The 67,332-nt window shown below is 43.2% G+C and overlaps 6 protein-coding genes across 6 annotated transcripts in view; 3 read left to right on the top strand and 3 right to left on the bottom strand.

Moving 5' to 3' along the window:
* Positions 1–27,570: 27,570 nt before the first annotated feature.
* Positions 27,571–29,199, bottom strand: LOC306753852 (solute carrier family 2, facilitated glucose transporter member 11-like; the record flags this gene model as incomplete). Its single annotated transcript, XM_079237769.1, has 1 exon — positions 27,571–29,199. The coding sequence occupies one exon, from the start codon at positions 29,197–29,199 to the stop codon at positions 27,571–27,573; it is 1,629 nt and encodes a 542-aa protein (XP_079093895.1).
* Positions 29,200–29,719: 520 nt separating this feature from the next.
* Positions 29,720–33,860, top strand: LOC306732945 (RNA-binding protein with serine-rich domain 1-like). Its single transcript, XM_079214126.1, has 7 exons — positions 29,720–29,755; positions 30,522–30,668; positions 30,845–31,003; positions 31,193–31,295; positions 31,895–32,048; positions 32,175–32,316; positions 33,083–33,860. Coding segments are annotated over exons 1-7 (807 nt in total). The 5' UTR covers positions 29,720–29,753; the 3' UTR covers positions 33,183–33,860.
* A 5,395-nt stretch (positions 33,861–39,255) lies between these two features.
* On the bottom strand, positions 39,256–40,605 carry cox19 (cytochrome c oxidase assembly factor COX19). The gene is made up of 3 exons (XM_079234195.1): positions 40,476–40,605; positions 39,635–39,746; positions 39,256–39,530 (listed from the first exon to the last, which is right to left on the bottom strand). Exons 1-3 carry the CDS (start codon positions 40,555–40,557, stop codon positions 39,437–39,439), a joined length of 288 nt encoding a protein of 95 aa, XP_079090321.1. The 5' UTR covers positions 40,558–40,605; the 3' UTR covers positions 39,256–39,436.
* A 10,517-nt stretch (positions 40,606–51,122) lies between these two features.
* On the top strand, positions 51,123–60,100 carry LOC306732929 (arf-GAP with dual PH domain-containing protein 1-like; the record flags this gene model as incomplete). Its single annotated transcript, XM_079214107.1, has 9 exons — positions 51,123–51,214; positions 54,234–54,316; positions 57,216–57,328; positions 57,450–57,596; positions 58,756–58,839; positions 59,035–59,097; positions 59,507–59,578; positions 59,667–59,895; positions 60,072–60,100. The coding sequence occupies exons 1-9, from the start codon at positions 51,126–51,128 to the stop codon at positions 60,098–60,100; spliced, it is 909 nt and encodes a 302-aa protein (XP_079070233.1). The 5' UTR covers positions 51,123–51,125.
* A 3,705-nt stretch (positions 60,101–63,805) lies between these two features.
* sox8a (SRY-box transcription factor 8a) lies at positions 63,806–66,114 on the bottom strand (the record flags this gene model as incomplete). Its single annotated transcript, XM_079214074.1, has 3 exons — positions 63,806–64,566; positions 64,676–64,926; positions 65,705–66,114. 3 exons carry the CDS (start codon positions 66,112–66,114, stop codon positions 63,806–63,808), a joined length of 1,422 nt encoding a protein of 473 aa, XP_079070200.1.
* A 795-nt stretch (positions 66,115–66,909) lies between these two features.
* Positions 66,910–67,332, top strand: part of lmf1 (lipase maturation factor 1) — a gene marked incomplete at its 5' end in the record, with an annotated part of 22,214 nt that continues 21,791 nt past the window's right edge. Inside the window, one exon of the mRNA XM_079214050.1 lies at positions 66,910–67,123. Within this exon, the coding sequence (XP_079070176.1) occupies positions 66,910–67,123 (214 nt within the window). The remainder of the gene's footprint in view (positions 67,124–67,332) is intronic.

Raw genomic sequence — 67,332 nt, forward strand, 5'->3', positions numbered from 1 at the left:
GGAGACTGGACTGTGGATTTAATGAGAAAACAACCTTTCAAACTATTGTATTTGACAGACAACCGTGAATCCCATCACGAAAATAACGTAATCATGAGAAGCACAAGACTTCTGAGAACGTTTCCGTCTACTTAAATATTTGTAAGGATTTAGAAATGAGAGCGTAACTTCAGTTTGTAAAGTGCTCACGTTTCCGTCATGTGAGAAAATTGTGGTCCGATTTAACATGGAGGTTGATGGAGCAGTTGGCCGGTCTTCATGTTGCTTTCAGGCTTGCTGACAAAACAGTATAAATTTGTTGGATTCCACGACGCATGTGTACCACAAGCACAATATTTCCAACGTTTTCATATATAAATTATGCCTCAAAAGTAAATATTGTGGAGTGAATGGCAAAATACAAATAAGGGGTTAGTACAAAGCTCCTCTGTGCTCTAGCGATGACATCACCACTCTAACCTGCCCCATACACACCCACTGTAAACTCTGAAATGGTTCCCACATTTTCCTAAACTTGAACAATAATTACATGAAAACTGTGCTAGCTATCAAAAAATGCCCAATTGGGCAAATAAACTCCAGACTTTTGTCAACGTTTTAAACTTGAAATCATTTCTCTACGATAAATTATGGCGAGTCACTGTGGGCACAAAGATGAATGTTTTTTTGCTCTCTTCAGTCCGAAACCTCAGTCAAGTGAATGGGACAATTTTTTTTTTTTCGCACTTTTCGGGAAAATGGCCAGTCGAATCTCTTAGAAAAGTCATAGCAACGATTCCCGATCAGGCCACACGTTTTGATGTATTTGGACCGCATGTGCTGGCAACGCTGCGGGAGGAGATACGTGCCAAAGTTTTTGTGGGACTATGATTATTATTATTAAGCCCGCAGGAGAACATGAAATGCGCTTGCTGCAGGGGTCTATGACCCCTTGCAGCTGAGCCACACTTAATAATCAATAATACTCTTTTTGATATAAATAAATATGTCTGGTTGTAGCAGCTATTATACCTCTTTCTTCTCTTCATGTCCCCTCTATGACACACTTAAGGGATTGGAACATCTTTGATGCTGGCGAACTGATTGAATTCCAGGTCACAGGCTGGAGGACGGAAAGAACCTCCATCTGGTGAAAGGTGAGCCAAGTTTCTCGGCGTGAGCTGAGAGGTCAGCGGGAAAACAGGGTGAAAGTTCAGATGATTAGAATTCAAGCACACAGCTGAAAATAGCAACATCGGAGCCGTGTGCAACTCCCAGGGGAAGGCAGACACCACCTTAAGTGCCTTTTTTTTTCTCCTAGAGGAATTGATAGCTTCTTCTTCAATCGATTCTTTAACAAGCTCGAAATAAGAGACTGCGGGCTGTATTTTTCCTGTAAAAAAATAGCCATTGTGTATCCATACAGCCATCCATTACAGGACACATCACCATGACAGTACCAGTTAACCTTGACTGATGGAGCCAACCTAACCATGGGTCAGACAAATATGGCTCATTGTTTAAATGTAGCAGAATATTTATTTTTGCCATGTGTTAAATGACCACGGTTACTATATGCCAAGGCCAGTGTTAAAAAGACAATCAAGTATTCCCACACCGCTATCTTGTTCCCAGTTTCTATCATCATTCTTATTAATGTGCCTCATCTGTCAGCTGCTCTTTTTTTCCCATGCCTAATAAGAAATGTGTAGAAGCACGTTCAGCGCAAGCACTCTGCTAGCTGCCATTCTACTATTTATTCTTATATTATTATTATTTATTTGCATGGGGATAAATAGTGACAGACAGACCTGAATATCTTCCTTCTCTATTTATTCCCCCGTGATTTATCTATGCAGGTTCGTACCCTTTAATCTTCTGTTTTTAATGTGTGTTCCACGAGTGAGCGGGGTGCATTTGTTCCCTTTTCAGATGATGACTGACAGGAGCGCAAATGGGATTGTCTGTCTGTCTGTCTGTCTGTCTGTTCCTGTTGTGTAGTAAACGTGTTAATAAAGGGCGGACCATACCGTGAGAGAAAGGCTATGTCTGACTCACTAATCAATAGACATCCCTGCAGACTGCTATGGGCACGCACACGCAATTAGTCACACCTCCAGACAGTTCAATTAAAAAGGTGGCTTCGCCTCATAACAGCCTACAATTGAGGCTATTTCTTCCCTGGCTGTGAGTACACCGATGAGCTCTGAAGGCCACACGGATGCAAACAAGTGCATGCAGGGACTGGTGACATTAACATGTATGCAATGCTGTGGAACCAAGGGGTTTCTTGTTTCTTTTAGAACAACCCTGTGGTCATTTTTGAGGCTGCGGTGCGTGCCCTTGGGCTGGATCGTAGGGCGTCGTAAGGCGTACCTAATATTTTGTCCCAATGGGTCAATAAATCTATTGCGAGGAGTCCGACGAAGAGTCAACAGCAATATACTGCCTGCTTCTCATTGTGTGAATGGGCCTTTCATAACCTGTGTCCACCAGAATTAGTTAGTTAGAATTAGTTTTTTTAAACACAGGAAAACCCACTAAAAATAGATAATTGACTCCTTTCCCATCTGGCAAATATGTCTTTCTGTTTGTTATTTTCTTTCTGGTGGGTCACGTTCGACGTCACTTTTAGTAAACAGTGACATGGTTACTTCTTTAAAAAAAATCTGTTCCTTATTCAGTCTCTCTTTCAAACTCTCAAACCAGAGTTGGTGATTGTTTGAACAGTGGAAAGACAACCAAGACAGTTTTGATGAGTTTGATTTTGTTTCTGTCAAATTGAAACAAAGTATGATTTACAATGATCAAATGAGGTAAAATTACTGTTTCTGTCAATGGAGTCCGGTAGCTTTGAGAAGGGAACATAAAGGCTGTTTTTTTTGTTCTTATTGTCGTCTAAGTTAGCAACATACGTTTTTTTTTCCCAACCAAACCAGAGTTGCTGATTGTTGGAACAGTGGAAAGACTAACCAAGACAGCTTTGATGAGTTTTAGTTTTGTAAGTGTGTTTTGAGGAGAGCATATTTATTGAGGCTTTGCGCGTTGATAAATTATGAGAGTTGTTGAAATCCCTGTTTTTTATGTACTCTATGATTCACTGCAACGCATGTCACACAGAGTCACCGGCAGCCATCTCTTAATCACTATAATCGCGGCTCGATAATTGAGACATTCTCCGACAGCTGTCTGAAACAAGGATGGCACATGTTTTTCATGACTCAATTCTACGTGGCAGAGAACACAACGCACTTCATCTTGTCGCAGGCACACATTATAGTTAGTATTCCAGTGTGGGAAAAAACAAGAACATTGCAATATGGCAAAGAAATGACGGTGTTGATGGGGAGAACGAAACATCCAGCACCATCTGCTGTAATCACAGAATGGTCTTCTTTTTCGGCAGAGCAGCCTGAGCAGATAGCTTGTATGCTTTTGATTTTACATCTCTTCGTAGTGAGATTTACAGTCCCCCCCCCCACTGTTCTTTTGTGCACTTCTAAAGAATAAAACTAAAAACACATGCCCAATGTAAGTCGGTCATTTTAATTCACTCAAAAATGTAATTAAATACAAGTTTGAAAAGGTTTGTCAAAAAATAGTCCTATAATGTTTTGTTTTTCACTAACCACTATAGGAATACGTATGCGTTCCAGTACAACAAGTCGAAACAATGAGTGGAGTTTTGCTCCAGCGATGTTAGCTATTATTAGCATTACCAGAGGAAAACAACACATTACAACGGTATTACATGATAACGACTTATATCGAGTTCAACCTTGGTGAACTTTGGCCAACAAACTTGCACCATTGACCATAGAAAGCTGTCTTCACTGTGTGAGCCGGAGAGTTCGAAGTGGAGATAGGAGAAAGTTGCCATAGTTTGGTATCTGTCATTTATTTCTCTTGTACATTGAAGAGTGAGGATAATTATTCACAAATTATGTTCAGGTTCAGCCTGCTTGACAGGGTGTTTTTTTAGTGCAAATATAGTGTTCAAATAAATTAAAATGACGCTCCTACTGTCTGTGTGAATGTGTGATTTTAGCTGTTCATCTCACATTCATTGTGGGTGGCACCCTGCTGCACCGTCTTCTTAGACAGAGTGGCCAGAGTACACTCCACTGCTCCGAGAGTGCATGCTCTGAAAAACAGCATATTCTAACATTGCGCAAAATTTATGAACGATCCAGTTTGAGCTTGAAAATACTATTTTAGAACCTATCTCGGTAGAACAACTCCTGTTCTGCATAAAAAATACTTTCTAAATTTCTGCAATGTAAAATGCACGTATGACTGGATTTACCCTCATGTTGACTTTTCACTCAAGCAAATGGCTGTAAGGCAGCTGGCTTTCTTTGAATGAAATGTCAAAACCTCCGTTTGCGGAATCAATATCAAGTTAATGTAGCATTATTACATTGAATGGTCTTGCCGAACTTACCAAATTAGAAATGGATTAGCTGTTTGCCCTGGCAAACACGGAGAGTGCTCCGCAATAATGAAGCTATCATCGTGCATCGCGCTGATTGACGTTTCCCCGGGGTTCGTTTTTGTAAATGCTGCTGTGCTTATTAACTAAAATATTCCCAACAGTGGGACATGCTGGGCATAAAGTTCACTGGTTTGACTTCCCCGTTGCTTGTGTCGGGGCCTGAAATGAACTTCCGCCTTCAACTTCCAGTGATGAAAAGCCAACACAGGACACGGTGATGCCCACACAATGCTGGCTTGCATCCAAGTCTTTATTTTCAACAGGAACGTGACAGCATTAGCCTGAGGGAGACCATTATTAGCTGAAATGCACGTTAGGGAGTTGTGCATTATAATATGTCGTTGTTGTTGAAAGGATCGGACATATATGATGACAAAAACCGAGGTAGCCAGTTGAAAGAACGTGTTTGCCAAGAGACATGACTTTCAGAAATTGTGGGTTATGAATTGGTTATTTATTTCTCACTCTTTGGCACATCAGTGCAAAAGGAAAAGTCTTTTCATCCTGTGTCTGTTTCTTTGCCATGTCTGTGAGGACTCCCAAAGTTACGCATCTAACTTCAGCTAGAATCGGGACATTGCAGCTGCAAGTTCAGTGGCGGGCCGTGCATTTTATACCTAGGCCTGCTGTCTGATATCGTATACATAAATACACGCAGGGCTCTCTGGCAGACATTTTGAGCCCTTTATGATCCCTTTCCGTAAGTCAGCATTCGATGCTGACTTTGCTTAAGGGAACTACGCACAGTTCATGTGGGTAATTGCCATGTGCAATGTGACGGTAAACACGCAGTTCCCAATGGAAGCATGAAGATGTAAAAACAAAAAAAGGTAAACAAAGAGACACGTGGGCGTTCAGCCCGATAAAATACATTTACATTACAACATTACGGATTAAAGATAGAACATACAAACACATGAAATCAGAGGAATGCAAGCAAATATAAATATATATTTTTTTTTACATTCATCAAACATTTCGTTTTGACAAAACGAGTAAGTAGATCATTTAAAAGGACTTCTCATCTCGTGAGGAAGACGTTCAAATCAGTGAATAAAAAGTATAAAATAAATACACAATTGTACACATTATTTTTGTATGTAGTCACGTGTTATGTTGCAGCAAAGTGCTGTCCCAGATATATTCACACCAGTTCAAGCCCTCACCGCCTCTCACACTCAGCCACTTAGCAGCTGATGTCCCTGAGGGTTCAGGGTTTGAGGGTTTAGGGGGAGATTGAGGCCGTTTCTCAATCAGCGTTCTTCTCTGTACTTGTGTTCTCATGGACTCGTGAAACGTCATCAGTCACGGCCCAAGTACTGTTCCAATTCAAAAATCCGCTTCTCGCCAAGAATGGTGAAAAAGCCCGGATGTGACTTGATCCGCGTACTTGAGAGCCAATATCCCAGAATGCATTTCGGACCAGCAAACGGGGAACAATGACGGATGAGAAAACTCATAACTGAAAGTTGACATTCTATGAATACTACCGTTGTTGAGTCACAAAATTTAATTTTAGGATGTTTTCAGGCGAGAAGTTAGTTGTTTAAGCATCAAATCTGTACATATACATATATATATATATATATATATATATATCCATCCATCCATCCATTATCAGCCGCTTATCCGGGGTCGGGTCGCGGTGGCAGCAGGTTCAGCAGGCCGACCCAGGCTTCCCTCTCACCCGCAACACTTTCCAGCTCATTCTGGGGGATCCCGAGGCGTTCCAAGGCCAGCCGGGAGATATAATCCCTCCAGCGTGTCCTCGGTCTTCCCCGGGGTCTCCTACCAGTTGGACGTGCCTGGAAAACCTCTAATGGGAGGCGTCCAGGAGGCATCCTGACTAGATGCCCGAACCACCTCAGCTGACTCCTTTCGACACGAAGGAGCAGCGACTCGACTCCAAGCTCCCTCCTGATGTCCGAGCTCCTTACCCTATCTCTAAGGGTGAGCCCGGCCACCCTGCGGAGGAAGCTCATTTCGGCCGCTTGTATTCGAGATCTCGTTCTTTCGGTCACGACCCAGAGTTCGTGACCATAGGTGAGGGTTGGAACATATATATATATATATATAAATATATATATATATATATATATATATATATATATATATATATATATACACACACAATATATATATATATACACAATGGTATGTGTATGTCTGTGAAACCAGTACAAAAAAAGCAGGGTTGTCATATTTTGTTTGACTGTAAAAATACTTTACAGTGAAGAATCAGAGTAACCATGACAACAACAGCTGAGGTGGTGACGTCATCAAGTCAGCTGCTGTTCCAATTGCAGAAAGACCGTCCTGCGTTCTTGCGTTCTCCTGTCTTTGAGAGTCTGGACTCCCAAGTCCAGACTCCAAAAGTTCACAAGTCCGTACTTGTGTACTTGGGTATTGAGAAACGGCCTGAGATTGGGCCACGGAGTCCACAGGAAAAGTCTCTGCAGCTCCAGCCTCTTCTTCTACAAGTATAAATGGCGGATCGCAACCAACTTGACTAGGTGCATACCACCGGCGCCACCTAATGTACCGGAGTGTGTGTGCAGGGTGCTTTTCTGTCTCTGTGAGGAATCACAACACAGTACATGTGTTTAACCGGCGGAGAGAGAGATCAGAGAGAAGCACAGGGTACATCCCAAGTCTCTAAATTGTCGTTTCCTCGATCCTCGATCGAACCGGAAGTGGTTCTGCGCCGCCATCTTGACGGCCTCCCAAAGCTCTTATTCTGCTCGGAGGAGCGAGGATCGAGGAGTGAGGAGGGAAATCGGAGGAGCCATGATCGAGGAGCCCCGAGAGCAGGCTTCCAGGAAGTGTTTTAACGCTGGACACGCCCCCTCGCTGTTCATCTGTTATGTGATTGGACGCTGCAGCTGAGCGGACTGATCGCTGGAGTTTCATACCAGAGACGATCACAGATTAAACTCAAGCTATATATTATATCTGTTTTCTTATTCACCATATAGTTAAAATATGTTTATTGTAGGTCTGAATAATAAAAGGACGACAAACAACTGTCTTCAAAGATTTTAGCTGTTGTTTCCCTCAATTTGTATTATGTATGTCATTAAAATCAGAGAGAGCTGGAAAGAGGAAACACTTTTTACAACACGTAATGAAGAGAAACTTTATTTATATTGTATATCTGCGCGTATAAGCAGGACACATCACAGTGTATAAATACTCAATGCAGTTTATTAAACGGTAACAGACGACAGAGAAAACATCTCCACTCTGACACTCATGATAACTGTGTCTTTATTAATAAAAATTGTAGTTTAACACCATTAAATCAACTGAAAACATTTTTAGCAATATTTTAAGTGCATTTTTATTGGAATGTTCGCTAAAAACTCTCCAGACAAAACTTCGTCAGCTGTTAAAGCGACTGACAGCTGATCAGATGTGATCAGTTGTGATCAGCTGTCAGTCACCGCAGTCATCATAAACCGACGACGCTTCACATGACGCTTCAGAGGAAAGGACGTCTCATGTCTATTAAAACATATTTCCTTGCGTCTTCTCTCCCTGCTTGGTTTCCTTGCGTCTCTCTATGCATCCCTGGTGGGAGGGACTAAGACGCAAGTGAGGGAAACGGGGATGCAATTTAAAGACTTGGGATGCACCCTTTGAGAGAAACAGAGGTGAGATCTGATTGGATAAAGAGCGTTAAGGAGCGGGCTTGAGGTAGACCAGCTCGCTGGCCAGACCAGACGCAGACAGACCAGGCATGAGAAACAGACAGGAGACAGGAGCTGAGCAATGAGAAAATAAGATAATAGGGAAAAAATATTATAATACATGTAGTGTATTTGTGAAAAACAATTACATTATAAAATAGATTTAACTTCCTTTTTTTATTTAATTAAATTATAAAATAGCTATAACTTTGTGATTCTGTTTAGGCCAGCAGAGAAGGCTTAGCAGGCCCTGACGGCCCGCCACTGCAAGTTTGATGTGGATTTTTGTTCCATGTAAAAAGTAAATTCATATGCCAACAGTTTGTCGATCAATTGTATAAAATGTAACATTTGTCCAATTTTGTGTTAAGTCTAGTTACATATAAGAGGTTGGATTATTTTCATTAAATTCCTTGTTCAATGGTCCTTGTTTCGTCACTAGCTATAGGAGTGCTATTCGTGAATCCTCCCTAGCTGATGAGCACCCACAGATCCACACCGCTCCCTCACAGGCCCGTTGATGGAGAGGGTGACATCTGCTTGTGTCAAACAGCATTCCTATATGGACCATCTGTTGCCTTTCTGTGTTCAAAAGGCTGAAGTGGGAAGGCTGTCGTCAGTGGCTGAAGATTTTTGTATATCCACACTTCTCTCCCCCACTTTTTTCGCTTTTACATTTCAATTTTTATTTATTATCTTCCTCTGAATCATAAAAACATATCTCCGTAACTAGCCAGGAGGCCATTCTCTCCGTATTTAGTCACTTCTGCTTCCTTTTTTTTCTTCTTCTTCTTCCTGCGGTATACTCCTCCTCTTCTCCCTGCTGTGTCCTTCGTCTGACATTCGGTTCTAACTTTTGCTCCGGAAAATGGCTGCTTACCCAGGAGCTGGCATCTGCGCTGTGTGACACACATGCTGGTCTTTGCATATGTGCAGAGAGTGCTTTCGAGTGGATTGTGTACTCGTCTCGGCCGCCACTGCGTGCAAACACCACACCAGATGCATTCATAACTCTGTGTTTGTATGTTTGAGTAAATGTGGAATTAATAGGGAAATACCTCAAATCCAGATGCAAAATAAGAAATCAGTATACATTACACAATACATCGTTTTGACGTGTACTTTTTTGGTCAATCTTGTAATCACCAAAAAGAGGATATTTTCATTTTACACATTTTTTCTTACACTTCCTTACGGAAAAAGTGAAGAGAAATCAAGTTGTTGTCTGAACTTGAAACTTGTACAATGAAATGGCAACTTTTGTTTCCTAAAACATTCTTTGATGTATGATACGTTATGTTGCTTGTCAGCCCCTGCAGGCTTGCCAGCCCCTGCAGGCTTGCCAGCGTCGCTTGTGGGTGGGCGGACATGTCACTGTCCATATATAGGAATGAATGAAAAGATGAGCAGAAACAGCCAAAAAACACCCAAAGTACCCAAACCTTGTGCTCAGCCTGTATATTTAGAACATTCTTACTTCAGATGTCGGGGGGAATTGTCTTACCCTGGTCTACTCCATTATCTTCCAGGAAGTTTTTCAAAAGAACCCACCCACCCCAGTGCTACATGTCTGATTATGGCTCATATGACAGAAAAGGGAAAATAGGCAATATTGTTTTATGAAAATGTCACATTTTATTACTTTAATTGCACTTTTGAATTGCCCAAGATGCCTTTACACACTTAGGCTTGTGTGTGGGTGTGTTGGATGTGCATTCCTCTCTGGGGTTGACTGGTAAAATGTCACAGGAGACAGAGAGAGAAATGGAGAGGAGGAAAACAGTGCTCGGGTTGAAATTGATCTTCCTTTTATACTGAACGCATATAACGTGACTCACCCATATGCACCGGCACGCGTGACAGTGTGGGTGTGCACACGTCTCCAGGTCTGCGTGGGCTCGTACGTTTCTCTGTGCATGTGAGTTTTTCCCTTGAACAGCTACTGTCCAATTTGTTTTGAGATGCTATTTTTACTCAAGTGTCTCCCATGAGCTTATAGCATAAATGTGCTCCATCTCCTTCAATAATTGATTGTACTTGAAAAAGATGGCATGTGCATCAGTCTAGTGTGGGAAATGCAAGCCTTGAGGGTATTAAAAATAAAACAAACAAATGGATGTGTGACGTTAATATTTGCAGGAAACAAAGAAGTCAACAGTTTCACTACGTTGATCTGAAAGTCATTGGAATATCTTCAACACTTTGATCTGGAAAGAGAAATCGTGAAAAAAGAAAAAGGAAACTGGACAGGCCATTGGCTTCCTAGAGAAGCAAACTAGCTTGGTTAATAACCACGACACAGTTTGTGGAGGCAAGCGTTGCGTAATTTGTGTAATGAGATCACTTTTAAAAAAAACATTTAAATGAAAGAACTCAAGTAGAGCCAATCTCCTCCTTCCTTTGTCTGTCGTGAAGTACCCTTCTCCAATTGCACCTACGCTCTCTCTGCATCATCTCATGCAGCAGGGGGGTTGGCTCCCCTCGTGGTCCCTACAAGCCCTCTCAGCTTCTTCTTCCTCTGGTCTGCCCACAGCCGATGAGAGCAAGGTGTGAATTAACATCTACAGTCATTACCACTCTGGTCCTTGTCTGCCTGGCCGGCATATGTGTCAGATGGCGCCTCCATATGCAGAGAGTGAGCAAAGTCCGTGGAAAAGTTGCTTGTGAAAACATGGTGCTTGTGATGGTGATGGTGGATGTGGGAAAACAACTAAATGAAATAGTAATTGGTTTCATTTAATTCAAAGATGGATGAAATTATTTATAATACTGTCAGATGAGTTAATTTATCATAATATTGATTGTTGTTTTTTAAGTAACTTGGCCAACACCGTTTATGTATCATGATAAAAAGTTGCTTTTATACATCTCGGTTCACACAGTTCTTCTTTCAATGCAGAATCTATTTAAGGACTGGTGTTCTGTGTACAAGGCACTAATGCTGTTCACTTTTGCAATCGACTCCTGACAGGTGGCTGCCAACTACCATCTCCCCCTCACGCACTTGCCTCCCCCACACCTACTCCCTCCGTTCTTCGCGGTACCTTGAGTAGCTCTCATCAACGGAGGTGTGGAAAGTTACCCACAGGAGGGTGTTTGAACCTACTTTGTGTGGTTTCATTACACTCACTGCTGAATCATATCTCTTGATCTGCCCTCATTTCATTCAGCCAGCTAGGAGTCAAAGGTACCTGTGTAGCATTTAATGGACGCTTTCATCCAGTGTGACTCATCTTATGATGTGTACAAGATGCAGACAAGAGTGGTTTGAGTGGGAATTGATCTTTGCCCCACACACCATTGATATTATGGCTGCACTTTTACACCCTTTAGTTGTGGTTTGGTATAACAGAGACAACTCTAGCAAGCTTACCCAGAAGCAAAGCAGATAAAAAACTAAACTGACAAAGGCAGTATCAGAAGTATTAGCCCCATGTATCTGTAGACTTTCTTGAGAGTTTAAATTGGTTAGCTAGCTGTGTTGGCCCACTAATTGTGGCTTGATTTAAGCTAGGAGACATCTAAAACAGTTAAAATGTTGTTAGATCAGCTGCAGATGGGGAGTATTCATTTAGAGACATGTACGTCAATCTCGCTGTTTGCCGTTCATGGCAAATGATAATACATTGGCTTGAAATTTTGTTATATTAACGTTGTATAATGAGAGTGCCATCAACGTTTCTCCTATTTTTTGGTGTTGAATTCCTAATAACTTTATTAAAATGGACCCACAGCTAAATGATCCTCCTGGCATTCCAGGTGAGGTTGAAACAGAGCAAGGGGAGAGAGAGAGAAAGCAGGTGGCGCTGTTAGTCACCCCTCGTTGTCAGCTAGATGGATGTATATGCAGCCGGGCTCAGCAACACATCAGGCTGCTTCTCCTCTCTCCATAACGTCTGCCTCACTGCTTTCTGAAGCACCATATCTCCCTCCCTCCCCCTCCCCCCCAAGCAATATACCTTTAGTTAATCCCATTTGCCAACAAATGTTAGCAACTATAGATTGCTAACTGTATCTGTATGGCGTGTGTTGTTGTATATTGATTAAAGCAGCTTTCAGAAACATCACCGCTCACCAAAAAAAAAAAAGAAAGTTTGCTGAGGTTATGTCAGGACACACACAGTGTCTGGCAAACTCAGACCGAAAATGTTCTAGTTGCTAATTTCAGACAATGCATAGAATCACATCTTTATCATTAATCTCACGTTGGCTAAATCATGCATAAGTGCTATAGAACATTGTGTATATTATTGTATATGCATATTATGAAAAACATTTTAACTACATCTGTTTCCCCTTATTTCCTGTAAAAAGTGAGCGATGAAGTGGTGGAGCAAAACTAGCATCGTAACAGCTGTACAATGAGTTGCAGTGATTTAACACAGCAAGAGGACAAATGACTCATTCAGAACTATTCTTACCCCTAAACCCTGGTTTGATTTTTAACTAGACTGTCTAAACAGGTGTACCTTCAAAATATCACTATGTACATATTTCTATCCTTGTTAGGACAAGCTCCATACACAGACAAAGAAAGATCCAGAAAAAGTTGCAGGTGTTTGTTTTTTCTTTGCTGGACATGGCAGCAACAGCTTCCCTCTATTATAAACTTCCTCATTTTGAATAATTCATCATATCGGTACATGTGAAAGAAAGAGAGGGATAGTGAGGATGAGGATTGAGAAAGGTAAATAGGTTTGTGTTTCCCTCTCTGCAGGTGAGCACCGACAGATCTCACTGCCTCTTCGTGATTTTGTCCGCCAAGAAAATAATCTTTGTAGGCATGGACCCAACATTTCTGAGCAGAATAAATGTGTTGTTTGTCCCTTTTTCCTTTTCCTAAAGCCATTTCACAAGCAATATGCACCACTTGTTGGTTTTCTGTCTAGGCTATTTGATGTTAACAAATAGGCAGCAAAATGGACAGAGGCTGGGAAATATGGACTTTGATAGCAGTATACGTCGATGCCTTTTCATACATCGAAGGTCCTTTGATGAGGAAAAGGCGAAACTGACAGAAATGCACTTACTGAAAAATGAATGAAACATGAGCAACCTTTGTAGTCAAAGGATGTTTATCCACCAAGACATCCCCCAAAATGTAATTTGTCATATAAAAGCTTCCATTAGGCCCACAGGAATGTGCATCATTCCTATGTGCATTTGTTTTCTTCTGTCATTTGTAGAAAGAGCGATATTTGCTTCAATACAGCTCGAACATATATTGAAGGGAAATACTGTATGTATTCCATGTGCATAAACACTAATACTACCCCAGTATAGATAATGAATATGCTCAATTAATCTAATATAATATATTCATCGATTCTACATCTTCCACATGTAATCCATTAAAGCAAATAATCCCTCAAAGGAATTTAAATAATTTAGTGTATTATATCAACATTTTAAAAAGGTCAATCTTTTTTCTTTTCTTTAAAAAAAAGTTTTGGGCCAAAAATGGATTTATAATTGACCGAGCTGAGAAAACCATCTGGGCCTAGTTTAGTTCTCAGGGACATTGCAATGTTAAGGGGGGACAGAGCCTTTGTTAAGTGGTTGGAAGAACACTATTGTCTAAAATATAATTGTATGCTGTATGTTTGTAATTAGCCTTCATTTGTATTAAGTGGCATATGCCAAACCCCACAAAAACAACACCTAGACCAAATAAACAGGGGTGTCCACATAGTGTGTGTAACCATGTTGATCAATGAGCATTGTCCCTGTCGGATATATATCAACATGATAACAAAGAATCAGGAGTCTTAAACGTGCGCTAATCATTATGTTTATGTGAACAATGGATCAAATGACTGTAAGATTTCACTCATAGTTGTCACTGGCCAGCTGCAAGTAGTGCATTTTCCCTGGTGTCTCCTTCACTGTGTTCTCTGTGTTGCCCTGTTTCTCCCTCTGTACTACCAGCAGACTGTTCATCTTGAAGTACGCTCAATGATTCTATCAGCCGACTGTTCACCTTGAAGTACGCTCAGATATTTTCACGCCCACGAAATCCACGTACTGCGCATGTGTGAATGCACTACATACTCAGTTGTATGTCAGTTGTCATACTTCGTATGAATAGTAAGTTAGTATGTGCGTTTCAAACGCAGCCTGTGCGCGCCGCCGTGGCCTCCCTTCCCCGTTTTACCCCGGCTCTGCTCATCACACTGATCTGTCTGCAATCAGCTCATCAAGCACACTCATTACCAGATATAATTTGTGTCGAGTTGGGCAAGTGTTCGGCTCTGTTCAGTATGTCGGATGGAAGGCCAACAAATCTGCCCCGAAACACTGAAGGACCTGCTCTTTCGTAATACACAGTGTCTGAGCTGATCTCACTGTGAATGAAGCCCTCTAAGTGTGTTATTGATTTAGAAAAATACATCAACGGTCTGTCTTTGTCCCGTTTTCTCTTGCTCTTCCGTTCCATATTGGAAAGGAAATGGACTCAGCTAGTTATTTCACCAACAGGATATCAGTTTGTCTATTTTGTCAGAATGTTATTTTCAACACACACACACACACACACACACACACACACACACACACACACACACACACACACACACACACACACACACACACACGGTTTGAGATACCCTCCATTTCTTGCTTCTGTGGGCTGTTATTCATTGGCTTTTCAGGTTGCACTAAGCCTGGGTGGCAATGCTGTCACACTGTTCCCATTAGCACAAGTCAAAATAAACAGTGTGTTGACCTCCACATGTTTAAAACAGTATTTTTTCTTTGTGTTGCTTTTGGATGGATACACCTGCAGCTTGGACACAGTATATATTGGCCTTTTTCCGAAAGTTGCTTTTAATCCCAAATCTCTTTCTTTCCTATTTATATGTGCAATGTGTTAGTTTAGGCAGAGCACTGATGTCACGCTTGTATTGGCCGATTCAACCCAGGTGGCAACCTCTGGGTCTAAAAAGGGAAGCCGATGCAGAAGTGCCTTAAACCTGTATTCTTTCTAATAGCCAGCAGGGGGCGACTCCTCTGGTTGCAAAAAAAAGTCAGATTTTATATTGGACTTTTATTTATATATCATTTTAAATATCTCAGTAAACATGAGTTTTATGGTCCCTGTCGCTTGTTTCAAGTCCTTGTCAATACAGCATGATGTTCAATTTAGTAAATTATGATCCCATTTAGAGTAAATGGACCATTCACTCTAATCAGGGTATGGTGTAGGGCGTGGCTGCCTTGTGATTGACAAGAGGCTGCTCTCAGTGTTGTTCACGGTGTGGTTGTCGGCTACTAACAGGAGCGCTACGGGGTCGGCTGTTCATTTTTCCGGCAAGCACATGTTGTTTGAAGCATGTTTTTACACTAACTAAAATTAACATCCCTATTTTCATTACAGTTAATGGGAAATAGGCCTACGCACGGCCATGCTCTTCCCCAGCTCCACCCTCTTGTCCAAATATGGTCATTTCTGGTTCCAGTAAAACCAGAGGGCAACGGCCAAACTTCAAAACGGTAATCCACAAGCCAACGGATGACATCAAAGGCGTCTATGTCCACTTCTTAAATATAGTCTATGACTCAACTGGCAGGTACGTAGCGGGATCTTTCTTACTAACTAGCCTCATATGCCTCCTCATTTTTCCTCATTTTCAATTATTTGTATTATTTGTCTTTCTCAATGGCCAATTATCTGAGCAAACCTCCTTGTCTCTGATTTAGATTAGTTGAGAGCTCCCTCAAAGAGCAGAGCCTTTTCTGACTAATCTAACTGCATAAACATCTGCTACAATTGCTCAATTCCTTGACCCAGGTGTCCCTGACTCAGCTGATAAATGCTGCTAATTGTTAATTCAACCCCCTAATTGTCACACCTTCGTAACAATGTTTGCCACTGTAATTAAGTTATTCTGAATTAAAAATCCCCTCCCACACTGATTAGATTTAGTGTTTTCCTGCTGTATTTTTTGCTTTGCGGTACTGAAACACGACATGTTGTTTGTCTGTGTTCTCAGATAGACCATACCCTGACAGCTGCACCTTTTTCTGCACAATAAAAATAATTCCCTTTTCCATCATTTCCATCAAATATTTAACTGCCTCTGCGGAGAAGATAAAGTATGACATTGCAGATTAAAGATAATGAAGGGCTTTCCGGTGACTCATCCCAGGACTCCTGCCCGCCCCCTCCACGGCTCTCTCTTCCTCTCCCTGGTTTCTACATCGATGCCCAACAGAACAAGCTCATTTCTCATCCCCAGTCTTTCCCCCATCACTCTTTTCTCTACCCCCGACCCCAGCCTCCCACTCCTCCTTGAGTCGCCTGCTCCGTCGAGACCTCCCTCACTCTTTTTATCATCCCCTCCCCAAGTCTGGTGGTGGTCTGTCTACGCAGGATAAACACTTTCAAATGGGTGCAGAATGACTCAACACTTGAGGTCACTGTTAATGCATAACACTTTGTATTAAATTAGTTTTAAAAGACCGTAAAACAAGGTTTCCAACTAACACATTGTGTACTAATGTATGTTCCCGTGAGATCACTTATCTTCACTTGATTGTTAACTACCCCTCCTTGAACATAAACAATAGACGCATACTGCATGCGATCAAGCCATATCTAGTTTTCTTATTTCATACCAAATTTGGATATCATAAGACATCCCATACACCCTTGTGTTTCCATTCTGTCACTTCCTCTTTGATAATAGGAGTCTGTGTTCTGGCTGGTGTGAAACAAATCCAAATCAGCCAAACCATGAGCGTAAAGTGGACAATGGCTCTTTCCTAGCCCCTTATACCGACACCTTCGTTCAGACCACATCCATCTTCAGCCTTCATTTTGAGCTCAATTACACACCTGTAAAGTTTTGTGACTGCGTCTCGCACGGCTGTGACGCTGTCACATTGACATAATCTGTCCACAGCAAAACTATGCACGCCTCTGTGGCAGTTCCCACTAAAGTAGGTGTCTCCATGCAGGACCACATTTTGACGTCATTACTCACACACAAGATGAAAACAATATACCAGCCACAGGCTGTCGCAGCTGGTAATAAAAGGAATATCTGCAGTTTCCGAGCTCCTGCGCTCCCATCCTTTATTATGTATGCTTGGCAAGCCTGCTTGTCCACATCCGAGACTGCCAGACAGGCAAGTAAAAAAAGTGAAACACTATGCCACTCCAAAACACACCCAAAAACGTTCAGTGTTGACAGGTTTTGTATGAACCAATAGTACCTCAGTGGTTCACAGCAAGCAATACAAGTGTTACAGTCACCGTAACTTCTAACAAGCCATCAGCCCTCCTCTCGGAATATTTCCCAATTCATGAAAATTAAAAGCAATGAGAGAGCACAGCTAAAACAACTAATCATAAGTATTTCTTTCTCACTCTCCAAGACACTCTGTACTAAACAGAAACCAAGTCCGAGCTGAACGAGCCTTGATTAGCTTTATTTCCTGCTCCTACGCATTTCATTTATTTCTGATTAGAGGTTTTGCATTGATTTTATAAATTCACATATGACAGTTAGAGCTTCATGTTGCAATACAGTAATTTCATCACTGGGCTAAAATCATCATGGTGAAAAAGTTTTAGTTGAATTCTGGGAAGAGTCTTAAATACCACAACGTATGTATGGTATGTTGTACACAGCATTACCAATTGCCTGGTCAAGTGTTGACTATATTACATAATATCTCTTTTTCTCTGCACTCACGCAGGCAGGCTAACGTTTGTTACGTTACTTGATTTCAGACAAAGGAAAACAAAAGCAAGCTTCTCATTTCCAGCATCAACTGGCATATTTGGTCCGCTGTAGCTAGTAATGTAGTAGTAACACATCCATAAGTTTCTTAAGCGCTAAATAAACTTAAGAACAGCAGCATGCAGCGGCTGATAGTCTGTGTCTGAGACGGGCGATCGGCTGCGCTTGTGGTGATCAATGTCCGCGGCTCGAGAAGCTCTCGTAAATAAATTATTTCTTGCCGGCAAAATCTATATCGCCGCGTACAGGAAGTCATGATAATGTAAAGGATGGATCCTGGCAATCTGAAAGAACTCTCTCCCTATAAAACTAATATCACTAATATCGCTCCTTTATCAATGAGGAAGTGAGCTGCCGTTTTTGTCCGGTGGGAGTGGCCAGTTTATCCAGTGAATTTCAGTAAGCCTGCCCGGGAGCAGGTTTACATTTTTGGCTGTGTTGCTATGGTGATTTATCTATGCTTGCTTCGAGAAACCGAGAAAGCCAGACCTACGTCATCTTATCCTGACAATTAGCCCGCTAACTCAGTAAGCCAGGTACGAGAAACAGGGCCCAGGTCATCAAACCATCCTGTGACCCCGGCTTCCTTCGACTCGTCGCCAGATTATTTCGTCAGCTATTTCGTCAAGACTTTTTGTCATTTACCTCGTATTAACTTTATTACTAACCCCTGTTCCCTGTGCCCAGGATTCCCGTGCCTGCACTCCAGCCCAGCCGCCGCCGCCGCCTAGTATTTCAGATTTTAAGGTTAGCTTTAGACTTGACAATGATCACTAAAACATATGTTTTTAGGTCTAATGTGTATTAGTGACCATATCTCAGTTTGGTTGGCTGGTGTTAATGGAGTGTAACCTATCTGGAAGACGTTTTATTTTTTTAACATAACATCCAACCTCACAAAACATGGAGAATGAAATGCTCCTTGGCTTGGGTTCCTAGCAGGATGCCTACTGTAGAAATGTTCAAAAATCCTGGGAGGGGGTTTGGGGAATAAGGTCCAGCGTCCAAAATGAGTTATACAAATAATTATTTAATAAAAGAATGACAGAACAGCTCATGCAATCATGATCGGGGTCCCTCCTTCCTCAGCAAACTCTACCGACCCGCACGTCCATTTCGCTCGCATCACTGGAGAGAGAGAGAGCCTGTTCTCTCTCACGCGGGTTAGATCATACTCTCACTCACGGAGCTTAAGACCCTTCTATTGGTTAATAACTCCTATTATAACACCTATGGCAATCTCTACTTGTTCATTGGCCTGCAGCTTCAGGGGCGGAGCTATTCTTCTTCTTTTACTTCCTCTTCTTCAGACACGGTTGATTCAAAAGTAAATGTTCAGCTCCGCCACCTCAGGCGAACAAGAAAATTACAATTCCTTAAAGTGAGCAACATGCAACTTTGTCATCCATTCATACATTAATCATTATACAGTAATACAAACGGTGACCTTCATATGCATACAATTACAAATCCTTCATAACAATATCATAATAATAATCATAATTTTCAGGATAAGATGACGTAGGTCAGGCTTTTATATGATTTTGAAAAGGAGCTCATTAAGCTGAATGGCAGAGATATGCCATGGTGATGATGTCATCTGATGACAAATTCTATAGCTGTCTCAGTCTCATGTTTGGAAGTCCTATTTGTGGACTCAACCAACTCTCCGCCTGCCATATATATACGATCTTTATCGATATTGGATAATACGTCACTCGATCTGGCGGTTGCGTAGTCACATGGATGCATTTCATTTGTGTGTCCACCACGAAAAAGGACTTTTCCATTGGTCTTGTTTTTCATCCTGAGTAATACAAAAAGAAAAAAAGACAATTTGTGTCTCTGATTACAAAACCAATACATTGCATTTTGTGGCTACTTTGCAAGCTGCCATGATACGGGGCCGTGATATCACCTCTCCGCGTCTTGCAAAAGCAGAGACGAACACATCTGGGTCCGCCAACCGACACCTCTCTCACTCCATACAACTCCATTATGTCGAGCTGATGACAGCTACGGCCAAATTGAATGGAAAATCTGCTGTCAGAGTGCTTGCCAGGTGTCTCATTATGTTGACGACGGCTCTCAATCACTCCTAAATGCATTCTCTCACATTGAGCGTTGATGTGAGAGAGAGAGAGAGAGAGAGAGAGAGAGCGAGAGAAAGAGAGAGAGATGAGGTGTTTTTTCTCCATCACCCTTTTGCGATACCTAGAGAAATCCACGGGGGGGGGGGGAGGGGGGGTCCATGCTATACCTTCCCTCTGCATGGCTGCACGGCATCAATCATGTCCCCTGAAATGCGCTGGAACCCCCCTTTCCTCATGCTGGACACGGTCATGTTGTGAGCATGGGTGAGTGTCGAATTACCTGATCTGCAAAGTATTAGACGGACGACATTTCGGAAACTTTTTTCCTCATTCATCTTCATTTTCTCTTCCTCTCGCCATCTTATAAGAGATCAATAAGGCCATCAGGAAATGAAGGTTTTTAAATAAGAATTTGTTTTCCCCAAAGTCCTTGATTGATATCTTCTTACATTGCCGCTGTCAGATACATAGATTAGGGCCATGAGGAAAGAGAGCTGTTGATGACAGTGTGTCTCTCTCTCTCTCTCTCTCTCTCTTACACACACAGTTCCTTAGAGGATTAGACAACTTTTTGGTATCGGAAGCGTTCTGGTTTCTGTTGTTGTCTTAGTATTATTGACCAATCACATTTTAACAGGCTTTGGTTGGATGCAGGTAAACAGTCCGTGTGGATAGCAAAAGAGGCGGTCGTATTGAAATCTGGGAACCCATCCGCTATAGTCAGCCAACAATTCAGCTGTTCATCGGCTATATCCGTTGATAGCAGGGGTGTCCAAACTTTTTTCACTATATATATATATATTAATGTGCTTGAAGAAAAAAACATCCAACATGACAACTTTTCATGGGTTTTTATTTATTTTGTGACAACAAGGTTTGGCAACTAATTCTCAAAACAGCAGCCTGAGAGCTTCTCAGTCAGGATGGTGATCCCCTTTTACAGCCCTGTGAGAAAAACAAGGGGATGGGTATATTTAGGCTAGTTGTGCAAATAAGTTATTGGGGTTGTTACCAAATCAACTAACGTTTGTTATACAATGTTATCAACTTGAATTGATTACATTTATTACGTAATTGGGCTTATTAACACAGGAATACAGTATAATATATTTCTAACTCTCCTATGGAAACAGCGCATCATTGCACAGTGGGAGCAGTGGTGCTGCGCTTTGGACTGATGGATGCTGGCAGGTCAGGAGCAGTGTTGGGGGTAACGAGTTACAAAGTAACGGATTACAGTAACGTAATTACTATTATAGGTAACGAAGTAAAGTAACGCATTACACTGAAAATATTGGTAACTACACTACTTTACTAGACCTCAGTAACGCGCGTTCCTACGTTACTCAAGACATTTTTACCAGTCTGAAAAGTTTTCTTTTAGCGGCACACGACACTTCCTGATGAACAGTCTATCACAGGGTACGTCCCAAGTCTCTAAATTGCATCCCCGTTTCCCTCAACCAAGCGCGGAGAGAAGACGCGAGGAAATATGTTTAAATAGACATGAGACGTCCTTTCCTCTGAAGCGTCACGTGAAGCGACGTCGGTTTCTGATGACTGCGGCTGACTGACAGCGGATCACATCTGATCAGCTGTCAGTCGCTTTAACAGCTGACAGAGTTTTGTCCGGAGAGTTTTTAGCGAACATTCCAATAAAAATGCACTTAAAATAATTGATTTAATGGTGTTAAACTACTACTTACATTAATAAAGACACAGTTATCATGAGTTTCAGAGTGGAGATGTTTTCTCTGTCTGTTACCGTTTAATAATCTGCATTGAGTATTTATATACTGTGATGTGTCCTGCTTATACGCGCAGGATCCAAAATAACCCACAATATAAATATAGTTTCTCTTCATTACGTGTTGTAAAAAGTGTTTCCTCTCTCCAGCTCTCTGAATTTAATGACATACATAATACAAGTTATTGAGGGAAACAACAGATACAATCTTAGAAGACAGTAGTGTGTGGTCCTTTTGTGGTTCAGACCTACAATGAACACATTTTAACCAGATGGTGAATAATTTAACAGATTTAATATATAACTTGAGTTTAATCTGTGATCGTCTTCACTCTAGTATGAAACTCCAGCGATCAGTCTGCTCAGCTGCAGCGTCCAATCACCAAAAGTACCATTTATTTTTCTATCTTTCTTAAACCACTACAATGATTCATATAACAAGCTGGTTTTGTTCTTAGGAGTCAGCCCCCATTTGGTTTAGTGGGGTCTCATGTTTCCCAAAGCCTGTTTTCAATGTGTTATGCTGTTTGACCTGAATGTCCCCACCATACACAGCCTCTTGTATCCTGTTGTTTGTGGATTTTAAAGTGAGGCATATTTCTTTGGTCAGACAGTGTGAACAGGGTTATTGTTCGTTCAAGTTAATGGCTGAGTTTTATATGCCATTTTGTTTTACATGTTTACAATACACTATGTGGAAAGGCTAAGAGATGCCCTTTATTGAACATTGAAAATAAAGTGATGAAAGGGCCATGATGTTTGTCCATGTATCTTTACGGTTAATTTGTACATTTGCTTAAAAAAATGGAAAGTAAAGTAACTAGTAGTGTAGTTACTTTTCAAATGCAGTAACTAGTAAAGTAATCTAGTTACAATTTTCAGAAGTAACTACTAACTTCTAACTAGTTACTTTTTATGAGTAACTACCCCAACTCTGGTCAGGAGTAAGTTTGGTGGTTGACATGTGAAGGAAATCATAGACATGGCTGTCGGTCACTTTGGTTCTCAGTCGGCTTTTGTTCAGTTAACAGAGAAAATGTTTGCTCACATGTGTTTGTTGGGCTGAACAGACTCATTTGTTTAGCGTGGCGTCGCTTCAGAGGAAACTTGACCTTTTCTAAGCTCTAGTAGAAGTTGGGTAGGGAGAGAAGCTGATCCAGCTGCACGTCCCTAGCAGTCCAATATTTACTGTTTTCGCTTTGTACAGTCAAATTTGTATACATTTTTTCGACAAAAACTGATGCTGATTGAGATTGAGAACATGAGGCCAATTTTGATTTCATAATTTCACTCTTGGACAGAATGTAAATTATTAAAAAATATATATATTTGATCAAATAAAAAAATGAAAAGGTAGATTTTCCCCTGAAACCATGCATTCAAAATGATTGAGTATGTTTAAAAAATAAAAAAAAGTCCCACCTTAGAGTATCATGTGGCACTACATCTTCCACAAATCAAGGATTATCTATTAGCAATTAAAGTAATAACAATAATGGAAATTGCTCTGCAGCAAAAACGTGATGCAAACGTGATGATAATATATATCATGGTGGACAACACCAATCGAACCATGACCATCTTTTAAACAAAAGCTGATGCTCCGTGGCAAATCCACTGTGAGCTGCACTGTGTTTCACAATAGCAGCATCGTATGCCTGTTTTTTTGGGAGGGAAAACACAGAGACAACACCTAGACAGCTTTTATTATTCAGACTATTGTGCAAACGCATAGAGGCGGAGAGACAATGGCATCTCATATTGGTTTCTGTTGTTCTTTTTTTTTTTTTTTTTTTAAGGCCCATGTAATCATGTTACAGCTCAATATCCCTGGCAACATCCTCGCTAGTTTTCATAGAAACTAACAGGAAGTGCAAAATTAAGGTAAGCATCTTAACTTCTCCATTATTTCTGCACTTCAATTCTGGTTGCCAAAGGAAACCCGCACTCCTCATATGAGGGAAGATGACGCAGCCCCTCCCCTCCCCCTAAAAAGGAAAAAACAGCAGGCTGAAACGCATCCCTGTCGGTCATTGTCCCTTCCTTTTACCAACCACTCCTCCCAGATAAAGCCCACCTCCACCTACGAAAGACGCTGAAGCAGCACCTCTTTCAACACGTATGCCTAAAATAACAATAAAGAAGCTGAAAGTGACTTAAATCATGTAAAATGTATTAACTTCAGATCCACCTGTCTGCCAACACTTAAACAACTAAAACCATTCAACCATTTATGAAGAGCCTCTCGGGCCTACGTCCGCCTCAAATGTCAATTTAAACCTTTGGATGTTTGGATCCGTTTGCGCTTAAATTCACTGACAGGAAGTGACTTTCAAACAAGCACAGTTTTTTTTAGTTTTTTTTAGAAATACGTTGGGCTCAGACAGTGGCATAAGAGTGTCAGTGATGAGGGTCTGCTCGCCCCCAGACTGATACCCGTAATCGAGGGATTTTAGCAAATGAATAAATGCTCAAATGCGTAGCATGACTGAGCATTTATTCATGACTGGGCAGCTCACAGAACATATAGCTGAGCAATTCAGTGTTCTATTTTGTTACTGAGTAACTTTGGACGTGCTGGAGGGTCAATTATTATTTATTTATTTTCTTCCTTTTGGACAGAGCCAGACTATAGCCATCTTCTTTGTTCTCCTCTTTGTTCTTGGCTAAGCTCAACACCTCCTGGCTAGTCTCATATTTAACGAGACCGCAACGAGAGCGGGACAGACCCGCTCGTGTAACACGAATAACAGTTTTTCCAATGTCCAACTGCGAGACCTGCCACTGGGCTAAGAGCTTCCCATGCTCGACAAGAGAGTGCATAATACATGTTACATCCTAACCCCCCTGGGTAGAAAGATGAATCATTGTTTTTACTTTATGTGAAACCCTGGATGTCCATAGAGGACTTACACTACAGCTAATAACTGTGGAGGTAAACTCAGACGTGGCCTGGAATCTGTATTGTGCGTTCAGAGGTCAACTAGCGACGGTGGACGTTATCTTTGAGGAGTGGAATGTAGGGACCGGTTTCGCTGCTGGAGAATCTCATTCATGGCCTTTTATCTCCTAATCTTGTTTTTCAACAGGAACGCCATCTCTCTTGATGAGAAACGGCTGCATAGAAAGGCCAGAGAGAGAGCAAATGTATTTTGGCGCTACCTGCCGTGATTGGAACAGAAACACTTTTAGCTCGGATTCTGAGTGTTTTTTAATCGCGATTCTGACACCTTTTTTTTCTGTTGTCCAATTCAAAATAAAATAATAGCGAGGTTGAAACAATGCGATAGGAGTCCAGTACATGGGCACACTTAAACAGTGAGACGCTCCATAAATAAAACAGCATTGTGTGAACAGTAGGAGTGAGGAGCAGTCGGATAAAAGCGTAGGAAGCCAAATAATGTAATTATGTGATTAAGGAAGCAGTTGGGTGAGACAGGCGGAAGCAGTCGGCGTAAATGAATCACAAAAGAAGACAATGGTGTAGGTCAGCACTTAGATTTTGTATACATACAGTAGTCATTTTCATTGAATAAATACCATTGAATAAATTATTGCACAGTGCAAAATATATCTTCCAACAAGACAGAATCCTTATTATCATTGGAGGATTGTCATCACATGTTTTGGAACAACAGCGTCATACAACCATAACATTTCATTCGGTTAGTGCAAAGATTCCAACATGCTACAGTGGTGTGTTATTTATTCCCTGAAGAAGAAAGGAGGCGGTTTCAGGAAATATATATTTAAAAAAATAAGAGAGACACAAAAGTTTGAGGGGGGAGAAGAAGAAAAGGGACAGGAGGAGACACAAACAAAAGAGATGGAGAAGATATATGGAAGAAGGAAAGGCGGCTGCAGTTTGTAGAATCCTGTTCTGGTTAATAAACATGCATATTGCAACATATTCTACTGGCACTCTGCTGCTACACACACATAAACCATTTGGATTTAAAAAAAAAAAATAAAATAAATATGTGCAGCATCTTGATTCAGTCTAATATAGAATAACAATTGAAAAAAAGAGGAACATATAGAGGCTGTGACAGATGGTCAACACAAGGAGCTGACAGCTGTTGAATTGAACAGTTTCATCTTGGCCTGGGTGTTACATCTGTGAGTTTTAAAAATATATATTATACAGCTTTATATTTGAGCTATGAGAGGAGAACAAGAGAAGCGACAGCGACATCTACTGGTCGTTTGGCAGAGCATTCATATAAGATAGGAGCGTGAAGGGAGACCCCGCAACACTTCACGAGGTGGTTCAATTAAAACCAAGGCCATTCGTGACAGTAATAGGCGACATTCCCCCTGGGATCCCTGGCATGGATTGCTGGACTGGATAGGCAGAGTACACATAATCAGATTACACAATGAACAAGCACTGTTATCTACCCAGTGCAGACGTGCCCAATTAAGAGCAGGTAATCCCTAAACATACGCAATTCCAAATAATTGCCCCGCTCTCATTGTCCAAACCGCTGCCAATTGACCGCCTCGTTGACATCGACCAGTCTTATAACTTCTTTTAAATTGCTTTTAAGTGATGTCGTTCTTTTGTTCCCTTGTTTTTCTTTGCTATTCCATTTGCTCTTTTTGGTTCTTTGTTAGGTTTTGTTGTTTTCATTATCTTTTATAGTATGGTCTTCTTGTGTTTACCGGTGTAGCGACGCGCTGCCGTTACTCAGACCACTGATAGTGGGAGTGGCAATATGAGTGATAGCTTGAACTGAAATTGTGGTAAATGTAAGGTGGCAGAACAATTGTGTATATATTTACTGCAACAAGTTATCTCTACCCGTTTCCTCTTCCCAGGGTGTTCGGGGAAAAGACTTCCACTAGGGCCTGAGCACTTATGTATAGTTCCGGGAAATACCAACTGGAGGAAGCGGGTAGGAGGAAGTGAAGATATGTGTTGCTGTGTTTAGTTAAATAAAACTATGGATTTATAATTTACTTCATTTATAGGTTGTATAAATTATTAGGGATATTTTTGGCGTTGGTAAAATCATGTAAATATTTAGTGCACATATTTTGTTATAGATAGTCTGACCTCTAGGTGGTAGGTCTGATCTAAATAGAGTCACCAGGGGTGTATAAGGAGCTCAATTTGTTTGTGAAGGGGACAGGTGGAGACTGGCTGAACGTTGGTGTGACAATTGAACGGAGAGAAAAATATTTGCAACCTAACGGCTTTGACTCCTGATCGGATCATTTGCCTATATGGCCGCTCGGGCATCCTAATAACCGGTATTGACGTTATGTATGACTATGCTTTGCTTCTCTGTAAAATGATTTTTTTTTTAAAAGGTGCTATATAAATAAAGTTATTAATATCTTACATTTTTCCGGAATTCAAAATGTCGATTAAAACTCTGGCACAATAGTCAGGCGCATGAGGGGAATAAATAGAACAATGATATTGAGGGATTACAAGAAAGGAGCAGTTTAGGATCTGGGGCACGTTTCTCTCAAGTCGCGCTTTGCTTTTTATAGTCAGATGCAGAGGCACAGGCTCCCACCAGAGACTGAGGGGACATTTAAATCAGGACGGAAAGATTGCGTCATCATTTTTGAGGGCACTGGTGAACTGCAGTGAAGCTTTTTCTGCATGGCCACACACAGCGTCTAGAACAATAACAGTGTCTAATGTTTCTTATTTACTTAGACTCACGCAACCAGAATCAAATTACACAGAGATAATTTTTGGTAAATAAGACACTTCAGATTTCACCTATGGAGTAATCTATCTAACGATAAGTGCATCAAGGGGCAGGTGACAAAGGCACTGCTTTTTTTCTCGTTTTTTTCATTTCTAATTTAAGTCCCCATTCTTATGCTCGGGGACAGGGTCGGGGTCGGGGTCCGGGTCTTCCATCAGGCTGGTGGAGGAGCGGGCTCGACCCAGCTGGTAGCGCTCCCTGACGGGCTCGTCCACCCGGGCGTCCGGCCCCTCCTTCTTCTCCTTCGCGGCGTTCTTCCTGTCGAAGTCTGCGGTGATCTCGGCCATCGTCTTGCCCTTCGTCTCCGGCAAGGTGAGTCCCAGGAACACGGCGGACACCAGGCACACGGCCAAGAACGGCAGGAAGCAGAAGCTCCCCAGGCCCTTGACGAGGAAGGGGAACAGCATCCCCACCAGGAACAGGCTGATCCACATGCACGAGCCAGCCACCATGTACGCCGCCGGCCGGGCCGTCTGGTCGAAGATCTCCGCCGGCAGGATGCACGTCACCCCTGCGGGTCCCAGGCCGAAGCTGAGGATGTAGGCGAACACACACACCATGCTGAGGTAGGCCATCGAGGCCACCCCGCGGCTCTGGAGGATAAGGGCCACGGTGAAGACCACAGACCAGCAGGACATGAGGCAGTACCCGCCCACGAGAAGGTACCTGCGGCCCACGCGCTCAATCAGCAGATTACTTAGTATCGACGCGGTTAACTCGGACGCCCCCGTCCCTATTGTGATGTATTGGATTTTCTCTGGAGGGATCCCCGCGGCGAGAAAGATGTAGTAAGCATAGAAGTAGATGGAGTCATTGCCGCAGAGCATCATGGCGCTGCTGGCCGCCATGACTGTTCTGAGCTGGGGCCGCAGGCCGGGGTCCTTAAACAGAGACCAGGGCGTCTTGGCGGAGGCTCCGGGCTTTGAGGCCGCCGCCGCCGCTTGCTGCTCCTGCTCCTGCAGCATCTCCTCCATCTCCGAGACAGGAGCCTCCCCGCCCCGGAGCCTCCCGAGCGCCCGGACACACGCCTCTCTGTCTCCCCGGTCGATGAGGAGGTATCTGGGGCTCTCGGGGAACCAGGGCAAGGTGAGCAGCTGGATCAGCCCTGGCAACGCGTTGCTGGCCAGCAGGTAGGGCCAGAGGGGCTCGGCGCCCAGGATCTCAGTGAGTCCCACAACCTGACCCAGGAAGATCCCGAATGCAGTGAAGACGGCAGAGGAGAAAGCCACGGCGCCCCGCAGGTGCTTGGGGGCGCTCTCTCCGAAGTACATCGGCTGGACGTTCATGCTGACGCCCGAGTTCACTCCCACCAGGAAACGGGCGAGGAGGATCATCTCGAAGGATCTCGCCGCCCGGCACGCGAGCACCAACACGGCGCCCACAAACAGGAAAGAGTTGTTCATGAGCAGCGAGTTCTTCCTGCCGAAGCGCACCGACAGGGGCCCCGCAAGCAGGGCCCCGAGCAGACCGCCCAGCGAGAAGGCCGAGACGATGAGAGTCCACACGAGCGTCACCTGGGGCGCCTCCAGGCCGACGCCCCAGCGCTCCGCGTAGGTCTCGTTGATGAACCTCTGGATGTAGCTGGTGGGAGCGTTGATGATGGAGATGTTGTAGCCGTACTGGAAGGTGCCCCCGATGGCGGCAGAGCACACCGTCAACGCAAGGGTCCAGTTAGCCGGTTTGCTGATCTCCTCCGGCTCCAGCTCGCTCGAGGAGTCCATCTGAGGCATCGCAGGTCCCGGAGGAGACGTACGCGCGTGCTTTCCTCCGTGTCCTCCGGCATTCAAGCGCGACAGTTATTAAGCGCGGCAGACATCTAATCGCAATGGATAACTGTCTTATTTAATAATTACACGCGGCTTATGTAAGGCGTCTTGGTTGTTCTCTTACCGAGCTAACTGTGTTTGCTGCATGCGGGTAGACGTAAAGCCGGTTGCTGCATGAACATTTCCTCACCTCGTATTACCTCGTCAGGCAATAACCTGCCAACCGCCCCCCGGCAACAGCCAATCACACTGCAGCACCCAGCCAATGAAACCGTTCGAACGGTACTTTTATAGCGGTGTGACCGCGTTCACTATTGCCGTTAAGTGGAGATAACGAGGTCCACACTATTTGCCGAAATAGGAAATATTACCCTGTCAGCCTGCGTTGAGGGAATAATAGGTTCATGGGCACACATATCTACAGCCTTTTGATTGGTTTACATCGGCCTTAGCGTTCTGCGTCATCTCTGTGCGACTGTAACTATCGCGAGTGGCGGGCAGGCTAAAATATGTGAGTAAACGCTACCAGTTCACGCTGCTTCCTTGTAAAATGTGTATGTACGGCCAATAGGTAGCAACGCAATAACGTCGGAGTCGCGCCCAGTAAAATATCTGGGTTTTTTGCTTTACACTTGCGTTTGAATATCGGCGCAATATAATGAAGCCGATGTTAGCTCACGAGCTAATGCTAACACGGGGGCAAGTGTTTGTTGAGCTCACGTTAGATCGCCGATAAAACGGAAGGTTGTGTTTCCGCTCCGAGCGGATTGATTGTCGTCAAGTCGCGTTTGTCTTGCAAAAAAACACAAGAAAGACAATTCAAAGCTGCATAGTCAAATTCAGATACTCCGTCACTGTAGTTTCTGGTCAAAGTGACGCATTTACGTTTCATCTCCCTTCATGGATTCATTCATTCATATTGCTTCTCCATTTAAGTTAGTAGTTTCGATCTGCAATGGACACTTAACATTAGCAACCAGTATTTATGTCTTCTGACATTAGTTTTTGTTATTATTATTAAACCCACGTTTTCTGAGTAAGCACAGATGTAAACATTCTGAAATGTAATTCCCCAATGTTTCAAAGTGCAGATATTTGTTTAGTGGTATAACTGCGTCATTCAGATACCTGTGCACTGACATCTAAGATATAATATCCTGTTTAGATGACGTAGTTTACTAATGAACTGCCAGTTTGGAAGTTCCAATGTGCAACGCAACAGTTGTGCATGTTGTCAAAATGTCAGAAGTCACGTCTACTTTCTTCTCCACCTACAGGGCGCCATCACCAACCAAGAGGAAGGATGACGACAAGAGCAAGCAGCGAGTTAAGGACAAGTCGGGAGCCACGAAAGACGGAGCCGACAAAGACCGAGGACGAGACAAGAACCGCACGCGGCGCGGTGCTTCCAGTGGCAGCAGCAGGTCAGAGGCCGTTCCTCGTGAAATTACACCTATGACACTTCCAGTTTCCAGGCTGCTAGCTCCCCGTTCCATTTTTCCATAATTCATGTTTCATTGGATGAAAGGATAACCAGCTCAAGTTCTTATAAGTTACAAATGGTTTCAGCCTTCCGATCCTAAAATCTGCTCTTGTGTAGCTCCAGCAGCAGCTCAGGCTCCAGCTCAGGCTCCTCCAGTGGCTCCAGTTCCTCTGCCTCCAGCCACTCAGGCTCATCCCGCTCTTCTTCCTCCTCCTCGTCCTCCTCACCGAGCCCAAGCCGCCAGCGCCACAACAACAGGCGGCGTTCCCGCTCAAAGTAAGGAATGAGTCACTTCGCTTTTTTTTTTTTTTTTTTTAATCAAGCAAGAATCTTGTAACACATTTTCTGTATAACTGATGACTGCATGAATCTCTGGCACTGCAGTCAGGGAACACAAATACTGTTCCGGATACGAGCATTTCATTAATGACTACTATAGCAACTGAAATATAAATGTCTCTCTAGGTCAAAATCAGCAAAGAAGGACGACAGGGACCGCCGGCGTAGGAGCCCCACACCCAAACCCACCAAGGTCTACCTGGGCCGGCTGACCAGAAATGTTATCAAGGTGAAATCTTTTCAACATTCTGATACCTTTTTCAAGGCTTTGCATGATGCATACAGGCTTTTATTTTCATTTTATTTTTTTGCATTAGTGCAAAAGGCAACAACAAGCTCCAAATAAATATCTACTGTTAGGAAACTGTATTTTTCCTCACTCATAATAATAAAAACAGATTCTAATGTTTAGAATACTTTGCTTCAGTTGCTTGCAGTAACATCACTTCCTCATTAACTTTTAAGTTAGCAAGAGCTGAGAATTAAGTTAGTGTTATGGAAGGGAGCCAACACGAAACAGCTGGTTACATAGTATAAGAGAAGGTAAATAGAGAGAATCCATTGTGTGAGGTCTGCAGGCTGTTACATGAGTATTGTAATAATGTTAATGCCTCCATCTGGTTCTAATATAGTATTAATAATCCTGTTTGGAATTATTCTCATCAACCTTAGCGGACAAATCTTTTTCTTTTTTATGTTCTATTTGAAACATCTTGAAGCTCGGCTTACTAGCCGTCTCCCCTCACACAAGGAGCTCCAGAAGGAGAAAACTGTTTGTGTCAATGTGACGCGTCCCAAAGCGCTCTCTGGTTGTTGTTTTTTATGAAGGAACACATCCAGGAGATCTTCTCCACTTACGGCAAGATCAAGATCGTCGACATGCCCATGAACCGCGTCCTCCCGCACCTGTCCAAAGGCTACGCCTATGTGGAGTTTGAGACTTCTGACGAGGCGGAGAAGGCCCTGAAACACATGGACGGAGGTAGGGGCTGGGAGGAGCATAGCATTCTGTCAGAGCACTTCAGTAGGAGGAATGGATGATTGGGTAATGCATTGTTGATGAAATTATTTTAAAATGCCAAACCCGTCAATTTTCTTTTTCCTTTAGGTCAGATCGACGGCCAGGAGATCACAGTCACAGCTGTGCTGACTCCCACAGTGCGCCCTCCACCCCGCCGGCTGTCTCCTCCCCGCAGGATGCCCCCACCGCCGCCAATGTGGCGACGCACTCCGCCTCGCATGAGGAGGAGGTAAGCGGCATGTCCCACAAACGCACCGCTGCCAGGAAATTATGCAGCAGCGCTTGGTTATGAAAGCAAATGATGCAGATTACCCCTCGACTGCCGCTGTGTATATTATACTTCAGCCTCTGTGACATTCAGACTATAATATATGGAAAATGTGTGTTTTTTTTTTTTTTTCCCGCATGTTTTCTTCCGATTGTTAATGCGTGCTAATTATTGGATGCCTGGTGTAGCTTCCGGAAGAACTCAGTTCAACAACTTCTCTCGTTCTCTAAATGTATTTACTTAATGATCACAAGCAAAGTAATAGGCGCTGCAATTGCAAAAGCAGTGAGTGGTACAGCCAACACGCAGGTTGGGCAAAGAACAACTGCCCCACAAACGGAAGTGGGGCCTTTCATACACAGGTTATCGTCACAGGTTCGTCTCGCCTTGTCCTAACATCTGATTCGCTCTATCCTGTCAAGAGGAGGAGAATCCCGTGTTCTCATCTTTTCTCACAAGACTGGAACGTGCAACGACCAGTCTGCTTCCCTAATGTCAATATACTGATAAACAGTTGTGAGTGTTGAAGTGCGCAGGCGTGTGACTGACTTCCCTTGAGAACTGGACATTTCATAGACACAACCAACTCCAGCTGCATAGCTGTGTTATACTGACCTCGCGAACCTGAACTTTAATAGACATGAAGAGAAATGCAGAATTTATGGATTTATATTGTCACGATCATTATCTGTCTTCTCACTCCCCCCACCCTCTCTCTTTCTCCTAGGTCTCGGTCTCCACGGCGACGCTCTCCGGTTCGTCGCAGGTCTCGTTCGCCTGGCCGCCGGCGTCACCGCTCGCGCTCTAGTTCCAACTCCTCCCGCTAGTGAAAAAGGAATCCCCCGCCTTCCTCCCCTCTGGATCTGCTCCTCTGTTGTGTCCTCAGTGTGCCGAACATGGTTAATCATGAACCATTTCATGATGAGAGCACGGACACCAAAAACATGATTGGATGGAGAGACACGCGCGAACGTGTCCCAGTAACCTGTCATGGTGTCTTGTGTCCTAATCGCTCAACCAGTAAGTTGACTGACTTTACAACGGTCTTAAAAATAATATATCCTGCAGTACAATATGGCATCAGTATTGTCTAAACCCCATCTGGCAGTTCAGGCCCAGACATTCACATTCTGTGCCGTCTAGTGTAATACATTTCAATTTCTAAAGTACAGATTTTAAATGGTGCTACTGGTTCTAATTTTGGTTTGAATCAGTACAGTATTTTTAAAACTGTCCCTCTAACCTTCCTCTTCTTTTTGCGAATAATTCTCCAGCATTACTCCTCCTAGTCGATTCCAAGGGCAGCTATACAAGTGAAATACCAGTTAGCACCATGTGGCTGCTTTAAAAATGGCATATAGTCAATATTAGATTGTCAGTAAAATTAGGTCAGATGGTTATTGCGTTATTGCTGGCACGCATCCGGAGTCTGGTTCTTCTTTTTCCACCTAATTTGTATGCGTCACGGCGTGGCATGATTTAGATGTTTGTGGTTTTAGTTTGACTCGGTGTCTGTTTTTTTTTTTCTCTCATAAATCTTGTTTTGTCTAGTTGGCTTATGGAGTGACAATAAAGTTCATGTTTTGGACTGTAAAAAAAAAAAAAAGACCTTTTTTTTTTTTTTTTTTTTTTTTTTTTTCTTGTCAGTGACTCACAATACATTACACCATCATTCAATTCCATATGTTACACTCTCTTCCCTTCTATAGGCAGGATTATGAGCTGTTTTCCTGTTCCTCTGAACTATTAGTGTCTTATTACAAAACTGCTTTCCAACCATGTTTCGAACTCTGATTTTGCCGTTTTAATATATTCTATGTACCTGTTCTTTTATGTATTTCATATTGTATCTATTTACCAGATCATACTAGCCCGTCAATCAACCTCTGGATTAGAAAATTCCGCAAAACATTTTGATGGTGTAGCTGCTACTCCTGTAAGGATCTAGCTCCTTCAGTCCTGCCAGCAGGGCTTCCACGTCTTTGGCCCAATCAATCAAATCGTCGTCCATCTGAAACATAGAACATTTATTTCAAAATAAAAAATATTTAGAAAATAAATGTAAACATAAATCAGCCATCACTATGAAAAAATTATGGACATTTACATTTACCTATTTAATAAGAGGGTTCATACTTTCTCCACCTCCTGCGGCTGTAACCTGTGCCTTCACATTGCTGCTACATTGAATACAACTCAAAACGTTATACATGAAATAAAACTTATTACATTAAAAAATGTAATGCCTCTAAAACGTGTGTGTGTTTATATGTGTATATATATGTATATATATATATATAAATGTGTGTGTGGCTCAAATGATATGAAACTCTGAATGCACATTCAGTGTTTCAGTGTGGCCTGACTGTAACACCTGAGAGCATGATACAAATCACATGCTATTGGATTTCACCACAACCTTCTCTGCAACAAGAGCATCACACGTCCTGCATTGGAAACCACATTTTACCAGTGAACATAATGAATTCCTTGTTCCTCCATAAAGAGCGGGCCAATTTAAAATCATGTACTTTGTTCTCACAACACGTCTGCTGGCCAGGCAGCCTCCGCATCTCTGGACGTCCCCATTTTAAAAATCCATTGACTAAACATTGCTAAATGAGATTATGGAAAAAAACAATGCCGCAACTCCCAGTCCATGCCGGGCTCTGTTGATACAGTAGCTGTGTAGTAGTAGATGACCATACTTTAATCACCCCGTGCTTTGATTAAAGCACAGTTGGGTGACTGTTTTTAAATAAACTGTATTTTAAGTTAATATGAGGACCTTTTTTAATTTTGTTGATTTATGGGGGGAAAAGCAGCAGTGTTTCCAAGCACCAGAGTATCTTTGGCAAAACTCTCATTTCGGGTCCGACAGTCTTTCCTGCTCAGTCCTGGTCCTCCCTGGCCTCCCCATCCACCAAAGGACCAGGCAATACGGCCCCAGGAAATGTTTATTACCTTCTGTAATATGTGGTAAGAAGTGAGAGCCAGCATTGGAATTATTGTAAATACTCCCAATCAACTAATCTGAAAAGAAATGTTGCAACTCTAGAAATACATTTAGCAAAACAAAAGGGTACTAAAATGGTAGCAGTGTAGATGTCTGAAATGATTCAGCATATTACATTACACTTAATTTAGCTGACGCTTTTATCCAAGCGACTTACAATAAGTGCATTCAACCATGAGTACAAACTCAGAACAACAAGAATCAGTCTTTATGAAGCTGGGGGATTTTGGCATGTGGTCGGTCATCGCTTTGCTCAAGGACTTTGATGCAGCAAGATATATTCACCATTTGAGGGATTCAAACTGTGACCTTCCTTGGCAGTCTCTCTGCCACCTGCTACCCACGCCCTCCAAATGGCCCAAAACTGTCCAAATATGGGAGACTTAGTAGTCTTAGTTTATGTTTAAGATGACAGAGGTTACAACAACGACCCAAACTGAAAGGCTATCGTCATTGAAGGCCAGTGTAAAGGTTTGCCCTCCATACAAATATTGTGAAAAGTTGCATCCAAGTGTTTCAAGTTGTTACATTTTTGGACCCTAAGTGGCCAAGAAAGTCTTGATGATGTTTCCACCCCAATGTCAATGGATTTCAGGCTCAAACATGCATGCATATCAGACTTATTGGAAATAGTATTTGTTTATGTTTTTTTTTAAGTGAGGTGAGCAATCTTTCCATTATGGTGAGTGCCCTTTTAGTGTCTTTTCAAGTACAAAGTGCCTATTTAGCACAGTACACTTCTCCATAAATTACCAGAGCAGTATCTTAACATTACAAAACACATTTTAGACATAGTAGATGTGATATTTTACCCATTGAGCGATTACAGAAGCTCTGAAAAACACAACGGAAGAAATAAAGTGTTAAACAGGAGACGACGAGTTCGAGCAGCTGGAGGCTTTCTCCCACAGCAGTCTCTGGGCCGATGCTCCCGGCCTGCTGTGGAGGAGCGGCGGGAGGAGATAAACACGTCAGCTGGTTCAGAGGAAAAACAGCGGGTCGGCCCTTCAACAGCCAAACCAGATGTTGTGGCCATCGGCAGCTGTCCCTGAGTACACATTCCCTCCACAACAAACACTCTGCCTCTTCATGCACATGAGTCAACAGATGTTTGTTCAGTGAGTTTCCTGAATCAGGCTCCATTATTCACTACTACTACTACGACTCCCTCCAGTCATACCTGGAACCCTGCTTTGATCAGAAAGAAAACACCTTTTCTCACTCTCGAGTACACACGTTCATGTGAGGAAAAGTACTCTTTGTGACACAAGCCTCATTAAAGTCAAGGTCAAAGGGGGGAGGGGAGATGTCAAACAAGTCGGATGTTATTTTAAATATAAATGGTATTGTTTCCCGTTTGTCTGCAACTCTAGTTTTACCACTGCGAACATAACGCGTCTCTGTGTGGATCCAGACGCGAAGTGGCTCAGCAGGAGACTCCAAAGGCTACAAAACGGGAGTCACAATTGAAAGGGTAAAAAAATCTAATCACAAATCTTGATTGTGATTTTTATTTTTTTTATTTTGTGTGTATGGTTATCTTTTTTATAAAGTGTCTTCTTTAGAATTAGTCCCATTCTCCATATTCTCACAATAAGAATACTTTTTGTGACGTTTGTGATTAAATCAGAATGTGGCATGAATGGAAGCCAATTCTTTACCTATAATTTAACCAGAAAACTGGTTAATGAGGTTTGCCACTGAAAGGCCTTCAACAGCCAAAATGAAGATGTTGCATCACGACTTCTAATAATAAAGCTTTAGAACGTGTAAATGTGGCAAAAGTGTCCATTTTTTTGATAGATATTAACTAGAAATATGATTGTGCAGTAGTTTTAACTTTTTCACACCTTTTTCCTGTATTGTGCCTTAAAGGACAAGTCTGGTGATATTCTGCATTTTTCTTATGAGTGAATTCCATGAAAAGACCAACAGTGAATTGATCACAAGTATCAAGGATTTCCTGTGCAGCCAAACCCTGGTAAAGTGTATTCCTGTGTGGCAAAGTGCGCCTTTGTTCATAAATATAAGTAAGGTACAGCTTGTTCCTTCATCACAGCTTCATTTTGAGTATCCTGCTGCTCTAGATACTCTTTAGCAAACCAAATCTGAATTTGCAGCTGAAAATAGTCCCTGACAAAACCCCAATTTCCATCCAGTTTGAGCAATGTTTCCTACAGTCTGCAGTACCAAGTGAATTTTTGTAAACATTGTTAAAAAAAGATAGACATAGCCGCACATTGTTGGTTTTGGACATTTTGTAGAATTTACGCAACAAGAAATGTCACAAAAAAAAGAAATCGAAAATGTCTTACATTTTACAGCAAAAGAAAGAAAGAAAAAATTCATATAAAAAGGCAGAACACTTTTTTGTTTTCTTTAGGGATTTCTTTAATAAATAAATGAAAGTAAGACCACTTGTATACCAAGAGATTATAATTGACTGAAGCTGCCAGCAGGTGTCACCATTTTGACAAATGATAAACGATGATCACCCTCTCCCCCACCTACGCGTGTGCTGCGCTAAGCAGGATCAATGCACGTAAGGCAGCTGGCCCTGATGGCATCCCCGGACGCGTCCTCAAGGCCTGTGCTGGGCAGCTGACTGGGGTCCTGACTGACATCTTCAACCTGTCACTGGCTCAAGCAGCCGTACCCACATGCTTCAAACTCACCTCAATCGTGCCAGTGCCAAAGCATTCCACTGCATCGAGCCTAAACGAACGACTTCCGCCCTGTTGCACTCACCCCCATCATCATGAAGTGCTTTGAGAGGCTGGTCCTGGCTCATCTCAAAACCTGCCTACCACCCACACTGGACCCCCTCCAATTCGCATACCGCCAGAACAGGAGTACAGAGGACGCCATCTCCACAGCGCTTCACTCTGCCCTCTCCCACCTGGACAACAACAACACCTATGTGAGAATGCTGTTCATCGATTTCAGTTCAGCATTTAACACTATCATCCCCTCCAAACTGAACACTAAACTAGGTGAGCTTGGCATCAACACCTCCCTCTGCAGCTGGATACTGGATTTCCTAACCAACAGACCCCAGTATGTTAGGTTAGGCAATCGCACCTCCTCGACCACAGGGCTGTGTGCTGAGTCCTCTCCTCTACTCCCTGTTCACCTATGACTGCACGTCTGTACATGGTTCCAATAATATCATCAAGTTCGCAGACGACACAACGGTGGTGGGCCTCATCAACAACAACGATCGCTGCACCATCGAGAGCATCCCTACCAACTGCATCACAGTCTGGTATGGTAACTGCTCTGTCTCAGACCAGAAAGCTCTGCAGGGTGGTGAAAACCGCCCAACGCATCACCGGTACTCCACTCCCTGCCATCGAGACCATCCACCTCAAGCGCTGCCTGCGGAGAGCGCACATTATTGTCAGAGACACCACTCACCCCAGCCAAAGACTGTTTGCCCTCCTCCCCTCTGGGAGGCGCTATAGAAACCTCCGTTCCAGGACCAGCAGGAACAGTTTCTTCCACTCAGCTGTCAACACCCTTAACTCTGCAGCCCCAATCCCATCACCACTACCAACCCCTCTCCCACACTAACACCAGACACCATTGTGTGTGTGTGTGTGTGTGTGTGTGTGTGTGTGTGTGTGTGTGTGTGTGTGTGTGTGTGTGTGTGTATATATATATATATATATATATATATATATATATATATATATATATATATATATATATATATATATATATATATATATATATTGTCATAGTACTTGTACTATGTTGCAATGACAATAAAGTTGAATCTGAATCTAAAGTCTGACCGCACTTTAGTTCAAATACAAAATATTTATTCACATTTTCATATATTATAACTTATATACAAACAAATTAGTTCATTCTGTGTAACAAACCAAGACCAAACCAAAGTCTCAGCTTCACACTCACAGCAGTCTTTGCCCTTAGTACGCCTTTGCAGGACTTGTGTTGCAATTTTTTTTAACAACAAATCCTTTGGTACGTTGAGTCCACAGCAACACCATCCTTCCATTTTTTCTTTCCCCCAAACAACGGCAGTGGTGGAGTAGCAGCTCAGGGTTTAGGGTCTCCGTCTGCTTGGCTGGGAGGAGGATCCATCAGGTCCTTGAACCCCAGTTTGGCCAGAGGCTCCTTGGCCATCAGCTGACTGGAATAATAAAAACACAAAAAGATAACAAGGAAATTAGCATGTTTAACTCTATTGCGTCAACGGACATGAAGGATCATGAAGAGGTGTGTGGCGCTTCTCACTTGTCCATGCGGCATTCCAGGTAGTGTTTGGACTGCAGCCGGCACAGGGAGTTGTCGAAGTTGTTGTCCCTCAGGCATTTCATGAACGTCTCCTTGAAGGCCTTACACTCTCCTGAAATGACCCACACCCACATTACTAATGCGTTTGAATAAATGTCCTCAGTGTTTGTTTATCTTGCAGTGGTTATTGACGATCCCCTTCGTGACGCAATCGAAATGTAAGAATGATTTAGACACAAATCAACTAGAAACTGCCTCATCATCAATACTTATAGGAATTATCTTATGGGAAAATGTATCATGTATCAGCAACGTTTTGTCCAAAGATGTTGCATTATTCTATTAACATGTTATACTTGGATTCTTTACCTATGGCAGAACATTTGAGGGAAAATGGCATATATCATAAATGTATTAATTATTTTGTTTAAAGAGTTTTGTGTTTTAAAAAACAAAAATGCTCCCCCTTCTTTCTTCTTCATTGCCTTTGATATATATTTGTAATCAGAGTTGGTGTCTTAGTGTCCCACTTTTTATCTACATATATCATTTATGTTTTTTCTATTTGTATGTTTAGGCTTTTTTCTGTCTATAAATTGTATTCTCTGTAGTTGCCCCCGTCATGTTAGTGCCTTAGAGCTGAACAAGATATCTTTAGATTCAAATGTCAAAAATATATAAAGAGAAATATATATATATATATATATATATATATATATGTATATATATATATATATATATATATATATATATATGTAAAGTATATCAAAGAGATCTCGGAAGAAGCAAAGTAGAAGCGTTAGGAAGTGTTATTGAGCCGACAGTCGGTGTCCTCGCTTACCAAAATGATCCAGAGGGAACGAGCCTTTATCGGGAGCCCGAGGTTTAAAACTCTTCGTCCCGAAATTCATGGCGGTAGACATGTTGTTGTTGTATTTTTTCTTTTAAAATAATACTATTATTAAAAAAGCTGCAAGGCTTTCAGTAAAGTACTGCAAATACGAAGTCCGCAGCGACACAGTTGCGTGACCCTGTTTGTCGCTTGGATATGACGTTTTGATTCGCCTGAGCAAACAGACATCATCAGTCGAGTCGATCGCATCGGCCATCGATCGGGTTTCAACTAAATCCTAATGCACTCATGAAGAATCAACAAATCACAACAAACATCCTGATGAGAGAACCACAGAGCCCAGATAAATACATATTAACCCCATGTAAATTAAGGGAAAGTCTGCTAACCAGACACGATATGACACAACATGGCCCTATGATAGAAAATAAAAGAATAGGATCACACTCACATACATACAAAAATTAAACAACTATCCCAATAAATGCTTACACAACACATTAAAATAATTAGGATTAGGATTATAATCATAATAATTGGACCTAATCTAATACCGCTCATATTTGTTTCTCTTGTGCTTTATTTCCAAACTATTTATTGTTTGAACTAGATTAAAACGTGTTTGAATATAAATTACATGTGGCGTTTTAGCACGGGCACTGTGAGTTTTTAAAAATAGATGTTAAGAGTAAGGAGGCCATTGTACAGAGATGGCAATTCAATGTGTTCTGGTAATCCACCGCTGGATGTCTCACTTTCATAAAATATGAGGGGCGGGGAGGAGGGAGGGGGTGATGGAACCGTATAGGCTTTATTATTATGCAGTCAGTGAGACTCAGTAATAGAGAGAGAGAGAGCGAGAGCGAGAGAGAGAGAGAGAGAGAGAGAGAGAGAGAGAACGAGAGAACGAGCACCGGCTCGGGTCCTCCAGTCTCGTCCTGTCTTCCCTCTCCACTTCAGATTGGAGGTGACAGGTGACCAAGCAGCCGGTCTGTCTCTCGGACTCCAGCAGCGGATGTTCTTCTTGGGTCGGGCTCCTTCCCCCGCGGTGTGAGGCTGGACGGATAAGCGCTCACCATGTCGCTGGAACCGGAGGGGAACAACCGGCTCCTGCAGGACGTGCTAGCGAGACCGGGCAACGGAACGTGCGCCGACTGCGGCAATCCAGGTAGGCAACCAACCCAACCCCCGCCGTGCGGATGCGGGAGCTGGTGGTCCAGTGTACGCCGGTGTATGCAGCCGTAGTTGCTTTAATTGCGCGTAGGATGCTGTGGTCATGGTGGGGTGGTGAGGGGACGAGCCAACTGGTGCTCCAAAAACCCAAACACGTCTGAGGGAAATTTGGTCCAGAAAGGATTTCTAAGGCCTGGCAGGAGAATCTACACCCATTTTTTTTTGCAGGTATATTAAAAAGAGACTGGACTCTGGACTTAGAGCCATAAACACATAAAACACTCCGGTTGTGTGTGTGTGTGTGTGTGTGTGTGTGTGTGTGTGTGTGTGTGTGTGTGCGTGTGTGTGTGTGTGTGTGTGTGTGTGTGTGTGTGTGCGTGCGTGTGCGTGTGTGTGTGTGTGTGTTTTCACAGTGTGTGTTTGCTGGTGTTGTGGTCTGGTGTCATCATGTTCTACACTGTCAGCATCACCATGGAGCTTGCTCAGTAATTATTGCTATGTGCATGTTTGTTTTTCATTTAAATGGCCCTATTTTATTTCATTTAATATGTATTTTTTTACCAGAGCTATGCTATTCTCGATAAAGCAGCTTCATCCCGTTCTTCATCTCTCCATTCTCTCTCTCTCTTTCACACTCGCCCAGGATGCCTGTTCCTTGGCCCTGGTTGTGGCTCCTCTGAGGACTGGCTGTCCAGGAGCAGCTTTTGGAGCCGGAGGCGCCCTCGCAGAATTAGATAGCGAGGACACTTGAAGAGTCCGTTTTGGACTGGAGGATGTTATCGCGTTGTGAAATAAGCAGAGACAAGGCTTTTGTCATGGCTGTGTGTGTGTGTGTCTGTGTGTGTGTGTGTGTGTGTGTGTGGTATGTGGCCTTTTGGTTGTCAGTACCATCAATTTACATACAACCAGTTCATTCACACTCCAGAACATTTGCCACATGAATTGCCATGAAACTTGCTTCAGCATTCATGGTTCCCAGTGGATGAATCACACAAATCTTTGAGTGATCGCCTCCCTTTTCATCCAGCATCACCAGCAGTTGAAAGTTTGTACTTACCCTTCAGAGTGTATGAACATCGACTCAACGGATTGGCACAAAATCTTGTGCAGACATTCACGGTTCCTACGTCCTTAATGTCCCGTCAACAATCGGATGCCGTGACATGTAGTCATTCATGGTGCCCGCAGGATGAATTATTATAATTGTGGCGCTCCCTTAATGTTTCCTCTTGGGTCATAATATGTTTATAAACGGATGACACTCCCATCAAACTCAGCTGTACTTTGTGTTTAATGCTAATCAAAGCTTCTCTATACGACATTAACATAATTCATGTATAGCAGCAAACAACTATTTGTACTCTAAAGCAGAGAATGAAGTCTCTCTCTAGCCGCGAGCCGTCGCCATGTTGAGATACGTGTGGAGGCAACAGATATACTCTGAATTTCTAGCGTTAAAGCAAGAGACAGCTACACGGACACACGTGGCTGCAGACGTACAGGTCTTGTTTGGGTAAAATTAGCACGATCACCGATACCCGTATGGCCTTTTCATTTGACCTAAACTGTTCTGCAACGATCCAAAGAGCAGAGAGGAAACATTGGCTCTGATTATTAAAGGCGTGCTGGTTTCCCATTTTACAATCATTACATAATCAGATTTAGCCCAGCTGAAGCAAAGGTGGGACAGATGTGCTGTGCAGCTGCTGTGGGATAGTCAGTGAAGCTAGTTGCTGAGGGATGACCGATCACAGCTAGGGGGATCTAATGAAGTGACTCATATGTGCTCTCTGATCCCACAGTGAGTGCTTGAATCCCCTCGTGCGAGGCACCTGAACACAACCCACAGTAACCGCATAACGTTGGTTGAACCCAACAGAAAGCTTTCGCTCTATATTTGAGTTCAAATGCCGGGCTCCTGCCATGAAATGTCAGGCAGAGCAGGCTGCACGGCTGGAAAGCGCTCGGATAGCGATTCATCAACCAGAACGTGTCTTTCTCCATCCCCCTTCCTCCAGACTAGGCATTCCCAGGCTCATAATTCATATCGCATCATGATGGTCAAGATATGAATTATTGATGTTGGCTCGGCGGCTCCGTCCCAGCAGGGGGTAGGGGGGGCTTATCTCGGTGCCTTTTTGTAGAAAAACAACAACACAGTTTCATTACAGCTCAAAGCACCACATATCATCTGAACACGGCAAAATAATGCTGTGTACTGGAATAGGTTTGAACTAAGGGATGCTTAGGGAGAGCAGGATGTAACCGGTAGTGCAGACTTATAGATGTATACTTTCTACTGATGAGCCTGCTAGGTAATATGTTATATGATTGGTAAATGACAGATGTTAGCATTGCCATTGTGCGAAAAACACCGCCATGTCTTCCCGATGACTGGATGGATGGATCATGTCTATTACTTGGGCATCCCTAAAAGTCACAGTTCTTTTTTTCAATTATTTGACTTGCCTTTAATTGAGACTAACGACGTTTACCTTTGTTTAATGCTTCTATTGTTTGCCTAAATATTTAGATAAAACCAACTCATATGTAAAAAAACAAAAAAAAACAGAATAGCATTCTTAAAGCAAAGACAGACTGTCACATCGTCAACAGTGACCTGCTGTCCTCCCTCACCCTTATCTTGCCATCACAGATACAAAATCCATTAAGCGGACAGAAATCCTGCGGTAATTGGTCTGAAAAACACACAAAGTGGCAACACAGCATGTGTTTTTTCATTTTTTTCATGCTTAGTCATTCTTACTCTGCCCTTCCTTACCTTTGCGTTTTTTCTTCTTCCTCCCTATCTTTTCTCTGCTGGTGTGCTCAGATGAGGCCGCTCAGAGGCTGAGCCGGGAGCTTATTGGTCAGGGTTTTCTCTGTCGGTCAGCAGCGCTGTAGATCTGCCCTTTGCTAAGGACACACAAACGAGCAATTCCCTCCGGAGAGAAACCTCAGCAGTCCTCTAAGGTGTGAAGATGGTGTTTGTCGAACAGCAGCAACAGCAGGAACTATGATGAGAGTGGAGGTGGTATAGGCTCATATGAAAGCCTGGTCATGGCTTTCCAAACTGTTTTTCTATGTGTTTTTAAAGGAAATTAGGAGAAAACTGAAAAATGCTGCATTTTCCCATTGCAACACCGTGTCTTAATACATTAGAAAATATCCCTCGCCAATTGTAGCATTGGTAATGTGTTTGCCTCACGCAAATTGAGACTTTTTTATTCATATCCACATATGTTTTATTTAGTTATTATATGAATATTCACTGTCAACTTACATTTGTAGGCATATGCTTCTCAGCCACACCTATACAGCATTCAACCTCTGTGACCTCCCCTTGCGGTAGATTGATGGAGACACCTCATGCTCAAATCCCCATGATACCTTTTGTTAATTATGTAGCTAAATTTGCGACAGTACGATTTCCCAAGGCAACTTCTTCAGGTCGCACTCCCGTGCCGCTGGAGAAGGCGGAGGTCTGATCACATTGTCCTGTTTAAGGTGCGACAGGCTGCGTTCCAACAACATGCAGAGGGGTTAACGCTTGCAGATACCGGTTCAGTGAAAGGAAGTCATGCACATAATTCAAGCAGGATTGAATCGAGGGAAGAAAAAGAGTATCACCAGCAGGAAGTTGCCCTTCAAATTTGGAGTCAAACTGGAGAATCCCAGTGGGAATCAAACCTTTTTTTTTATGAGAGAAGTTACAACAGACTGATCAAAAAGTTACAAGGTAGCTATTTGTCATAAACAGTCTAATCCTTACCTAGTGATGAAAAAAGCTAAATGTAGTGATATTATTGAAAGGCAGATCTGCTACAAATGTTGCTCCCAGGCATTTAGCTTTCAGAGGGCATATAATGAAAACCTTTTAAAGTTCAAATAAATGTCAAAATGGAGTGACCTTTGTTAGTTAAGAAAAGGGGGAACATCTTATTCTTCACATTTAAGGAAGGAAGGACGTTGCGGGTAACCCACAAGTCACACCTGTAGCTCAGGACCAAGGGAGCAAATGATACGTTGTTGCATTTTAGTTCAAACATGAAGTTGCACAGACATAACTTGTTGATTGAACCGTTTCAGCGATTATGACCAGAGTTTGAATCAAGGTATAGACGAGAGTGGTTCGTGAGTCGTAGGTTATAATGGTTGCTGTTGAAGGAATATGCCGAACAGCTGAGCCACCGAAGGTGAAGCGTGAATGAAACAGCTGATGTACGACGCAACTTCAGTGCTCTGCCCGAAATAATGCAGCGTTCTATTTAAGCGTCCCACATCACGGAGATTTGTATGATAACATATTCAAATGATTTCATTAAAATGCAAGAAACTTAACATATGTGCCCCACTTTGCAAAAAAGAAGGATATTTTTCCTTTGAAATTACACTTAGCAAACAAAACCTGATGTTTAGAGTCAAGGACTGCAAGCATAGTATGCAAATGAAGGAAAGGGGAATCCAAAGCAGTCTGAGTTCTGACTGCAGTGTGTCTGTCAGGGTGGAACATCAAATACTGGACACTTGAAGCATAGCACAGATGTAATATACAAAAGGACACAAATTGCAGCTTTTCATGGACAAAATTCAACAGATTCAAGTGGAATCCTGTGTGCTGTGCACTGTATTTACAGTAATATTCACTCTTGCAAATGTACACTATGAAAACTCAGCCTTTGGTAATGAGGAAGACATCAATGATTTCCCTTCTACATTTTTTTACACTCACTGAAGTTAAATAAAAGTTGAGTAATGTACCAGACAGAAAACAACAGCCTGTGCTGCAGTGCCTGTCAGGGGGTTCGGCCAAGACATGAGAGGTCCACGACCTCTGCTGGCCTCCGCTGTCTCGTCATTAACCCTCACCATGAAGCAGCCACTGTCAGACTGATGTGTACACTTCCAGGCGTACGCGTGAAACTGCTGCAGATGCAGAAAAGTGCCTGTGAATACTCCAAGGCACAGGGGCTGCCATTGTATGAATACAATGGCCTTGTATAAATACAATGGCAGCCCCCCCGTCATCCATTTATCCCGCATCTGCCCTGCAGTAACGCCACAGGGCCTTCTTTCTTCAACCTTCTGCGGTCATAATCAAAAGCTCTGTTGACCATACGAAGCGTGTTACTGGACTTTTTTTACTTATTTAACAATTCCTCAGAGACGGAGCAGCAGCTCTTTAACAAACAGCATATGAGAAACGAAACAGCAGAGTCACACTATCAGGAGCTTTGCACCTCCTGTTCGCCACGACCACTGTGCATCTGTTGTTCCCTTTAATCCTGTTGCCAAACATCTCCTATGAACATGTAGAGGAGGGAACCCTGTGTGTGTGTGTGCGTGTGTGTGCGTGTGTGTGTGTGCGTGTGTGTGCGTGTGTGTGTCTGTGTGTGTGTGTGTGTGTGTGTGTGTGTGTGTGTGTGTGTGTGGTTAGTCAGTCATGTGGCCACAGTAATCTCCATGAGTGCTGTCTGCTTCTCCATAAGGCCTGACTCAGACAGCGATGACCTCACCGCCGAATGGCTGGTTGTGTGATTTTTGTCAGCAGGGTTGTGTTTATGTGTGTATTTGTGTGTGTGTGTGTGTGTGTGTGTGTGTGTGTGTGTGTGTGTGTGTGTGTGTGTGTGTGTGTTTGTGTGTGTCGCTGGCAAAAACTAAGTAGTGAGATGTAACACATTTTATTTGTTCTCATAAAAACGCCATTTCCGGTGCTTTATGCTTAATCGCAAGCCAGAATGATGAAAAGATGAGTTGACATTTAAAAAAAAAAAAGAAAAGAAAAAAGCTTTTGCCGCGTTGTCATGGGTTAAGAGAGATAAATCGGAGGACGATTATCGTGGATGCCAGCAAAACCTGCAGGGAATCTTGTGAGCTCACATCATCTCTCTCAGGCACGATAAAGAACCCCCACTCTTCCTCCTCTCCCTTCCTCCGTTCCTCCAGAGGACAGAGAAATGTAAGAGTTGTATTTGTATCAGCTGTGTCTGCATGGATGAATGTGTATTTTGGAGTCTGGTGATGGAACTAACCTGATAACTACTCCGGCTGAGATCTGATCAGAACTCTGCCTGTTTCCTCTCAGTAAGCTAAATAGGATTTCCCCCAAAACCCCATTTTTCTTTTGGTGCCCGCTCTCCCTTTATGAGTAGGGATACTCTTGTAATGTTTGCTTCAATTATGTCACTCATATTGCCCATCAGCAATTCAGCACTTTCCGTATTCATAGCCTGACCCTGAGCTGGTGTTCTCTTTGTTGCGGCGCTTGTATGACGAAGATCTTCTCACCCCTCCTCCTTTTATCTCTCCCCGACCCCACCGCCATCCTCTCTGTCGTCCTTCTGTACCGCTTTTCCCAATTTCATTTCCTGCCCCCTGTCTCTCTCTATCTCTATCTCTCTCTCTCTCTCTCGCTCCCCAACCTCACTTCTCCTTCCTTTCAACTCCATTCTCTCTCTCTCTCTCTCTCTCTCTCTCTCTTTCTCTCTCTCTCTCTCTCTCTCTCCTGCAGAGCCGGACTGGGCGTCGCTGACTTTGGGTGTGTTTGTTTGCCAGGCATGCTCGCTCCTTCACCGGATCATCCCCCAGATCACCAAGGTCAAGTCCGTACAAGACACGTGGGATGCCAGCGAGGTGGAGGTAGGGCAGTGATAGCCAACATGCATCAGAGCTCACATCCCCCCAAAAAATCTTGGAGGTATCTATCCAAAAACAAGCACACGTCTGATAAATGAAACAGCACCTCCCCCTTTCTCTTTGTCCAAATTCATTAAGCTCGAGACATTATAATTCTCAAGTTAAAGACGTGTTTCCCCTCAAACCTGCTGACCAGCAGATATATCTTTGTCTGCTTAATCCAACGTTTTTTGTGCCAGACCGTTTCTTGGGTGAAGACCATCGACTGTGTGTCCAATTCACGGGTGAGACCAGTTGCCAGGCAACCAGTGTGGACTCCCAAGAATTATCATATTACATTTTCCAAAATGTTGGAACTACTCCTTTAAGGACGCTTGGTTCTCACACGAGTCCGAAAAAAATCACATGATTGTGTGATTGTGACACATAATGAAAAGTCTTGTTGGTCTTGTCTTATTTAATCTTAAAGGTTAGAGGGACATTAATAAATATTTCTGTGACCGCTACATAAAAAAAATAATACTCGCACACAGCGATACATAAAACACACAACAAAGCACGCTTTAGGTTATTCGATTGAATTACAGAGTCACACGCTTGATTGTCTTTTAGCCCTGATTTTAAACTAAATTGAAGTGAACAATATGTGCCACAGTCTTTGATGCGTTTGTCCCAGCTCGATGACTGCTTGGATTCCTGTCAAGTACCTTAAGGGCCCGGCTCATCAGGTGTGTGTGTCGCACAGGAGGCTCTGGTGCCAGCGGGTTAGACAATGGGACTCTTGTGACAATGATCAGTTCCTCGTATGGCAGACAAATGCTAAATTCAAACTTAGGTGTGAGCTTTTCTGTTGGCCTCTTAGTGAAGAACATACAAACTGGTATGCATATGAATACATTACAGACACACACAAAAGAGGTATGGAGCCCATGGTAACAGGGTCTGAAAATGTCACATAATTTTTTATTGTTTCTATGGAAACAAACTAGTCGGGGGACATTTTCTTAACAATATAGATTGAAAATAAAGCAGGAGGAGGAAACATGTCACTGATTTATGTCACTGACAGTTTTAGAGCCAAAGCTGCAGTGTATGTCGGTCAGGCATGGGGTTTTAGGAATCTGGAGAACAATAGGTTACAACAGATACGAAAGAAAGTTGCATCTGGCGTATTATAGCCAATACAAATAAGTTGAAAAAAAACTAAAAAATCTGCTTCAGATCATTGCTCTTCAGCTGACCTCTGACTTCCCTTTGGAAGGAGAGCGTTTCCTAAAAGGGATCAACAAAGTACCATTCCGTGGGTAGGAATGTGTTCCTTCAGTGTGTAAAAAAAAAGCTGAGCTGTGCCCCCTTCGGAAATAAGTCGGCAAGAAATATGACATCTGTGTGCAAATCCGCAATAAATAATTTGTTTGTAAGACTATATAGTCCAAAAAAGTTCTGCCCTGAGTGGATCGTGTCAGCGGTTTGATAAAAAAAAAGCCTTTTGGGGGGAGGTGATGTTGACATGAGTCAGAAGGTGAAACAGGAGGTTGGAGAGATGTGGGAGGACAATAATTGGCATGTACCGGGGATTTGCCTTAAGAGGAGAGCGAGGTGTGAGGTTAAAATGTAAGAGTAATACTGTGGAGCCGTGGGTGTTTAAATATAAAAACCAAAACACGAGCGTATTAGTTGATTAGACAACTGGATTTGATTGCTGTGTAGGAAGAGCCTTTGGCTGTAGAGCAAATTAGATTTATCATTGGGATTGCATGAAGGTGGGCATGTTTTAATTGAGGAGCTCTTTGACTTTACGTGAGAGAGAAAAATCTGGACTTTTTCGTGGTCCCGCTTTTTTGTTGCCACATCATCGTGGACATTTGGTTATTTTGTTCAACAGTAACTGGACGTAATGCTCTGTTGCTAGCATCTCACAGTCTGGAATAGTGAGCACTTGACATAAAGGGGAAACCACACCGTATGACGCAGAGGGGGACATTAAATGGAGCCTGATCTTTGGCTTTGACAACATTGATATCCTGTTCTAAATGTCACACCCGACATGTCGGATGCATCACATTTTGGCAGCAGATGTGTCTCCTTCTCGAGGTTTGTGGTTCGGTTGAATTTATTTGCTGCTGTTTGATCTTCATAATAAATAAAAACGCTGCGGTGTTGCATCCCTTTTTCTGGTGCCCCGCAGGGGATAAGAGAGGCGCGTTGAGGGATTCAGACAGGTGGATTGGGCTCAGGGATTATCCCAGGATGGGACGCACATTGGAGAGCGTGAGGGAAGAAGGAAAACGCATTCAAATGCAGTGTCGCCAATTCCACATTTAATATGATACCTGAAAAGGTTCTGTCACACCTAATATTGTCTACGCTTAAGCACATTTGTAGTTTTGTAGTCACAATTCTCCAGGGTTTATTTCCTTGATATGTCTGCTGTAAAAAAGTGTTGGTATTTAATTGTATTATTCCTACTTCTAGTGTCCTAAAGGAGCAAAGATGTTGGTCTTTCTTTTATTTAGATCTGATTTTATTTTGGAATCCAATTGACAAGTTAAGGAGACACATTATGCGTTGTTAAAATTGCACACTTTCTGTAAAATTTGAAACATATTGGCTTTTATTACTATAATAGCTGTGCAGTGTAGATCCACTAAAAACTGTTATAGCTGGTTGGATAGACGTTTTTTCAGAATAAAACACCTCTAAACTGTGTGCTGGTTAACAACTACTAAAATAAACTGCCAGATAAAAATATAAGTGAATATTCCACTTTGACCAGTATTTAGCCGTAAAATGACTAAGTTGTGTTGTGTTCTGTCTCCCTTGCAGTTGATGGCCACCGCAGGAAACAATGCAGCCAAGGCCAAATACGAGCAGAAGGTTCCTGCTTTCTACTACAGACCAACACACACTGACTGCAAGTAAGTGCTGGTCCTCTCAGTTGTAACTTTCAAACGTCAATGCTTGAGGTGCAGCTAGCATGATGTCTATACTGGCAGAATGCTGCTGCCAGATTACTGACGAGGACAAACAGACAGTCTCATATCACCCCCATTCTCAGGTCTCTTCACTGGCTCCCCGTAGAGCATAGGATCTACTTTAAAAACCTGCTTTTTATCTGTTTTTATTTATTTAATTTTTTCACTATTTGTTGTATTGGGTTTTTTACTGCTCCATCTTACAGCACTTTGTGACCTTTTTGTCTGTGAAATGTGCTTTAAAAATAAACGTATTATTAATATATTATACGAGCTGTCGTCTGAAAGGAGAACATATTAGCTAACTGAATTCTCCTACTTGCTAGTTAGCTAACAAACAACCATTTGCCAGGCTAACTGCCTAGCTTAACCCGTGTTGAAGACAATACATAGTACAGTCCGTCCTCTACTGAGTGTCCACCAGTGTCACTTAAAGGTTGTGTGTCAAGGTGTAATACAACCTTTATTGGACAAAATATCAACACTGACTTGTAAATTGACTCATATTTTGACAACTGTTTCCAGTGTAAATAGTAAAGAGAAAGAGAATGGCGTGCCCTTTTGGGAGATGGCTGGCCGCAGCTAGCATGAGTGCCTTTTTATGAAAGACATCTTGACATTTATCATATGAAAAGCACAGATGTAAACAATAAAATGCCTGATGGCTGAAGAAAATGAAGCCGTCGTTAATGTTATTAGTAACACCTGTGCTCTTGTACTTGAACAAGTCAACGGAACAAAATCCCCAAATGTTTTCCCCATAGTCCACCACTATGAAAAATATGTCTGTAAAGCTGTATAATAAGGTCCAATATGAACGTTTGTATGGTGAAAGTAAAGTTATGAAGGTTTTATATTTGTAAAAACCTCACCCAGAGCTCAGAAAATGCTAGTTGTTTGACATCTCAATGTATAGTCCAAGTTTTTTTTTTCACGTTACTAGGAGCATCCACTTTCATGTGACACATGACACGTCATTTGATTTAATATATAACGATATTGATAAGTGCAGATTTAAAGTCTTACTTTGTTCTATAATTGACCCTTGGTGAGCTCATCGGTCCATATAGGTGAAAATAAGGCGGCTACACTGCATGCTGATGAGGGCCAAAGTACTGTACACCATGTTGTGCGGTGGGGTTGTTACCGTTAATGAAGATATATTAAACAGTTACACCTCTCACTGTGTATAACACACACAAAAAAACCTTCCTCTTCCTCATCGCGTGTATAAAAGGCCAATAAAAGGTATTCACACACTACCAGTCTTTTCACGTTTTATGGTTTTGTAACTTTGAGTCACAGTTCTGTTTTCGGAGGCTGCTCGAGGACTATTCTGAACCAACAAACATGATATACTTTATTTCTTCTTCTTTTTCTACCTTTTCCCTACTTCATACAGTTTAGTTCTTTGTGTAAGCTGGGGTAGTGACGCAGATTGTCTCGAACATTGTTTCATGTGTCCACCTACCTTTCCACCGAATCAGATTCAAATAGACACAAACAGAACTAAGACGGGTGGAGTGAGAGAGAAAGAGAGAGAGAGAGAGAGAGAGAGAGAGAGAGAGAGAGAGAGAGAGAGAGAGAGATGTGTTTTCTGCCACAGCGTCCGCTCCATTGGTGTCTGTTCTTGTTCGCTCACTCGACTCCCCCGACTGGGCTACCACAGGGTTTTTTAGTTCCAACATCATCATACTGTCATCAGTAGGTGCCATCCAAAGGGATAACCGCTAAGAGCAAGGCGCTTTTTCCTCTTCCTGCTGATGGAACGGTTGTTTTGAGCCTGAAGGTGGAGAGGGGAAAAGAAACAGGATGAGAGAGATCGTTGGCATGGTGATGTGCCAAGTGTTGCCATCCTAAAGAGAAAGAAGCCTGTCTAAAACTCAGATTGCTTCTTTTATAAACAGCTTTGGTATAAACTGTGAAAACAAATTGCTGAAGACCATGAGCTCAAGGACTATTCCATTACTCGGTTACAATCGGGACTTAAAGTAACAATAGAGAAAAAAAGGAAAACAATTAAAGATTAAATGCTCTGTCATTGTATTAATCAATACCACTGTACACACTATACAGTGTATATATATATATATATATATATATATATATATATATATATATATATATATATATATATATACTGTATATACAATTGTGTTTGTATGTGTAATATTAATCTACAGCTAGCAGCCGCTAAACTACAGATATGAGGTTAGATATGGTGGCACAGTAGTAATCTGGTCATCTCACTCTTGGCAAGAAAGTGGAAAAAAAGGATTTCCCAAATTCTCAAACTAGTTCTTTAAATAGATACCTAAATAAATAAATAAGGTATACATAATTAATGGGGGGATTGTTCTCTTTTGCAAAAATTGCAATAAATAGTTAACAATACATTTTTACTTTTACAAATGGAATCACGCAGGTGACACACTCAAAGCTTCAAATGCTATCTGGTCATATTTGACTAAAAGAGCCATTCGAGGCGATGATTCTTCACCTTTCAACATCTGTACTGCAAGGATGCACAATATGAGAAAAATATCGATAACGTAAAATATTGTGATACTTGCGATAAATAAACATATATACTTCTTGTTGAATAAAATGAAAGAGAAAACAAATTAAAGGAAATTATTTCCAACATCTTTTTGTTGAACATATTGGACTGAACACAAAAGGAATCAATTACAATTAAAAAGATTATAATTTAAAACATGTTTTTGTCAGAAAGAGAGAGCGAGAGAGAGGTCTGACATTCAACAAAGGTCCCACGGTTGGAATCTATCCGTGGGATGAACTGTAACCATTCGCTATAAACGTTTATTGACTTAAAGTGCGGGTAATACTGTGTAGGAAAGAATTCACACGTGTGTAACACAGGCCAGTTAGTGAGTGTGTAGCTGAAAGCTAACTGTGGGCTTTTTTTTCTTCCTTCCTTTTTCTTTTTCTCTGTCTCCAGGATGCTGAGAGAGCAGTGGATCAGAGCCAAGTACGAGCGGAACGAGTTTGAGTTCATCGAAAAACAGGAGCCTTACTCTGCAGGTACCCGCACTGACATGGTTGTACTTGTGAAGACCCTCATCGGTGTCCACTCCGATTGAACTCAGACACGGCCGCACTGCTTGAATAATGAATGGTGAGGTGTGCGTTGAAAGGACTTGGTTTACATAGAGGACTATGTAAAAACACTATTGAAGGAATAGTTTTGGAAGGTCTCAAACACTTAATTCATCATAAAGCATTGTTCCACACTTTATAAATGATGGATTCGCCATTTGTAAATGTATTATACATATATATTACAGAGACAAACAAAAATAAACGGTAAAACTTTATAATAACTGCACACTGTGAAGCATTATATAATGTTTCATTTACATATGGTGAATCCATCATTTATAGTGTGGAACAATGCTTTATAAATGAGGAATTAAGTGTTTACTCATACTTATAATACGGGTAGATCAAATCAAGCATTCTGATTGGTTGAGAGTGAGTCACGAGGTGTAGTTTATTCAGCCATAAAGTACTGTACAGCCTGTTTACATTTAGAGCGTTCCATATCAGTGCGCACTTAAAATAACAGGTAGATTTAAATTGCGCGACCGTTAGTTGTCATTTCAAGCTTGACAGTTACCAAACATGTTTCGTGTAAACTTTGATATTGTAACGTCCGCAGTAACGACTCGCATACGTTGGTTTCCTTAACTTGCAGGTGTATTGCTTGAGTGTTCACAGTATTGCAACGGGGCTCTTCGCTAACAGTAACGTTAGCTCAAACGGAACAGCTAACAAGCTCACGTAGCATCCCCCACACTAGCATAACGAACGACAACACACACGTCACTTCCTCCCTAAAATGAGATGAGGAATGAAAAGGGTTTGACCACAAAATCATGATAATTTCTAGTGAGAGATAATTACGTTGGTAATTGGTCCCAACGCGGGGCAAGTTCTCTAAACATCATGGAGGAGAAAAATGACGGAGAAAAGATGGACAGAAGCAGCAAGAGCACTTCTTTACATCGGTGGCTGCGTGTCATCCTCCACCTGCTTCCAACCGACCTGGTCAGATTTACTGACCAGGCAGTCAGTTTTATAGTCCCGTATGTGCGTCCCGGGACTATTTTCTCTGTCGCTGAAATGCGATACACAAGGTTTGGTGGCTACAACTATTTTGTGCTGAAAGGGAGCTTACTATTACTATTTATAAAGTCGCAGGTACCCGTATTATAATACTCGAGGCAGTACTGTGTCTACAATAATGTACAGTTCAAGGGTTTGCCGGCCCGACGCGCACAACTCCCTTGAACAGTACATTATTGCACGACACAGTACTGCCTCTCGTACCTGCTTAATTAACTAATGCTTCATAGCGTGTAGTTATTATAAAGCGTAACCAAGGATAATTAAAACGGACGATCTTTTGTTGTGCTAATCTTGCGCTTTTTACCGTTCGATAAGCAGAACCTTGAAAACACCTCGGCAAAACATTTCCCAGTGGATCCCACTAGCTGGAATGAATTTATCCTGAAACAACCATGGCTGACTTTCAAACATTATTTTTCTCCCGTCTCCTCCTAAGTATGTGTGCATATGTTTGCAGAAGAGATGTGTGTGTTTGTGTGTCTGTGTCAACTAGTATATATTTCCCGCTGTTGGAGATGGAGCTTTGTGATTGGCTCGCAGTGACCTCATTCATTTATTGCTACACACACACACACACACACACACACACACACGTGCAGACAGAGTGTAATAATATGAGTCATTCTGTCATCTCTATATCTGCATTCATCCTTTCTTCATTACTCATTATGGGGTGTATGGCATCTGTTTGTCTGCGTGTGTGTCTGCGTGTGTGTCTGTGTGTGTGTCTGCGTGTGTGTGTGTGTGCGTGTGTGTGTGTGTGTGAGACTGACTGTCGGCAGCAACCAGGCCCCCACCAATGTTGAAAGTTGACCCGGAATGCAAAGAATAGGAGGAAGAAAAAAAGAGTGTCAGGGAAGGAGGCATGGGTGGGGACAAGGAGGGCTATTGATCGATGAGGTAATGCCAGTGGAGGTGAATGTTTCATGTCAGAAAGTCGCAGCCGCAAAGACGCACACACACACACACACACACACACACACACACACACACACACACACACACACACACACACACACACACACACACACACATACATGGATGAAGCGGAATGCAGAGGGAGACAGAGGAAAGTTAATCAATGGCAGTGGGCATTTAATAGGGAGAATGTTGCAGTGGAGGAAAGAAACTATGTGAAAGATTAGATTATGATACTTGTACATGTATATTGTTACTGAATATAGGCCCCGCTTATCCGTTGCTTCCTCTGGACAAATCTCTCTTCGAAATGTATTATTGAGCTTTTCTATGCTCTCTAACTCCTCGCTTCAGCACAAGTTTTCTTTTTCTTTTCTGAAAAAAATACATGCTCATTATAAATCACTATAACAAGCCAGATGGCTGAAATGTTAATCACCTGATGATCATGCTTCGACATCTTCCACCGCCACCAAAATAGATCCCGATGAGAAAGAAAACGCGTCAGAACTAGAGGAGTGAGAGGAGGAGAACAGTGTGGGCAGAGCTTGTTACCCAAAAATAGACGGCATTACTGGCTATGAATAGAACATTGCATCATTAACGTGGAAAAGGATGTTCTTTGATCTTTAGAGGCAAATTTAATCTCTCTGTTCGCCGTCTCATCCTGCATTTCCTGCTAAATTCGTCCCTCTCTTGTCTGTTTGCCTCTTGGATGTTGTGTTTTTCTGTCTTCTACATGCAATTTCAAACAATATTTGACTTCTGCGTAACTGAAGTCACATCTTACAACGAACCAACATCTCACCGTTGCCGTTGTAAACGCCTCCTAACAGCCTCCAAACACTTCTTCTTCCCTTCACTCTCTGCCCAGGGTACAGAGAGGGGTTCCTATGGAAACGAGGAAGAGACAACGGTCAGTTTCTCAGCCGAAAGTTCATCCTGTCAGAGAGGGAGGGCGCGCTGAAATACTTCAACAAGCAGGACGTAAGCGCGACGATGCGTTCGATTTTAAAGGGGGGTTTTTCAAAACCCTCAATACACAGGAAAATTAATCCCGTTTTGTCGTCTGTGTCTCCCCACACATTCCCCCTCCCGTCCCCCCAAGGCCAGGGATCCCAAAGCGGTGATGAAAATCGAGACCCTCAACGCCACCTTCCAACCAGCCAAGATCGGCAACCCGTGCGGCCTGCAGATCACCTACCTGAAAGACAACAGCACAAGGAACATCTTCGTCTACCACAGCGACGCTAAGGTCATTTTAATACTGTGCACTAGTACAGGGTAGGTAGCATGATGTGTTATGATGTCTGCTTTACTAATCAAACTTGGACTTTGAAGTGTCCCAACATTAGTTCATCTCCTGTTGGCTTTTTCCGACAGAGCAGTCAGAAAGTATTTGGATAGTGACAGAGTTTGTGTTGTTTTGGCTCTGAGACAGTGACTACCGGGAGGGGGACTGCTGACATTTAGCTTTACCTCAAAGGTGTCTACATCCATACATTCAGAGAGGAGGGCAAGAATTGACTTACTGTTCACAAATTGGAGGGCTTTGGGGTTAGGAAAAAAAACTGAAAAAGGGCTGAGACTGCTGCAGCGTCCACCAGTATGGATGTGAGCGACCTCAAACAGCCTTCAAGCTGAAACTCAGCACTTTAACCTTCACTGGCATGGTTTCATTTCAAAGATCAAAGCTGAACACGATGGAAAATGTGCCGCAGTCCTTCGGTCAGGCCCCGCTGTATTGTCTGACGTGAAATATGTTGCCCCACATCCAAATCCTCCTGTAGGGTTGGAGCGTCCCTCCTCCCAGGTTATCACGGTCACTTCCCACTCCCTCCTGGGCTCAGCTTGGTCCTTCCTCGTGGGGAATGATGAGGTCAGAAAGTTTTCCTGGAAAAGGATGAGCGCTGCTAATGATAGGGAAATAGAGAGAGAGAGATGTTGTGAGCCTCTACACTAACCACCCACTCGTTCATTTCGGGTAGATTTTTTTTTAAACAGTTTAAATATATATAATGAGAAATAGAAGGAGAGAAAGAGAGAGAGATAGTTAATGAAAAAGGGGGGAGAAAAAAGGAGAAGATTAAAGAGGAGAGTGAGCAGCGCCTGAGACAGGAACAGCACTGCTCCCTCTGCTGGCAGAGCGGTTTTACTGCAGGCTGTGACAGCAGGAGTTCGTTGAGTTCATTCAGTGTCACTGTGACTCTTGTTCTGTGGTGGAGGTATCGACAGCTCTGCAGCATCCACATGGCACAGGTGCCTCTGACGACACCTCACTGCTGCCTTCACTGGCATTGGAGATACAAAAAATAAACATAAAAACAACATTACTTCTTCTGAGCCCCAAGAAGAAACTGTGCAATTTCAAGCAGGACTTGTTGCATCTGAGGTGTGTTTTTGTTTTGGTGCAGGAGATGGTAGACTGGTTCAACGCCATCCGAGCGGCCAGGTTCCACTACCTACAGGTGGCCTTCCCTGGAGCAAGTGACGAGGAGGTGAGGATTTGCTGCGAGGGAAGATAATTGTTAAAGGTGATCCCCGATGCATTCCCAAGCCAGCCGGGGGGGAACATCCCAGAAGATTATACGTAACACTTCAGTCACCATGGGATGGGTGACTAACCGAGCATTATGTTCAATATCACATGCGTGCTTTCGTTTCGTGTGACCCTTTTGGCTTTTCTCCTCCAGCTGGTGCCCAAACTGACCCGAAACTTCATGAGGGAAGGATTTATGGAGAAAACAGGTCCAAAGGTTTGTGCTGCCTGCAACCCCTGAAACACTTTGCATTGAATGATGCATTTTTTCTTCCTCCTCTCAGAATGTTTCATTTGAATCATTGTAGATACATTTGTTTGAGCTGTTAAGACCTGAAAAGGTAAAAATACAAGCCGGTATTTTACAATAACAAATGCAAAGATAAGGGATTAGTTAGAAAAATGTGTGGCCATTTAATGCTCACCTAACCAAAGTCAAGTCAAGTATTATTTATACAGCACATTTACTTCAAAATACATCGCACAGAAACACAAATGATAAAAAAAAACATTTAAGATAAGAGGGTATGATTATTGTTAAGTTTTGTTTGTTGAGTTATTGTTCAGGCTTCATTTTGGTGACACCTCCCTCCCCCGGCCTAACTGTCTCTCTCGCTCTGCCGCAGCACACGGAGGGCTTCAAGAAGAGGTGGTTCACAATGGACGACAGGCGACTCATGTACTTCAAAGACCCTCTGGTAAGACGTCCTTTAATTGTTCAGACCGACTGGCCGCGTTTGGCCCTGCGGTAGTCCCTTCACTCTGTCTGTCCCCTCTGTGTCCCAGGACGCCTACGCCCGGGGCGAGGTCTTCATCGGCAGCAAGGAGAACAGCTACACCGTCCTGTCCGGCTTGCCCTCCTCCACACAGGGCTACCACTGGAACCACGGCATCACCATCGTCACGCCGGACAGGAAGTTCCTGTTCGCTTGCGAGACCGAGGCCGAGCAGCGGGACTGGATATCTGCCTTCCAGAGGGTCATCAATCGACCGATGAGGCCGCAGGAATATGCAGGTGCGGAACATTTTGGCGAGAAAGAAACCTTCAGTCTCATCTCATGTATGAGTTATTAAACGGGACACGCAGAATGCTTTTCCCACATTAAGACAACTCTGGCGTTGCTCCTCAAACATCACACCCATTGTTCTGTACACCACACACATTTTTGTATTTGTTTTTGCTCTTTGCAGTGGAGGCCCATTTCAAACACAAGCCCTGAAGGCCGCCACAACTCGGCTGGACCGGCCCAGTCTCATTCAGATCAGAGACAACCCCCAGCGTGTGTGAGCAGACACCGGGGCTGGAGGGGGCGGGGATGGGGTGGGGGGATTTTGGGGATGAGAGAAGAAGAAAAGAAAAAGGAAGAGGAAGAGACAGAGGGACGCGAGCCCATCTATGTGTAGAGAACCTGAACTCTCATGGGGGCCGAGGGGGTTGGATCGTTGGTGATCGGAGGCCAAAGGGTAGATGATGTCATCACGATTACGCCTACCAACTTTGTGCTATACATTATCACCCTACCCTAACTTCTGTGGACCCTTTCCCTGCAATCCCCCCCCACCCCCATCATCATCATCATCCTCTCAGATTTCGTCTCGTGAATGGTTCATTCCACCTGTAATCTAATGTAAATTATGTAATCTAGAGTCATTTCACTGGTCGCTTAACAAAGACAATGCATTGTTAATTTATTGAATGTACACTTTTGATGACAGTGGCTTACCGTGTGTGTGTGTGTGTGTGTGTGTGTGTGTGTGTGTGTGTGTGTGTGTGTGAGTATGTGGAATCGTGATGTTTTTTGTTGAGGACGCTGTGAGGTTGAACCTCTCTCACTGAGACCCTGTTAAACCTGAAACCTACAAAGTGCTGTTAACAACAAATATGCATTAAAAATACACACACACACACACACACACACACACACACACACACACACACACACACACACACACAAAGACACACACAAAGACAAACTCTCAGTGATCACCGTAGCTGTTAACGTAGCTAGAGGTGGCTGATCCGCATCCGGACCGGGTTCTTCAACGACCTTAATCTGACAGCTGTTCTCTTTATTTATTTGTACCGTCGACCCGTTATCGCTGCTTTCAACGATTGTAATGTGACAGGATTGTAATTTATACAACACTTCTCCTCTGCAACTGTTTTTATTTACATTGCGCATCTTGTTTTGAAGACACGGTGTCATGTTGAGCCCTTGAATCACCATGGCAGTTTGTTTCATCGTGGACATCTTAACATGAATACAGATGAACCTGAAATCGAGCGGCGTCCGGTGTTTCATTTTTTTCTGCATATTCAGGTTTATTACAATTTGGGTCTCATTTTAATCATTTTGGCCCTCGAGTAGATTTTAACCAAACAGAAATTAACACCCAAGTTGAAATAATTATAAAATATCCTTTATTAAACGCTGTACTGAAAGTACAGTTATGTCAATTTTTCCAGCAGATGGAGCTCTTCTGTTACTTCACAATGGGAGTTCTCTCACCAGACAATACTGATGCTGGCATTTTGGTGAGGTGAGAGGTCGACGACGTCACTGTCATGTCTGCATTAAAATAAAGGGCTGCACTGATTGAGCTCCTATAACGTTGTCAGACTCACAATGGACAGTCAAAAAAAGGTATTTTATTCGACGCAGCAGAATCTGTCTATTTCCACACATTCCTTATCCCTGTCAAAGACTGGCACCCGCATTACCCACAATGCAACTCAACCGCAGACCGCATGAGGTGTGTTATGCTAGTAGTGCACGCATCAAAGCAGAGACGGGGAGCAGGTCTGGTAAGCTCACCTCTTTCTGATTTCAAGCCACCAGGTCTATATATATATATTAAGCCATCAATACGATTTTTTTATTTTTAAGATGTAATGTTGGGATTTTTAAGAAAAAAGACGTGAATAAAAGAAGACTCTTTCCATACAGGCCACAAAGCAAAATCTGCACATATGGTGCAGCACTCCAGGGATTTCCTGTGGTCTCAACTGTGTCCACTTATTTTACGTGCCAGTAGATGGCGCTCATCGCCAGTCACCTGCTAGAGGAGATCGCCATGTGTGTGGAGCTGCAGGCTCACAGTGAGCGTGAACTGCTCTGATGGCGTAAATGTCACCTGATGATCTCGCCACTCTTGCTCCACTGGCTCCAGGGGCCTCACGGGACGGCGGGGGGAAAGTCAATGTTGCCTTTGTCCGGCCCTTCTTGTTGTCGTTGGCAAACATGGGGTCGTCACGGCAAACTGCTCGGACAGTGGAGCCACTGAGCTGCAGCAGGCAGGTGGGACCCGCACAGGAAGGGGCCAAACCGTGGGCCCGGTGAGGTGCCGGCACGTGGAGCAAACATTTATTAATAGTCGAGGGGAATTTCTATAGTTTGACCCCATTTAGGGGATTACACGTATTGTGAGTGATTTGAGAAAACCATTTAGATACATTTAAAAACACATTTAAAGTCAGACTGGAGCCTTTTTTTCCTTCCTATTCCTGTGTTGTAAATCAACTTTACACATTTCTTGTTACAGTGAATGGAAACCCCGATCCAGCTGTCCTGTCCATCAGGCCCCTCGGCCGACACTCCCGACCGGAGAGCTGTGAACTGTGAAATTCGCTAATCTCCGCACAGGAAACCCAGCAGGAGCAGCTGCTGGACTGGAAAGCAACTGTTTAATGCGGCAGGAGAGGAGGGACAGGAGAAGATTTGAAATGTGCGCTGTCTGCAGAGGATGGGGGACTCTTGGTCCTTTGCATTCCTTTATTTTAGCGCCCTGTAATGTTGGGATCTACCATTTCGGGATGGGTAAACCATACACATGGTCCCAGTGGGTGACACTGTGACTCCGTTTCTCCTTTAGTTACAGAAGTGATGCATTTTTTGATCACATAATACCCGCATGATAAATTGTTTGAGAGGTTGTACACAAGTTCCATTTCACCCTTCAGAAAGAACTTAGACTTGGGTTTAGGTTCACGTTAGACAAGACCCAAAGGAAGTCGCTAAATCCGTCCCAGAAATAACACGGCACAGTTTTGCTTTTGTAGGAATTATTAAGTGAGCTTAAAGCGGCTATAATTAGTTTTAGTTTCTTTAATAATAATGTTTCAAATGACAATGTGAAAACAACCCACAGAGAAGTATCACATATCCCTGTATAGCCTTGTGTTTAGTGACCGGATACGAGAGGGGTATCCATCTTTCCCATCTTTTCAAACAGTTGCATCCTCTTTTTAATCAGATACACCTCCAATGATCAGAAGAAGACCCAATCTCTCGGCCTCTATGTGGTTCAATAAAATACACTTTCCTGCCGTCTACGAAATCATCACAGAACAATGCAGCCCCTTTTCACATAACTCTGCCCAATAAAAGGGGGGGGGGGGGGAAAGGGGGAAAGAAAAGAAATACCTTCAGGTTCCAGTCAAAATGTAACACAGTTGACTTTGAACCCCATCGATGTGAAGGTGAGGGTAAAGAAACTAGCGCGCTCTCTCGTTAGAAAAAAAAGATGCTATTAAACCTGAAACGCTTCGTCTTAAAGGTGCTGCTCATACCAGCATCTCATTAGTGAGGAGTTTGAATGGAACGTTTTCATGTCCAGGGCAGGCTTCAACTTCACGGCCATAAACTTGCGAGCTTCCGTCCTTTTCTGCTCAGAAAAGAGAACTTTGTTAATCTCGTGAAATTTCTTTCCTTGAAAAAGAACAAATGTAACCTTACTGACGCACAATATGACGCTTTGGCCCAACGGATATCGGCGCTATCCTTCAGAGACTTCGCCCTCAAAACGCCAGGAATGGACTCTTTAAAGTCATCAAAGTGGACCACTGTTCTGTCCCGACTTGAGTAATCATTAAAGTTTCTGTCCATATAGCCAAACACTTTGGGAAGGGAGGGTTTTCCTCCTCTTCAAGGCCTGCTGAGTGCTGTGTAGATGGGCTGCTCCCAGCCAGAGGGAGGGCTTTGCGGAGGTTGCGCCAAGGCCAGGCCGTTGATAAGAGGTGTGGAATAGGGCCTGCGAGAGGAGTGGAAGTACGGGTACTGATACAGACTGGCAGGGTACCCGGAAAAGGCGCTGTAGATACTGGAGCTCTGGAGGTCAGCGTATTCAGGTTGGTTGGCGGAGGATGGGGAGGGAGAAGTGGAGGAACCGAGGGATGTGTACTCGGGTTGCGGCAGCGGCGGAGTGGAGGAGGAGGAGCTGCTGTAGTGACCCGGGCTCATCTGCTCAGTTTTAATCTGAAGTTTTGTGCCAGAGTCCTCGCGGAGCCCACGTGCGTCGCGACCGGACGAGGGCGGCGGTGGCGTCGTGGTCCCGGCGGCGGCCCCGCTCTTGGGCGTCCAGGTGGGGATGCCGTGGCTGCTGGGCAGGAAGAAGGGTCCGGCGGGGTGGCTGTTTCCGTGGCTGCTGTCTGGTGGGGTCAGAAGAGCGGAGCCGTGGCTGGGAGGGAGGTACTGATCGAACTCGTGGACGTCGAACCCATCGATGGTGCTGATGACGTCCGTGCTGAGCTCGGAGATGTCCACGTTGCTGAAGTCGATGTTCTGGCGGCCCGTGGAGGGAACGGGGCCGGAGTTGCCGTCCACGGTCCGCAGGCCTTCCTGTTTGTTCCCCACGTGGAGGTCGGTTTTAGGGGTCGTAGGAGGTGTTGGAGGTCCATGAGACTGACCTGCACCAAAACCAAAGTAAGCACCAATCAATACTGAAGCAATAAAGGTAAAATAAAATAATAATATGTGGCAACACATTCACTTTAAAAAAAAGTGTAGTCATCTAACCTGTCCTGTCTGGGTGGTACTGATGGTGCACTTCCCCGGTACCTGCCAGCCTGCCCCCCCCTGGTTCTGTCTTATACAAGCCCTGCTGCTGCTGCTGCTGGACCAGTGCGGGTCTACAGTCCCCCTGTCCGGGTTTGGTGATCTTGCGTCTCCGAGGCTGGTACTTGTAGTCCGGATAGTCTTTCTTGTGCTGCATCCTCAGCCTATCGGCCTCCTCAACGAAGGGGCGCTTCTCCGTTTCGGAGAGAAGTCTGAGGGAGAGAGTCATTGGATTATTGAAGGTCCTTTCAAACGTGTGCATCGGCCATGCGACACAGTCCACATGTTGCCACGTGTTCTGTGTTTACGGTCTTAAATACCAGAATCACAGATAAGAATCACTCTTATTAACTCGTGATATGTTGTGCACATGTGTTATTTACTCCACCACAATTCAGTACATTTTGTCTCCACCATCTCACAGAGTTTACAGATCGAGACTTAATGCACAAAACACAGGATGAGCTAATAAAGTCTAGTGCATTGTCATAGATTAAATAAATCTATAGGGAATTAGTCCTGTGCAACAACAGAAGAAATGCTATATACACTTCAATGCATCAATAGATGATAATCCATGAATATAAGATTAGATATTCCTTTATAATATGATATATATATATAGTATCTCATAGATTGTTTTTGGTATTATGAGTACTGTTACTTTTGATACCAAATACACTTAGCTAACAATACTCAGTTACTTAAGTAATATTTTCAGAGCAAAAACAACTTTTATTGTAATTGCGCAACATTTCGGCCAAATAGTGGGATAATTTCAATTCTTAATAACTTAATGAATACAGATACTTGTGATGCGTATTAGCTCTCAGATGTCGCACTTTCCAAAAGTTAGAAATTCTCATTTGGGATCAAAGTCACTGTGGAGAAACCAGGACTCAACTGTGGTGGTCTTCAGACTCGGATGCATGCAGTGCTCATTGCTCCTGGGTTAAAGCGGAGGCTCTCCGGTGCATACTTGGTACCCACCGCCACAGTTTGCCCAGCGTCTTGCTGAGCTCCGCGTTGTGCAGATGAGGATACTGGTCCGCCAGCTTCCTCCGCGCCGCCTGCGCCCAGACCATGAACGCGTTCATCGGCCGCTTCACGCGAGGCTTGCTCTTCATCCCTCGCTCCCCCTGAGAGGGCATCGGGAGCAGCGACCAGTCGTAACCCTTCAGCACCTGCGACACCGCGTCGCGGATGCAGGCGGGGAAGCGCTCGGTCTCCACGCCGCTCTCCGTTTTGGGCGTAATCCCGGGCGGGCGCGTTGCCTCCCGTGAGTCGTACCCCGCTGGAGGGGTCAGGGACTCCGAATCCGCCCCATGCTGGCAGACGGAGCTGTCGCTGCCGGCTGGACTGCGGGGATGGTCCGCGAAGGACTTGCTCTCTTCCGTCATGCTTGGCGGGTAAGACGTTGCTTTGGGGGGTTTGAATCCCGAGGAACTCTCCAAGTGCGTAAATGCGCACGGCTCCGTGGGAAGACTGTTTCACCCCGAAATCAAGTAAAATCCCAAATCTCTCGTCTTGAACTATTCCCTTCTGCATCCTCCGCCACAGCCGGGCAATGTTTGACCAGTACATAATTTCCCTTTCGTACTTTCTTTACTGGCCCACTTGCATCTCTCCACCCCTCGTGTCCCATTGGCTTTGGCAAAATGTTACAACCCCAGTTCCTCGTGTTTGCCAGAACGGAGCAGGCAGATTCTGTTGACAGTCGTATAACATTAAAAATGGCAGCAATTAGACCTGGGTTTGATTTGTCCACGTTTAGAGACATAACTTTAGTATTTCAAGTAACTCAATTTGAGTGAGTATTAACATTTCTTATTAAAGATGAGCTCACAATGTATTACACATTGTTGGAAACTACACTGCAACAGTTATACGCTATCCACCTTGAGCAAGTACGTATATAAAAAACCCGGGGCTGCTAACTATGATTATATTATCTATTTTGTATTATTACGACAGACCTATACCCCAAAGAGGAAGCGCTCCGACAAATGTTTTCAAATGTTTATTCTTGATTCATTATTTTATTTCATTCCTACTATTGCATTTACAATACACGCTAATAATTACAATAATATGAATACTGAATATATAATCTTTATAATAATAACAATTAATATTATTAATAAAGCACTTCCGCGTCCTCTTTAGTCACGTGACCACGACGCCCCTCCGTAAACATGGCGGCCGCCAGTGACAGCTCGGGGAGCTGCGTGAGGAAAAGACGCGTCGGCGGCGGAAAGACGGAGTCGCAGCGCGCTGACAGCGGCGGCGGGGAGCCCGGAGCGGACTGCGTCGAGGACCTGGAGGAAGAGACGGGACTGCAGGCGCTGCGGACCGGGACCTACTGGCTCACCCGCATTGTGCTGCTGCGCTCCGTCGCCTTTATTTACCGTAAGCACGTCGGCGGGTAACGTGAATGCGAGGCGTCCGTTCTCTGTGAGTCCGGTCTGCTAAAGTCGTTATTTGGTTTATAGTTAGTTAGATAGTTAGTTAGTTAAGTAGTTAGCTAGATAGTTAGTGGCACTTCGTGTACCAATAGTGTGATGATGATGTCAGCAGTCCTCCACCTCCTCGTTGGGGTGTTCCTGTGCTCCCCTGGC

The sequence above is a fragment of the Taurulus bubalis genome (assembly GCF_910589615.1).
Source record: "Taurulus bubalis genome assembly, chromosome: 2".
Classification (NCBI taxonomy): Eukaryota; Metazoa; Chordata; class Actinopteri; order Perciformes; family Cottidae; genus Taurulus; species Taurulus bubalis.

Excerpts from the sequence above, each read along its gene's own strand:
- LOC306732945 (XM_079214126.1), top strand. Across the intron at positions 32,049-32,174 it reads CCTGAAACACATGGACGGAG|GTCAGATCGACGGCCAGGAG; the intron begins GTAGGGGCTGGG and ends TTTTTCCTTTAG. Across the intron at positions 32,317-33,082 it reads CCGCCTCGCATGAGGAGGAG|GTCTCGGTCTCCACGGCGAC; the intron begins GTAAGCGGCATG and ends TCTTTCTCCTAG.
- cox19 (XM_079234195.1), bottom strand. The coding sequence starts at position 40,557 with ATGTCTACCGCCATGAATTTCGGGACGAAGAGTTTTAAACCTCGGGCT. Across the intron at positions 39,747-40,475 it reads GTTCCCTCTGGATCATTTTG|GAGAGTGTAAGGCCTTCAAG; the intron begins GTAAGCGAGGAC and ends GGGTCATTTCAG. Across the intron at positions 39,531-39,634 it reads CTGGAATGCCGCATGGACAA|TCAGCTGATGGCCAAGGAGC; the intron begins GTGAGAAGCGCC and ends TTATTATTCCAG.